The sequence below is a fragment of the Lissotriton vulgaris genome, chromosome 3_1 (genome assembly GCF_964263255.1).
Source record: "Lissotriton vulgaris chromosome 3_1, aLisVul1.2, whole genome shotgun sequence".
Classification (NCBI taxonomy): Eukaryota; Metazoa; Chordata; class Amphibia; order Caudata; family Salamandridae; genus Lissotriton; species Lissotriton vulgaris.
This window is the reverse complement of record NC_141689.1, coordinates 31,028,655-31,100,743: the sequence shown is the minus strand read 5'-3', so window position 1 is coordinate 31,100,743 and position 72,089 is coordinate 31,028,655. Positions and strand designations below refer to the sequence as shown.

The 72,089-nt window shown below is 47.6% G+C and overlaps 1 protein-coding gene across 2 annotated transcripts; it reads right to left on the bottom strand.

Moving 5' to 3' along the window:
• Window positions 1-15,234: 15,234 nt before the first annotated feature.
• On the bottom strand, window positions 15,235-57,380 carry CREB3 (cAMP responsive element binding protein 3). Of its 2 annotated transcripts, none has more exons than XM_086960010.1 (10): window positions 57,220-57,380; window positions 48,421-48,558; window positions 41,214-41,541; window positions 36,634-36,725; window positions 35,052-35,144; window positions 34,584-34,690; window positions 24,668-24,736; window positions 19,863-19,947; window positions 19,674-19,758; window positions 15,235-18,473 (listed from the first exon to the last, which is right to left on the bottom strand). In XM_086960010.1, the coding sequence occupies exons 2-10, from the start codon at window positions 48,556-48,558 to the stop codon at window positions 18,079-18,081; spliced, it is 1,392 nt and encodes a 463-aa protein (XP_086816136.1). In that variant the 5' UTR covers window positions 57,220-57,380; the 3' UTR covers window positions 15,235-18,078. The 2 variants fall into 2 exon arrangements, with proteins under 2 accessions (XP_086816136.1, XP_086816135.1); XM_086960009.1 differs by lacking the exon at window positions 57,220-57,380 and adding an exon at window positions 51,581-51,601.
• Window positions 57,381-72,089: the final 14,709 nt, after the last annotated feature.

The following is a 72,089-nucleotide window of genomic DNA, read 5'->3' as shown; positions in this document are numbered from 1 at the left end:
TGCCGTCTGACAGGATCTATGGATGATGCATCAGTACTGCCGTCTGACAGGATCCCTGTATGATGCAGCAGTACTGCCGTCTGACAGGATCCCTGGATGATGCAGCAGGACTGCCGTCTGGCAGGATCTATGGATGATGCAGCAGTACTGCCGTCTGGCAGGATCTATGGATGATGCAGCAGGACTGCCATCTGGCAGGATCTATGGATGATGCAGCAGTACTGCCCTCTGGCAGGATCCCTGGATGATGCTGCAGTACTGCCGTCTGACAGGATCCCTGTATGATGCAGCAGTACTGCCGTCTGACAGGATCCCTGTATGATGCAGCAGTACTGCCGTCTGACAGGATCCCTGTAGGATGCAGCAGTACTGCCGTCTGACAGGATTCCTGGATGATGCTGAAGTACTGCCATCTGGCAGGATCCCTGGATGATGCAGCAGTACTGCAGTCTGGCAGGATCGATGGATGATGCAGCAGTACTGCCGTCCAGCAGGATCCCTGGATGATGCTGCAGTACTGCAGTCTGGCAGGATCCCTGTATGATGCTGCAGTACTGCTACCCAGCAGGATCCCTGGATGATGAGGCAGTACTGCCGTCCAGCAGGATCCCTGGATGATGAGGCAGTACTGCCATCCGGCAGGATCCCTGGATGATGCTGCAGTACTGCCGTCTGGCAGGATCCCTGGATGATGCAGCAGTACTGCTGTCTGGTATGATCCCTGGTAGATGCAGCAGTACTGCAGTCTGGTAGGATCTATGGATGATGCTGCAGTACTGCCGTCTGGTAGAATCTATGGATGATGCTGCAGTACTGCAGTATGGTAGGATCTATGGATGATGCAGCAGTACTGCCGTCTCGCAGGATCTATGGATGATGCAGCAGTACTGCCGTCTGGCAGGATCTCTGGATGATGCGGCAGTATTGCCGACTGGTAGGATCTATGGATGATGCAGCAATACTGCCGTCTGGTAGGATCCCTGGATGATGCAGCAGTACTGCCGTCTGGCAGGATCTATGGATGATGCAGCAGTATTGCCGACTGGTAGGATCTATGGATGATGCAGCAATACTGCCGTCTGGTAGGATCCCTGGATGATGCAGCAGTACTGCTACCCGGCAGGATCCCTGGATGATGCAGCAGTACTGCCGTCTGGCAAGATCACTGGATGATGCAGCAGTACTGTCGTCTGGTAGGATCCCTGGATGATGCTGCAGTACTGCCGTCCGGCAGTATCTATGGATGATGCAGCAGTACTGCCATCTGGCAGGATCCCTGGATGATGCTGCAGTACTGCCATCTGGCAGGATCCCTGGATGATGCTGCAGTACTGCCATCTGGTAGGATCCCTGGATGATGCTGCAATACTGCCGTCTGGTAGGATCCCTGGATGATGCAGCAGTACTGCCATCTGGCAGGATCCCTGGATGATGCAGCAGGACTGCCATCCGGCAGGATCTATGGATGATGCAGCAGTACTGCCGTCTGGCAGGATCTATGGATGATGCAGCAGTACTGCCGTCTGACAGGATCCCTGTATGATGCAGCAGTACTGCCGTCTGACAGGATCCCTGTATGATGAGGCAGTACTGCCGTCTGACAGGATCTATGGATGATGCAGCAGTACTGCCGTCTGACAGGATCGATGGATGATGCAGCAGTACTGCCGTCTGGTAGGATCCCTGGATGATGCAGCAGGACTGCCATCCGGCAGGATCTATGGATGATGCAGCAGTACTGCCGTCTGACAGGATCCCTGGATGATGCAGCAGTACTGCCGTCTGACAGGATCCCTGTATGATGCAGCAGTACTGCCGTCTGACAGGATCTATGGATGATGCAGCAGTACTGCCGTCTGACAGGATCCCTGTATGATGCAGCAGTACTGCCGTCTGACAGGATCCCTGTATGATGCAGCAGTACTGCCGTCTGACAGGATCCCTGGATGATGCAGCAATACTGCCCTCTGGCAGGATCCCTGGATGATGCAGCAGGACTGCCATCTGGCAGGATCTATGGATGATGCAGCAGTACTGCCCTCTGGCAGGATCCCTGGATGATGCTGCAGTAGTGCCATCTGGCAGGATCCCTGGAGGATGCAGCAGTACTGCCGTCTGACAGGATCCCTGGAGGATGCAGCAGTACTGCCGTCTGGCAGGATCCCTGGAGGATGCAGCAGTACTGCCGTCTGACAGGATCCCTGTATGATGCAGCAGTACTGCCGTCTGACAGGATCCCTGTATGATGCAGCAGTACTGCCGTCTGACAGGATTCCTGGATGATGCTGCAGTACTGCCATCTGGCAGGATCCCTGGATGATGCAGCAGTACTGCCGTCTGACAGGATCCCTGTATGATGCAGCAGTACTGCCGTCTGACAGGATTCCTGGATGATGCTGCAGTACTGCCATCTGGCAGGATCCCTGGATGATGCTGCAGTACTGCCATCTGGCAGGATCCCTGGATGATGCAGCAGTACTGCCATCTGGCAGGATCCCTGGATGATGCAGCAGTACTGCCCTCTGGCAGGATCCCTGGATGATGCAGCAGGACTGCCATCTGGCAGGATCTATGGATGATGCAGCAGTACTGCCCTCTGGCAGGATCCCTGGATGATGCAGCAGGACTGCCATCTGGCAGGATCTATGGATGATGCAGCAGTACTGCTGTGTGGCAGGATCCCTGGATGATGCAGCAGTACTGCCCTCTGGCAGGATCCCTGGATGATGTAGCAGGACTGCCATCTGGCAGGATCTATGGATGATGCAGCAGTACTGCCCTCTGGCAGGATCCCTGGATGATGCAGCAGGACTGCCATCTGGCAGGATCTATGGATGATGCAGCAGTACTGCCCTCTGGCAGGATCCCTGGATGATGCAGCAGGACTGCCATCTGGCAGGATCTATGGATGATGCAGCAGTACTGCCATCTGGCAGGATCCCTGGATGATGCTGCAGTACTGCCGTCTGACAGGATCCCTGTATGATGCAGCAGTACTGCCGTCTGACAGGATCCCTGTATGATGCAGCAGTACTGCCGTCTGGCAGGATCCCTGGATGATGCAGCAGTACTGCCGTCTGGCAGGATCCCTGGATGATGCAGCAGTACTGCCATCTGGCAGGATCCCTGGATGATGCAGCAGTACTGCCGTCTGGCAGGATCCCTGTATGATGCTGCAGTACTGCCATCCGGCAGGATCCCTGGATGATGCTGCAGTACTGCCGTCCGGCAGGATCCCTGGATGATGAGGCAGTACTGCCATCCGGTAGGATCCCTGGATGATGCTGCAGTACTGCCGTCCAGCAGGATCCCTGGATGATGCTGCAGTACTGCCATCCGGCAGGATCCCTGGATGATGCTGCAGTACTGCCGTCTGGCAGGATCCCTGGATGATGCAGCAGTACTGCCGTCTGGCAGGATCGAAGGATGATGCAGCAGCACTGCCGTCTGGCAGGATCAATGGATGTTGCAGCAGTACTGCCGTCTGGCAGGATCCCTGGATGATGCTGCAGTACTGCCGTCTGGCAGGATCGATGGATGATTCAGCAGTACTGCCGTCTGGTAGGATCTATGGATGATGCAGCAGTACTGCCGTCTGACAGGATCCCTGTATGATGCAGCAGTACTGCCGTCTGGCAGGATCGATGGATGATTCAGCAGTACTGCCGTCTGGTAGGATCTATGGATGATGCAGCAGTACTGCCGTCTGGCAGGATCGGTGGATGATGCAGCAGTACTGCCGTCTGGCAGGATCCCTGGATGATGCAGCAGTACTGTCGTCTGGCAGGATCCCTGGATAATGCTGCAGTACTGCTGTCTGGCAGGATCCCTGGATGATGCAGCAGTACTGCCGTCCGGCAGGATCTCTGGATGATTCTGCGGCCGTACTGCTGTCTGGCAGGATCCCTGGATGATGCAGCAGTACTGCCGTCCGGCAGGATCTCTGGATGATTCTGCGGCCGTACTGCCGTCTGTCAGGATCTCTGGTCCAACCGAGTGATAATCTGGGGAGACGTCTCTGAGTGAGTGGCCACTTCATTGGTAACCGGTCTGAACCAGTATGACAGCTCACACCAACTCAGTATAAACAGGTATGACAAAAGTAAGTTAATTCAGACAACAAAGTTTACATTATACTTCTTTGTCGGACCTTGAAATATGGATAACAGGGACCTTGGCCCAGACTCGCGCTGCTTTAGATATTTGTCACAGTCGATGTCTGGATGGTTTGACACTTTCACAGGTTCTTCTAAAGATAAGGACAGATGGTATCTAGGTTGAAAGTAGGCATGCTAACTTAACTATCAGGCACAACATGGAGTCCGGCCTTTGGGTCTTTACGGCATGATAGTGTCTTAGAGTATCAGCAGACCATCATGAGAGGTGAACTCCATGAAAGACACTTGGCATCCATATATAATGGTGGTAAAATCGTATTTAATTTCATAAAAAGATGTAACACTGCCTGAATAATGACAGTATTGAGCTGTCTCAATCTTCTGTTCTGATGAAACCAGCCTTCAAGACTAAACCCGAATGTCAAAGTATGAGAAGGTGGATCTTGATATTTCACCAGGCCTGAAGCTGCATCGGGCTCCTGTGATTTCAGTGGCAATGCCAGTATTTACAAGGTCTGCCTCGTCGCCTTTGAGTTCCACATACCCTAAAGAACTGGCCGGACTCCCCAAATTAACCTCTGCTTCAAAGCCTCCTCAATGCCTCGTAGCCTTCTCAATGCCTCAAAGCCTCCTCAATGCCTCGAAGCCTCCTCAATGCCTCGAAGCCTCCTCAATGCCTCATAGCCTCCTCAATGCCTCGAAGCCTCCTCAATGCCTCAAGCCTCCTCAATGCCTCAAAGCCTCCTAATGCCTCGAAGCCTCCTCAATGCCTCGAAGCCTCCTCAATGCCTCAAAGCCTCCTCAATGCCTCGAAGCCTCCTCAATGCCTCGAAGCCTCCTCAATGCCTCAAAGCCTCCTCAATGCCTCAAGCCTCCTCAATGCCTCATAGCCTCCTCAATGCCTCGAAGCCTCCTCAATGCCTCAAAGCCTCCTCAATGCCTCGAAGCCTCCTCAATGCCTCAAGCCTCCTCAATGCCTCATAGCCTCCTCAATGCCTCGAAGCCTCCTCAATGCCTCAAGCCTCCTCAATGCCTCATAGCCTCCTCAATGCCTCGAAGCCTCCTCAATGCCTCAAAGCCTCCTCAATGCCTCAAAGCCTCCTAATTGCCTCAAAGCCTCCTCAATGCCTCAAAGCCTCCTCAATGCTTCAAAACCTCCTCAATGCTTCAAAGCCTCCTCAATGCTTCAAAGCCTCCTCACCTGACATCTTGCTGTTGGGCCCTTCTGAGCTCACCTGTCTTCCCTTGAAGTGGAGCCAATCAGATCTCTCCTTCCTCCTTCACCCCCATGACTAGTAGAGCAGTCACAGACTTATAGATCAATACACTTATCAATATACAGACTGATCAATCAATAAACTGACCACCGAAAACACTATGTTGGCTATGGGTTATGGAACAACCCCACTGTGCGTAGTTCCTGAGGCTTTGAATAGACAGACTTCGGTTCACCTGTTAATGCTCTTCTAGAAATACTAGTTGACCAGACAGCTAAAGCCAAAAACCCAGAACCTGCTTCTCATATCTGAAAGGAGGAGGTTTGGGGAAAGCTCCTGCCACACTCAAGCCTCAATCCTCTGGAGGTGCCTTACCCAGAGTTCTGAGGTCAGTCTGGAAGAAGGCCTTCACAGCTCCGGGTACAGATGGTGGAGGGACTTTGTCGAGCCGAAGGATGAAGAAGTATTTGTCCCTAACTATCAATCCTACTAAACATTATCATTGACTAAATTCAGCTCTGTCCTTTCCACTAGGCCCTTTCAACGCCGACCAAACAGAGTGAGCACTCTAAACAGAAGCCAGCCTAGAGAGAGTCCATCCTGGGATAGTAGCCAGGCCCCATAAGGTGCCCCTAATCCTTGCTAGGCTGTAAAAATATACCATTAACTGTTTGAAATTGGGTTGTTGGTTGACTGGGGGGGGGGGTGTGCCCTGGTCAAGCAGCAATCACAAGTCTGGGTAGGGTAAATGGAAACTCCAAATTAACCCGTTGTCACCCCCTGGTAGTTTGGCGAGACCAAATTAGCAATAATCGAATAAGTGTAACAAAAAATATTGAATTGAAAAGATTTTAGAGAAAATAGCGCCAAAATGTGTAAGGCTCCAACTATGGGCATCTGGTCGCACTGGACCGGGACAAAGTCACAAGGACAGGCTGACCATGATGGAGCATGAGCCGGCTACAGAGGCCCAGTTAGGCTTGCTGAACAGAGTACCTTAAATCATGGTTTTCAGAGCGTTGAGTAAATCTGCATTAAAGATGTGTTGCGCAGCCAATAAGATGAGGCGGTTCTGAGATGCGGCAAGGCAGCAGCGCGAAGTCCTGTTGCATTGGCATTAGCGATCCCATCGACAGGGCTTGTGATGCGAAGCCCCATGTCAGCAATGCAGTGCGAAGTCTTGGTGATGCATTGGTTCTAAAGATCTGTGATACTGTGATGCAGAGTCCGGCGTCGTCATCAAGGCCGCTATCAGCGAGAGATGTGAAAGCCTGCGCCAAGGATGGGCCGCACAGTGGTGGTTCCAAAGGCGGTGCTGGCTGGGTTGCACTGCGCAGCAGAGGTGGTGCATTGGTTCCTCTGGATCCACAGAGCCTGGCAAAGCACCTTGAGCCCACTTCGAAGGGTGTGGCAGCGATGCAAATCTTTGCAACAGGTCCAATCCACGCAACCCAGGAGATGTGTCAGTTCTGCTTTGGGTTGCACTGCGCAGCAGAGGTGGTGCATTGGTTCCTCTGGATCCACAGAGCCTGGCAAAGCAATAGAGCCCACTTCCAAGGGTCCAGGACTAGGGTGGTACCACTTGGCAGGAAAGACTCACATATGGCAGAGTCCAGGTGCAGATGCAATGTTGTTGGAAGCCTTTTATGTCTGTGAGGCTATAGATCAGGAGGCCAGCTGACTAGCCCTTGGAGTCACACTGGGTTCAAGAGATGCAGGTCCTGTCCTTCTCACCCAGGCAGGAGGGCACAGGCAGGAGGTCAGCACAGCAGGACATCAGTTCCTGCAGAGGAGCAGTCTATCAGAGTGACAGTCATTGTCGCTGCACAGCAGTCCTTTTTCCTGACAGAGTATCCACAGATCCAGAAGTGTGTTGTAGTGGTGGAGTCTGAGGTCCTTCTTTTATACACAGTTGCGCCTTTGAAGTGGGGTGAGGGTTACAGAGGCATGCCTTTGAAGTGCACAGATACCCTGCCTGCCCTGGCATGACTCCACACTAACTGCAGGGGGCATGCAGCACTTTGTGTGGAGACAGAAACAGCCTCTTCATGTGTATATGGTGCTGTGCCCAGTTCCTCCCTCCCATCCAGCCAGTGATGGCTCATCCAGTCATACCAATGCTCCCATTGTGTGTGTTTGTCTAGGAGGAATATACAAAGCTCAACAGCCAACTATATCCAGTCCTGTGACAAGAGATAGGCAGCAGGCACCAAATGGCTGAGGCAAGAAAAGGTCAAATTTCTAAAAGGAGAAATTTCAGAATTGAAATTTAAAATCCAACTTTGCCACAAGATATAGGATTTTAAATCATAATTCCAGAGACAGCAAAAATGACCCCTTTCCCTCATCCCAATTGGGAATTACACTTATAAATGTAATAAGGCAACCCCAATGTTATCCCATGGGAGAGATAGACATAAGAGCAGTGAAAAATGAATGTAAGAGTTGTTGACTACCAGGACATGTAAAACTTAAAAGCTATGTCCAACTTTTTAAGTAGACTGCTCCCTGCCCTCCCTTGGTGCTGTCCAGGGCATACCATAGGGGTGACATATATGCATAAAAAAGGAAGGTTTAGAACTAGCAAATGTTGATTTTGCCTGATCGAAAGGGCAATTTAAACTCAACAAACAGGCTGTGCAATGTCAGGTCTGAGATATGTTTAAAGGGCTCCAGACTTGGGTGCCATAATCAGTGCTGTCGGCCCAATAATAGTATTTCATTTACAGTCTCTGGGCACATGTAGTGCATTTTACTAGGGACTTATAAGCAAATTAATATATAAATTGGGTTTAAGACAATGTTACCATGTTGGGAGCACAGAACACAAGCACTTTAGCACTGGTTAGCAGTGATAAAGTGCGCAGAGTACTAAGGCCAGCAAAGACGAAGCCAGCAAAACAGGAGGTCTGAAGGCAAAATGTTAGGGGGAGACCACGCCAAGGATGCCAGGCCTAAGACTCGCCCAATGTGCAGGCCAAGACGACCACCCGACACTTCACTTGCCAAACAATTCATGGGAGAGAACTTGAAACCACTTCCCCGCGGGTTCATGGTAGCTCACCTAAGGTGCCCGCAGAAGCCCCATGTGCAACAGTATTTTTGGGAAGGGTTCTATAAGCATTACCATGTTTTCAGCAATCTGACTGTTTCAATGAATTTACAAATGTGACATTAACGGGAGATTTTACCCTTTACCCCTTCTTGGCCATTGCTGCTAGGTGCCCCAATGGGCCCCTGGGGCAGAGGGGGGCGGCATCTTCTGCTTGAGGACTGTGAGCAGAAAGGGGAAGCGAATGCTGCTGAGAAAGGGGGGCAAAAACGGCAAGACCCACAAGTTCCTCCTAAAAAAATTACAAATGCAGTTTCTTATTACTGCCAGCCTGGTCTTGATTCCTAGAATTGTTTTTTTACATTTCTTTATGAGGAGCGAGCCCTGTTCAGGGCACAGGTGTGAGAACACAGTTTACTCAGAGCAGAAAAGGGCAAATTATTAACAATAAAATATTTGTTGTGCGATTGTACAGAAAAAAAAACAGGGATGTGCTGATGGGTGGGAGGGATAAAAAGTACATAGCGGGAGCCAGGATTTCCAACAAACAAAAAACAAGTTTACCATCTTTCGCCATCAACGTATGGATATCAGGATGACAGGCAGCAGGCAGCAGGCAGCAGGCAGGCCTAGGAAGAGGCCCCAGAGTACCGCAGAAGCAGCGCGAGACGTGCTAATGTACGTGGGCATGCTAGGCGGTAATGTATGTGAAGGTGGGAGCGGCCAGAACAGGAGCACGCTGGGAATGAATGTATGTGAAGGAGTAAACGCCAGAACAGGAGCAGGCTGGGAATGAATGTATGTGAAGGAGTAAACGCCAGAACAGGAGCAGGCTGGGAATGAATGTATGTGAAGGAGTAAACGCCAGAACAGGAGCAGGCTGGGAATGAATGTATGTGAAGGTTTAAGCGGCCAGAACAGGAGCATGCTGGGAATTAATGTATGTGAAGGTGTAAGTGGCTAGAACAGGAGCACGCTGGGTGCTAATGTATGTGAAGGTGTAAATGCCAGCACAGGTGCATGCTGGGAATTAATGTATGTGAAGGAGTATGCGGTCGGCACAGGAGCAGGCTGGGAATGAATGTATGTGAAGGTGTAAACGCCAGCACAGGAGCACGCTGGGAGTTAATGTATGTGAAGGTGTTAGCGGCCAGCAAAGGAACGTGCTAGGGATTCATGTATGTGAAGGTGCAAGCAGACAGCACAGGAGCACGCTTGGGGTTCATGTATGTGTTGGTGTAAGCGGCCAGTACAGGTGCACGCTGGGGATGAATGTATGTGAAGGTGCAAGCAGACAGCACAGGAGCACGCTTGGGATGAATGTATGTGAAGGTGCAAGCAGACAGCAGAGGAGCACGCTGGGGGTTAATGCATATGAAGGTGCAAGCAGACAGCACAGGAGCGCGCTTGTGTGTACCCCGTTCCTTGCTGAGCACTGGGGTAGCTCCTCCTCTTTCAATCAGACTTTCTAAATGGGTCAGTTTCACCCAATTATGAATTCTTATGTGGAAACCATAGAGGCACTAATCTGCCCCCACAGGTTCAGGGCAAGCTACCCTGAAGACTGTAGAAGCCTTGCACCTGGGCAGCCGGCGTTATCCAGGCGCTATGCCAGCGCCTAGATCTGAACAGCTGCCATCATCTCATGGCGGCGAATTGAGGCGCTATGCCAGCGCCTAGATCTGAACAGATGCCATCTTCTCACGGCTGCTCAGGTGGCCTTCCCTAGAAGCTGTGCCCTTGTTTCGATATTGGCATTTACCCATTTTTAGAGGCAGTCTGAAGCTGGCAGCCACCCTGGGGCACAGAATGTCTCGGGCTTTGTGGAGAAGAAGGGAGGTGATGAAACTGTATTGTTTTCTGTCTAATCACTTCCAAAAAGCAGAAACATCACATTTCAGCACGTCCTGCAATCCGCTGCGGCCGGCCCCTCGTGCGGACTCCTGATGAAGAAATATCCTGGGTACAGGACATTTCACAGTAGAAATCACCTCACATTTCAATCTCAGCAGATGCTGTGAATACCCATAAGAATTTTACACTCACCTCCTACACACAATAGAGCTTCACTGCAAGTCGAGGTTTCGCTTCACACTGACCTACTATGCACCCTACAGCTCAGTGCACACTCGCTGCAACTAGATGTGTCAGTTCACACTGACCTACTGTGCACCCTACAGCTCTCAGTGCACACTCACTGCAACTAGATGTGTCAGTTCACACTGACCTACTATGCACCCTACAGCTCAGTGCACACTCACTGCAACTAGACCTGCCAGTTCACACTGACCTATTATGCACCCTACAGCTCTCAGTGGACACTCACTGCAACTAGATGTGTCAGTTCACACTGACCTACTGTGCACCCTACAGCTCTCAGTGCACACTCACTGCAACTAGACCTGCCAGTTCACACTGACCTACTATGCACCCTACAGCTCAGTGCACACTCACTGTAACTAGACCTGCCAGTTCACAGAGACCTGCTATGCACCCTACAGCTCTCAGTGCACACTCACTGCAACTAGACCTGCCAGTTCACACGGACCTACTGTGCACACTACAGCTCCCAGTGCACACTCACTGCAACTAGATGTGTCAGTTCACACTGACCTACTATGCACCCTACAGCTCTCAGTGCACACTCACTGTAACTAGACCTGCCAGTTCACAGAGACCTGCTATGCACCCTACAGCTCTCAGTGCACACTCACTGCAACTAGACCTGCCAGTTCACACTGACCTACTATGCACCCTACAGCTCTCAGTGCACTCACTGCAACTAGACCTGCCAGTTCACACTGACCTACTATGCACCTTACAGCTCTGTGTATGCTCACAGCTCTGTGTATGCTCACTGCAACTAGACCTGCCAGTTCACACGGACCTACTGTGCACACTACAGCTCCCAGTGCACACTCACTGCAACTAGTCCTGTCAGTTCACACTGACCTACTATGCACCCTACAGCTCCCAGTGCACACTCACTGCAACTAGATGTGTCAGTTCACACTGACCTACTATGCACCCTACAGCTCTCAGTGCATACTCACTGCAACTAGACCTGCCAGGTCACACTGACCTACTATGCACCCTACAGCTCTCAGTGCACACTCACTGTAACTAGATGTATCAGTTCACAGTGACCTACTATGCACCCTACAGTTCTCAGTGCACACTCCCTGCAACTAGATGTGCCAGTTCACAGTGACCTACTATGCACCCTACAGCTCCCAGTGCACACTCACTGCAACTAGATGTGTCAGTTCACACTGACCTACTATGCACCCTACAGCTCTCAGTGCACACTCACTGCAACTAGTCCTGTCAGTTCACACTGACCTACTATGCACCCTACAGCTCCCAGTGCACACTCACTGCAACTAGATGTGTCAGTTCACACTGACCTACTATGCACCCTACAGCTCTCAGTGCACACTCACTGTAACTAGATGTATCAGTTCACAGTGACCTACTATGCACCCTACAGTTCTCAGTGCACACTCCCTGCAACTAGATGTGCCAGTTCACAGTGACCTACTATGCACCCTACAGCTCCCAGTGCACACTCACTGCAACTAGATGTGTCAGTTCACACTGACCTACTATACACCCTACAGTTCTCAGTGCACACTCACTCCAACTAGACCTGCCAGTTCACACTGACCCACTGTGCACCCTACAGCTCTCAGTGCACACTCACTACAACTAGACCTGCCAGTTCACACTGACCTACTGTGAACCCTACAGCTCTCAGTGCACAGTCACTGCAACTAGACCTGCCAGTTCGGAGTGGTTTACTCTTTTTGAGGGTAGGGCCTGGAAGGAGTTATGGCGCATCAAGATTACACTATTATTGTTTTAGCTGACCCCGATGAATTGCACAATTTACAGTTGGCTAAAGTGCTACAAGTTTTAAAGGAAAAAGGCACAACATTAAAAATGGAGAAATACAAAACTTCTCACTGCGGAAGTGGATTATGTGGGTCACACCATTTCGGCAAAGGGTATTTCAGCCGGGTTTGGTTCATGCAATTAAGAAGTGTGTGTGCACCCACCGGCAAAGGTCAACTGAGATCCTATCTGCGTTGGGCGCGTTTTACTCCGGATTCGTGATCACATTTTGTCAACCATTGAGACACTTATTCTAGAATGAGGCACAATTCAACTAGTCTTTGGAGCATCAGGAAGGCTTTAGTCAACTCAAAAATTATATTGTCCAGGCTTTACCCGTAACCCCTTTTAAGTAGACTGCGCTGTTATATGTACGTTGATGCTAGCTCTGAAGGTTTGGGGATAGCCTTCATCTGAGATGCCAAGGATGGGAGAACACAGACCTCTTTCTTGTTCTGAAGCCGGATACTCTACCATCGAAAGGGAGGGTTGAACTTGTGTGTGGCCGATGGATCACTTCAATATGGACCTGTGGAGAAGACAATTTACCCTCAAAACAGATCACAAACTTCTTCTGGTGTTTCTAAAATAGTAGGGCCATCATGATTGGTCAGATTTTTTTCTAAATCTTATGAATATCATTTTTGAGCAGATTTCATGCAAGAGGTTCGCAATAGTGTTGAAGATTATTGATCAAGATCACCGAATGTTTCTGCAGATTTTTATTCCGAGTCCATTGACGTACGTGTGGTTGCGGTTGTGGACGATGCTTTGTCTGCATGGGGTGGCGAGTGATCTAGAAAAGTATGGATGGAGAGTTGTCGAGAAGACGAGGAGTTAAAAAACATGTGGGAATTCGCCAAAGGATTGCCTTATGAGAACATTTCAACTTCATCTATGCAGACAGCTTGGAAAGTTAGAGAATTTACCTCAGTTTCTGCGGACATGGTTTTAAAATAGGGTTATGTAATTCCTCCTAAAGATACTTGACACAATATTATTACATTGGCACAGCGCACACAATGGATATTTTCAGTAAGAAACGTGTTAGAGATGTATTTTGGTGGCCCTACATGGACTCACAAATCACAGGATTTGTACAACAATGTCTTATTTGTGTTAACTCTGACAAGCCTCTTTGTACCAACAAATCAACTCCCATTAATTCGGAATTTCCCAAGAGACCATGGGGAAAATATGCACTGAACTTTTTAGGGCCCTATGATATCCTTGCAAAATGCAACATGTATGCTTTTGTTTTCCAGGTGGGCAGATGTCCCATGGGTATCCACGCCTCCCACTGATTCACACTCATGTAAGGAAGTGTTTCCACAGGGAGGTTTTGCCATCAGTGTAGTCGCGGATGATGGAAAACAATTGACTTTTTTTAAATTTCAAAGGTTTCTTAACTATAACGGCATATACCATGTGCACACTGTAGTTCACTCACCTATTAGGAATGGCTTTGTACAAAGAGTTAATAGGGATATTGTTGACGCTGTGCTGGCAGCCCTCGTAACCGGGTTGATGTAAGGGAGTTAGTTATAGAAAAAATGTGGACATATCACTCTACCCCCAACTGAGGTACAGGATTATCCCAATGTTGTATGCCTAAGGACCACATGCCATGTACATCCCTCACGTCTTCTTGGATCAGGAAGGAATGACCCATGTTGGACATCAAAGCCATGTATGGGGAAAAGAAATGTGGAGTCTAAAAGAATAGTTAGTGCAGAGAGCAATAAAAAACCTGATGGGTCAAGTCAAGGAAAATGTAAGTTACTTGTTGGTGACGGTATTAAAATGAAACTCCCCTAAAATTTGAAAAATTGTAAATTAATTTTTTTTACATTACTAAGGTTGGGAAAACTTTTGAAAAACTCAACAACGGATCTTGATGGAGTAAAAACAAGCTAGCCAAAGTTGTTGATGCCCTTTAACCAGTGATAACGATGACTCTTAAGCATGTGAGAGTGACGTGTGCTCTTCTTCACAGTTGCTTTCTTTTTCGGATTCCAATGTCAAATTGGCCGATGAGGAAGGGGCTCCTGGCGAAGGTTCAGGTAGCTCGGCTCTTGACTCGGAGGTGGATTTTGAGTTCATCGAACCCACCTATCCAGCTAGTTTAAAGGATGATTCTGTTCAAACTAAATATATTTCTGATTCTGAAGTCGGTGAACCTACCACTTTGTCTACTTTTAACAATGTTTCTTCTTGCATTGGGAATTGGAATTTGAAGAACTGTCGTCCAAAGAGAAAGATTACGACACCAAAACATCTAAAAATCACTCAGATGTCCTTTTACATTAATATTGTTTCTTATCTTTCTTCTCCTAATCAGTATTTACAGTTGGAATGGACCATTGTTTCTTTTAGTTATGGTAAAGGGAGGAGATATGTTGTCGTAAGTTAATTCGCATTTATACAGTGAGTCACACTGTATTGTATTATTGCACTTTGTGTTTCATAATGAATCGTAGGCTTCTCTGGACACGAGCTGCACAGGGTCTCCCCTTCTTACATCATGTATGCTGGTCGTATCCTTTTAATCCAAGTTCCACAGTTGTGGAAGGTTTGGGTTGAACGTTTCTAAGCAGTTGGATTACGGTGATTACTGCGGCAGGTCGCTGATCTCTGCTGCTGGGGACAGTTGTAAGAATAAAGCACTTTTTCTTCTCCTTGGGTGTCATTCGTGAATACCACAAATGTTCTCCCAACCCCTTCCCCTCCACTGCTTCGTTCTGATGCAGTTAGCAAAATGATCCAATTTCAAGACGTTTTATGATGATTAAAAAGATGATGAAACTACAAAGGACTATCACAGTGAATGGAGCACAGCCCAGGTCCAGGACACTCCACAGGGCCCTCAAAGGAGGAAGAAGCTGTTTTTTTTAACAAGACACATACTGATTTCACAATGTAGAGGCAATGACACACAAGGATGACAAACAAAACTGGTTCCATATTTAATTATAATAAAATGACTTTTTATCCCTCCAGTAAAATCATCCGAGCCTTCCTTCAACACATGCTTAATTCAACTGAAGGAACAGCTGCATCTCCTCAGCCTCCCTCTCCACATGGAAAGGCAAAGAAGGCCTATGATTCACAGGCGGCGGCTGCATGAGCAGGGCGGTGGGAGGGCTGGCCCACTCCCTCCCATCATCATTACTGCAGCAGGAACAGAAAGCAGCTACCTGCAGGAGGACAGCGCCATAAACACAAATAAACAATAGACTTACACCAGCAGCAGTGCCTGGCAGAGGGCAGCAATCAAGCGCTAAATCAATGTGATTTCCACTCCAGCCTGCCTTCTCATAAACCTCTCTTGTAGAATAAAAATATAAAACTATTTCAAAGCGCATAAACAAGAAAAACTGCAGTGCACGGACAGGCAAAAGGATACGTTCCAGAGCTCAGCCAGACACTTCAAATATACATAGGCAAAGTCCCACTGCGGCAGAGGCAAAGAGACACAGCCAATGACGGTGGTATTTACAGATCAGACAACCCACCTCCTCAACGACACGCAGCTATGGCATTCGCTTCCGACCACAGAGGAATCGTTTGAATGCAAACTGTAATCAGTTGTTGATCACTACTCATAATCATGAGATCCCGCTACATAAACTTGTGGATGAGAATAAAATTATTCACAGTCAAGCAGCTGCCCTGCTGAAGGCCCTTCTAGGATCTTGAAACAGGAACACATCCTGAGGCTGTGTAAAACGGCAACAAAGCTGACGGATGTGCCAGGGCACCCTGGGATAGCTCCAGCTGAGATCAACTGGCTATCCGGTGCTATAAAAATATCACAGTCCCCTTCTGGGAAATACCACAAAAAAACAAAAATAAAATCACTAAACTGTGCTCCACTTTTGGGCTTGTGCTTTTAGGTTCGGCAGCTGAACGGATACGTTTTGTTTCAAAGCAAGACACAAGTGGACAATCCTAGGGTGTTGGTGTTCAGAAAGCTCTATTACCACTGTTAGTTTATCTTAAGCAACCACCGGAACTGGCTATTCCTCTGTAAGGGAAACAGACTCTGCGTAGTACTAAAGGCTCGAGGACATCAGGGTTAAAATTTGGGCGAATCACTGAATGATTCGACCAAAGAACGCCGACGATATGGGAGTCAGTAAAATGAAACAATTCCTGAAGACACGTGGGAAGGCGCTGTTGCATCTGGGACGCCTGTAACCCTCTTCGTGGAGACGGACACGGCGATGAGGCGTCCTCCACAGGCACCATGGACATCAAGTTAGTGATCTCCAGACAGGTGAGAAGGAGCCAGCGATAATACACCACCCCACTGAGGAAGAAGCAGCAGCAAAAAAGACAGCTGGGAACGAGGACTAACAGAAAGTACAAACTGCAAGAACACTGCTGCCTTTCTATGAAAAGGGTCTGTGCTTCACAGAAACAATTCAATTAGAACAGTTCTGAGAGATGGTCTTGAATATATATGTTCACAGACACACAGACACACAGACATAAAAGCTCGTTCAAAGGGTGTTCACAATGGGACCTGCGACATACATGTGATACTGTTTGAAAGGGACATACTAAAAACCCCAAAGTGATAGGTGGCATCAGTTCCCCAGGCGAGGCAGGTAAAATATCCTCTATACCTCATATACAGCAATTATGTAGTGTCCTTCAAAATCAGATGTCTCCAGGAGAAAACGTGTAGTTAAACACCAGTTCTAGACGGCCAAGCACAGGGTAACATTGCATACAGTATTCAAAGACAAAGAACCGTTTAAAAAAAGTTTAAACAACTTATTGGAGAGACAAAGACCCACTTATAACAAATGTAAACTACCCGTCAGCAGAATCATCATGCACTTCAATGATATCCAGCACCACTGAAGGTTATCCGTCTTGGCCAACAGGAAGAACATTTACACAACATTTGTGTCCATCACTGGTGCATTAAGAAGTGGCACAAGAAGAGGTGGGGTCTATAGGGTCTGGCTCATGGGGTGCACTTATGACCTACACAGAGACAAGCAAGATCTCTTTGCATGTGCACTCAAGTGCACACAGCGCGAATGTGAGGGGCGATACTGAGACGGGTACGATGCCATGAAAGACAGACAAGTATGTGGATCGACAGCCACACTGAAACACCTGAAAGCTCCCCCTGCCACCAGAGAATGCTGTTGGAGTTGGTGGCATCTGTACAGTAGACAGCGGCCACTCTATCCCACTCCCATCCTCACTTGAACCTTTCACGGGGACGGATGTAGGTCTTCCATGCAGCGTCTGCCAGCAGCAAGGCCTTTAGTGACATTCGAATCACAATAAACTATTGAAATCCATTTCTAGTGCCTGTGTTAACGGTGTTACAATCACCCAGTTTCATGGTACTCACTGTATCCACTTCAGAAAGGTGAAAGGATGGAGTCAGGTCACCCGCAACCACATTTAAGTCTATCTGCAGGTCAGACACACAGGTTAGCAGCAAGAGCTCAACTCGAAGCGAGGCTTCTTCCTTCGGATTAGGTAGACCCAGAAGCTAGGACCCTTTTTGGCAAAGAAATGTAATCAATGCTGTACTCACCGCGGGAAAAGCAGTACTAACAGACCGGCCAGGGCAGCGGAATCCACTCTGTCCCAGACAAACGAGGAAAAGGGACCCATCACTGGGCCAAAGCTGCGCTAGGTCACAGCCCTTCCTAAATAATGCCCCACTTGGGATATACAGGAAAGGGAAAACATTCACATATTTACAAACAGACCCCGATTCTGGGGTTCTTACATAGTTCCAGGACCCAGAGTCAAGTCCTGCAGGTCACATTTCATCCGAGTGTCGCGGCTGGATCACCACACGAGTCGTCACTTCCGGCCACTCTTGCTTCTTCCTGTTTACAACAGGAAGCGTGTGAGAGTCCTGCACCCCACCTCCAGCCTCCTGCCCCGGGCTGGCTGGTGCTTGGTCAGCTTTGGGGCCCGCAGAGCCGTCGGATGAGGAGTTACTGTTGACAGATGAGCCGGACTCCGCTTTCCCTACGTCCTCCATCCCTGGCGTGTCATTCACAATGCTGGATAACCCTGCGCTTGAGACTTCCACGGTGAGCTCCATTGCTTCTTTTTCGGAGTACATTTCCCCTTCACTCAGAACACTGAGCAGCGGGTCCTGTGGGCTGCTGACTTCGGACCGGAACTCACGGATTTGGCGAGAAAGAACTAAAAGGAAACAGAAACAAGGAGAAAGTCAACCTTGGTAAAGGACCACCAGACCCTGCTGCAGCTCCCACACCTGCTGCTGTGGCGATTACAAGGTCTCGTGGAAGCCTTTGGTGTGAGAGGCTCTGTCCATACAGTCCTGAGTCACCACCTCCACTGATGGGGTACCCTTAGGTCGGCTACCTTTTGTGCTCTGCAGTGATATTACCTTCCACTGCAACATTCCCACCCAAGAACCCATCTGCATCTGTTGCCCACCGCCAAGGCCGAGGGCTAGGAGGGCTTTCTGGGCCCTGAAGATGCTCCAGGATGCCCCCTCTGCTGCTACCTCAGCGCGCCTTAAGCAACGCCGCAGATTCCTTTCAGAGCTCAGCTTTGTTTCACCAAGTTACAAGCCATGAGCACTCAGAGGGCCCCTAAAAAGCAAATGCACCCCCAGTTGCGGTGCAGAGGTCACTAGTACTGTGCTAACTGAGGATTGTCCGCCAGGGCATAGACCTTTCCCTGGCTGTCTTTTCTTGGCCATTACTGTATAATGTGCTGGGACAGTCTGATCACCGCGCCAGTCACTGATGCAGCGACCACCATCATTATAATGTAACAGGAACACCGGTGCCCCTTTGATTAATTTACTGCATTGGTGCTAGACAAGGAATCTACTGAGGTAAACCACACACTGTTTCCATTAGGCATGTTTCGCTGGCTTCCACAGTCACCCGTAGCTTCTTCAGGGCTTATTTTTACACCATTAAGACATTTCTTACAACCATTAAGGATTACTTTCTGAAGACTGTTAATAAGTTTATAAGCACCTGAACTACTGCAGTGGATGTCTTTGACTCATGTGGGCCACCTGATAATTACCCTGGCCTGTCCTTCCGAGACTGTCCAAGTACTACTGATCGTGACATTGAGGACAAGCTCACTAGAAGGCGGTTTCCCAGATGACTCATGTTACCTTTTCTGACTACAAATATCTTCCCTGTCTTATCTTTCAGGGGGTACAGGACAGGTCTCTTGCTTTCTCAAGTGTCTGCTTGTGCCTTACTAAGTACCCCATACAGGTGATCAGGACAGGTAGGATTGCATATACTCAAATATTTCACTGCCTGCATCTATTTGTTCATCTGCTCCCATCTGGCAGCTCTTCTTACCTTCTCTCTGGCACATAGATGTTCTCTCAACAAGTCCACCACTTACCTCCTCTGAGCTCCTGATTGCGTCCCCTTGCACCAAAAGGGTAAAAACTTGGAAACAGTATGAGACAGAAGGAGAGCAGCAACATCTGCAGAGACAGAAACACAGGCATTAGGACAGCAACATCACCCTGTGCAACAGATGAAAGAAGGGGGCAGTGGTCTCTTTGCCAAGAGCAGGAAGAAAACTCACCATGACACAGGTGCTAGAGGTGGTGGTCTTTGTGGAAGTTTGCCTTAAAAGAGCCTGGAGATTTCGAAGCTGCTGCAGCAGAGATCTAAAGGCAAAGAAGAGACGTCAGCCATTGGTAGCACAGCCTGCTCATCACACACTACAGTAGAGAGACTGCGCATTCTAATTAAGCAGTGTGCTCCCCATGGCACTGCAATCATCAAAGTGTCAAGCCCGCCACATCGAGGGCACATCTGACAAACAATAAGTGTGTGGCAATGTGGAGCGCCAATACTATCTGGAGGGCAAAAGGTAATTTTACCCCAAAGGAACACATGGGTAAAGGCAAAGCAGCAAAAATATACACATCAATTTACAGAAACCCTACGGAAAGAAACTCTCTATTGGAATACACAGTCATCAGCCAAAGAGCCCCAAAGACTAGCAGCACTTTGGGTACAAATCCTGAAGATACACAGGAACTACCCAAAGGGAGGATATGTTCAGGGAAAACAGACATACTTTTCACAAAAATACTAAAAAGGGGTTATCCCAAAAGACTAGTAAAACAAGCCTGAAAGAGAGCTTAGTATAATCCCAGAGAAAACCATACATGAGAGGGAGATACAGACTGCTTGATCTGTGTTAACACTTTTAGCATGGCAAGCAATGAACCCAGAAAGATTATTTAGAGGCACTGGTATCTAATTAAAAGCCCTGCTGTCCAATCCAATACAGAGAGACTGCTATTTCCATTCAAAAGAGGCCCCGACATAAAGGGTTCAATAGTCAGAGCGCATTTACTGAGACTGACCCTCTCCACTTTACATTCACAGTGGGGTTTGCCGCTGGTGGTGGGGCACTGCCAATGGGGCATTTCCTAGCTTGTATCTATTGCATATAAGGTCTTTATTCATGGCAATGTTAAATTTGACCTGAAAGGATTTACACACGATAATTCTAAAGATGTTATGTTATATGCTGCCCTTACAACGAGATATATATATATATATATATATATATATATATATATATATATATATATATATATATATATATATATATATATATATATATATATATATATATATATATATATATATATATATATATATATATATATATATATATCCTACTGGTGTCGCCAGTAGGTAGTTCTAGTTAGTACCAAGTTTCCATAGGAAGAGCATTTTTTGTTATGCTTATAACTTTGGTGTCGTTTGATGAATCTTCATGACATTTTCCAAACTAATTCTTGTTCATATCAGCTCCTATGTTGAAAGTTTTGGGGTGATTTGTCAGGGGAGGCCTGAGAAAATAGGGGGCCCCAAAACGTGTTTTTTCCATGCTGATTTTCATAGAAAACTTTAGACAAGGCTACAGGTCAAAAGGGTGAACGGAATTACCCCAAATTTGGCAGGGAGAAGGGTCTCGGTCTAGAAAGCACGTTTTTGTTTATTTGGTGTAAATCCGTTCAGTAGTTTTGGACGAAATTTACACATATCGATATTTCGGAATTCTGCCATCCGATTGGCTGAGGTGTTACGAGCACAAGCTTGCTGTGTAATGGTTATGAGCGCTGCGAGTAGTTGCAACTAGGAAGTGCTGGCAGCCATTTTGTGATTCCGTTGAAGCGAGTAAGAGGAAAAAAAGGCGAAAAAAGTAGGAAAGAGGCGGGTAGGAGCACTGTAGCCTCTGGGGGGTGTTTAGGGGTGATAATATATATATATATCAAACAACTCATAAGACGGAAATCTGCATGCCCCAACACAGGAGCCGCATTAAATGTTCTGCACCTGCAGTTGAACATTCTCAACGCTTCAAACACACAGCTGAGGACATCCTTGGCAGATCACGGAACAGGTGTTCTTGCAAGGGAGGTCGTGACAAGACAACTGCGATTTCAAGAAAAGAACTGAAATAGATTGACATCCTCGATTCCATATCACATGGACTGAACAGCACAGAGGATTGACAGCAGGCCATGTTCTTTTAGGCTAACGTGCTCATTACAGGGACTCATTCCCATCTCATTTTTTAATTGCGAGTTTTCTATGACGGGTAAGCATCCTTGAAATGTATAACACATACTGACATATGTGGTGATTTGCATCAATGTTGTAGATTTATTCTTTCCATTTCTTAAAATAACGAAGCATAATGGTCCGAGTTCTGTAAAGAAATGCACAGACAAACTTAAAGTATTATCACTAGAATCTTTGTTATTATTTTCTTTTTTGTGATATCTTCAGATATGGAATATATTAATATTGGAAGAGAGTTGTACATTCATTTGAATATCTTTTCCATGTCCATTGTTTTCCTTAACAATTCAGAACTACCATTTTGTTGTGCCCGACCTTAAAATTTATCAGAAAGATTCTGCCTTTTTAGTGGTGTGCTTACCTCAATTTTTCACTTTCGTTGCAATTTTTAGATTAACACCTCTTTTCCCACCAGCTATGACAGTGTAATGCTATGCCGGCAGCACACTATTAATACATCACAAGCACCTAGGCTGTGTGCTGGCAGCCTCCAACCCTGCACTAATTATGGTAGGCGCAGTACACAGATCCACATTGGTGTCTATAGTTGTATACATAGTGGATGCATCTGTTTTACCTGCAAGGGATATATATTTGGGTCCTGACATTGGGGGGCCTGAATGAACTAGATTTTCCTGACCATATTAGTCCTGATGATGACACTTTGGAAACACCAATGGGGTTGAAACGTCCACGCATTTACCTGTAGATTGGCATTCATTGTAATACTGCAAAATTGTACTCAAAATACGAGTCTTTTGTCAATATTGTAAATACTTTCCAATCCACATAATTACATCCATCTTTTGAGTAGCACCATTGGACGTGACAGTGGATTCATATTGGTGTTCTAACATTGGAGGAACTGAGTGGAATAGTTTTTCCTGAATACTTTGTGTTTCGTGTAGTTACTATAGTTGTACTGATAATGACCATTTGGAAACACTGATAGCGGATGAAACGTCAATGCATTTACATTTAGATTGACTTTCATTATAAAATTACACTCAAAATTGGAGTCTTCTTTTCAACATTTTAGATACGTACCAATCCACAGCGTTACGTCTGTCTTTTAAATAGCACCAGAGCATTATCAGTCACTACTGTCACCGATTACCAGTCCTGCACCATTTTATTTGGAGCATTTACACCATACATGTTTATACATAAATGAAAGATGAATATGCAACGCATAAAATAGATCTGTATTTATATATAAATGTGTAGATCGTTTTATGGATCCAGGTAAGTATAGGCTTAAATATTTCTTCAAGGGAACAACAGGTGTTTCTTGATTAGAAAATATACAGGTTCCCAGGAATACATGGTTACCCATATCATTCTAACAGATGGCAGTTTTATGCCAACGTGTTGGAGACATTTTCTGGTCAAACTCCACCATGCCTTTGAGTTACAGGTATGATAAAAAGGGACAGGTAGGAAAATAAATCATGGTTTGCCCCTTTTAAGTTCAACCTTAAAAAGCGTGAGTCTTCCAATGCCATGAAGTCAGCAGATTTGCAGATGCCTTATTACCCACAAAGGGGACTCTGAGAATGGGAGCCGGGTGAGGTTTCACCCGCAGAAAATCTGCCAATATGCCACTTCAAAGTCAGTATGGGGAAACCACAAAAAGAATGGACCGGGTATCGGACACTATTTGGCAGATGCACTGATAACGCCGCCTTCTAAATACCCCTTTAAACTGAAAGAAAGCGCAGACTTGTGACAGGCGTGCTTCCCAAAGCCCCTACTGATGTAGAGGAGAATAGCTTCACTATCAAGAGTGCATTGTTCGCACTCTTCTAGTTTATGCCTAGAGTAGCGCCTCGGCCTGATAGCTAAAACTTATCTTAACCTCATGAACTACACTCAAGAAGACACAGAACGACTGCAGCGGAAGATTACTGATGGATGCACGTCTATGCCAGTGAAGACACAGTGTGACTGCAGCGGAAGGTTACTGACGGATGAACATCTATGCCAGTAAAGACACAGTGCTGCGGCAGCAGAAGGTTACTGACGGATGAACGTCTATGCCAGTAAAGACACAGTGCAGCTGCAGCGGAAGGTTACTGATGAATGCACGTCTATGCCAGTAAAGACACAGTACAACTGCAGCGGAAGGTTACTGACGGATGCACGTCTATGCCAGTAAAGACACAGTGCAGCTGCAGCGGAAGGTTACTGATGGATGCACGTCTATGCCAGTAAAGACACAGTACGACTGCAGCGGAAGGTTACTGACGGATGCACGTCTATGCCAGTAAAGACACAGTGCAGCTGCAGCGGAAGGTTACTGATGGATGCACGTCTATGCCAGTAAAGACACAGTACGACTGCAGCGGAAGGTTACTGACGGATGCACGTCTATGCCAGTAAAGACACAGTGCAGCTGCAGCGGAAGGTTACTGATGGATGCACGTCTATGCCAGTAAAGACACAGTGCGACTGCAGCGGAAGGTTACTGACGGATGCACGTCTATGCCAGTAAAGACACAGTGCGACTGCAGCCGAAGGTTACTGACGGATGCACGTCTATACCAGTAAAGACACAGTGCAACGGAAGGTTACTGTTGGATGCACATCAATATCACCAAAGAGACAGAAAGGCTGTATGGGAGCGAATGCATGACGCACACTGCTATCTGAAGATACACATACAGTAGTCATATGGTGATGAAGGTTGCAAAGATAAAGGGCGCCTCCAGTCAAAGCATGGAATGAAATCAGCAGAAGCAACACCTTACAAGACCAGGGCGAGCGAGGAGTCAGACTTACATGTTCTGCTTCTGCAGCTGCTGCACCTTCTTCTGCAGCTCCTGGTTCTGCACTGTGCAGGCCGCAACCCTACAGGCAGCAAAGAAAAAGAGGAGAGAAAAGTTATAGTTTACTTGAGTCGAGTTTGTAAATGCGACATCACAAACACAATGAAGACCCTTGATTTGGTGTTGGGTTGAGAGGCAGCCAAGAAAGGCTCAACAGAGGAAAGCAGCCATCAGACTGACATGGGTACACAATGGTAGCTCTGTAGCGGACACCTACTGGTGACGTCACAGGCTGGAAGACTTTTAAACACAAATGTCACTTAAAAACCAATGACTTATGTAAATGTGATTACAATTATTAGGGTAAACAATACAGTCTGTAGCAACGTTCTGTGTTAATGTAACTTGTTAAGCAATAACACCCTAATCCCTACCATTCAAGTGGGTTTGCAAGAGTAATGAGAAGGGAAATAAAGTAGAACAGTTTAAATAGTGGTGGGGAAAATTCTGTGTGTGCAAGTATTTCAGAGTCGCAGGATAGTTTATTTATCTCAAGCCCCTTTTACAGAGGAGGCGTCTCCCTCCTGGAAGGGGCCACAAGAGGACAGAGTGCACTGGTCACAGGAGCAAGAACACTATTTGTGAAGTGGTGGATATGTGGGTTACCTGCATTCCTCCATCCTCTAAGGCCACGAAACAGGGACACTATGGTATGGCCAAGTACACTTTGCGGGGGTCTGTGCAGACCTTCGACCGAAACAGGATTTCTCCTGGTGCAGACAATGGTGCATGCTCTCCACTTTTTGACTCAGTGCAGAGAAAAAAGCCATCAGAGACAGGGGCAGAGAAGAGCAGAAGAGGAGCAGAACAGCAGCAGTTATGTGCATTTGTGGGAAGAGGGCTCTATTGATAAAGGCAGGTGATGGTGGCAGAGCAAAAAATGCTCTTTGTCATAACGGGCGATTATTGTCATCCACTGTAAGCAACTGGGTCATTTGTTGCGAAGGATGTGTGGACATAACAAGTAATGAGTCCGCAATTATCTTTTTACTGGGAACCAAGTGCTCCTCTAAAGTACTTGATTCTCTCAGGGTAGCAAAACAGAGCTGTTGAAAGCCTACTCACGTGACCCAACTCATTGGAATGCAATAGCAACACTTAATAAATTGTCCAACCAATGCTTTTTCTTTTCAAAATGAAAATACCTTTATTACAGACACTACTGAATACTACTTATTAAATTGCAAGTATTAACAACCAGGTAAATTAAAACACCTCTGGTGACACCGTCATATCAAGTTGCACTCTTAGTGCGTCCTTAACCCTATTATTCCAACACTACCACTCCTCCTCCAACAAACATGAAACATCACAACAGAAGTGTGTGTCATTATAGAAGAGGCTGGCTTACTGGCTTTGTCAGGGGATGACCTGAGGAGTAAAAACAGCCATGTGTTATAATTCACCAACAGTCAAAATAATTGGTTGCACTCTTAAACTTTGCACGGTTATCCATTACCCTTGGGGAATAAAGTATTGCAAAACAACCTGGGGGAGGCCGCACCTCCTGTAGCCTCTATGCAGGTTTTAAGAGGCTTTGGGGGTGTCCTTCCGTGGGGCACCACAAAGAGCAGATGTTTCAGATTGAATCCCCTTGGGAAGGATTATGAGGAGCTCCATGCCAGCCCATAAATAACTCAAGAGCGGCTTTCCGCCACAGGGCAGGGAGGCACCCTATAAGTACATGGCCTTGCACCATCTTTTCATTTTTATTTCTGGGTGCCCCGGTCCCACCTGGAGCACTTCCAGCTCTGACTTCCATTATAGGCTGTAGGACCCCGGCCAGTGTGCAGCACCGGGGCGGGCTGCAGTTGCTGTGTCTTCTCTCCCACCCATGTGGAGTACAGGCGGGGTCTGCGTCCCCAGACTCAGGAAAGAAGAGGAGACGCTCCGCCATCACATCAAGGGCTCTGGCCTCCCCGGGAGCAGGACCCGTAAGAGTGACTGGGTATTCCAGGACATGCCCATCTGTCCCGGGCTTCGGGGTTCCGCCGAGACATCATTCTCAAGCCAGGCCCATTGGGATGGTATCCCAGTGCCAAGAGCAATCTTGGGGAGGGGCCCCATGCATGCCATCTCCCAGGAGACATTATTTAATTAAAGGTGTGCCACCCTCAAAGCCCGGGCCCACCAAGAGATATCTGAATATGTTACTGCAAGGCACCACGCCTCCTGGCCTATAAAAGGATGATTTGCTTGGGGTCTTGATTTTCTGGCTCCCTGCACCAGACCTGTCATCTGCCTGCACTCTTGAGGGTATGGTCTGCTTTTGTGGGGATGGAGGCCTCTATAGCTTTTCCTCCACAGCCAGTAAGCAGACCACCCTCCCCGCCACACTCCCCTGGGCCCATGGTCGCCTGGCCATCTTGTAGGGCAACTGTTTGAGCAGCAGAGTCAAAGACCAGCACACAGAAGGTCCCAGGGAACCATCCAGAGCCACCAGGAGGTCTATAACGCTCAATTGTTCCTCAGGGGGCATAATGGGGCGAACACCATTGACCCTGGAGGGACCTATCCTCGCCCTGAGGGTCAGCAGGAGCCAAAGGGCATCAGGGTGACATCACTCCACAGCATTCTGGGACAATCCAGTATAATGACTTCAAGGTTTTTGTGGAAACAACTTCTTTGAGAGCCTCATCTCCAACCCTAGCTGACACCAGTTGCCTGATGCCTTCGCACCAAAACTTCAAATGCAAGCCCCTCCCGTGTCGGCTCCAGGAGCCAGGCCATCCTCTTATTCTGTGGACCTGGCCGGTGACAATCTAATTAACAGATGCAGATTTCCTCCTCACCCTTTCCTTTCCTAGGAACTTGGTCAAGCACTTGTAATTGCTTTATTGTACGGAGAGGCCTTGGACCCTCCTGCTGGAAAGCAAAATGATTAACTTTACCCATTAAAAAGGGAGGAGGGGGGGGGGGGGGAGCGGCTTGGAATCTGGTAATGAGCAGAGCCAGGGAAGCGTGACAATTCTTAAAGTGTGATGGGGAGTGTAGATTTGTTAGGGACTATAAATCTACACTCGAGGTGAATGTTTACCCCTATATTGGTATCTCGCTGAACCTTGTACGTCTAAATTGAGCCAAACTGCACTTTAGTGGAAATTGTGCTTACAAAGTCTAACAGTGTAAACACGACCGGCCTTCAGTAAGCACCACGGACCAAAAAGGCCCACTGTGGCTATAATGCAAAAACAACAAGATGAGGGATAGAATGCTTGAATTAATTTCAGCCACTGGCAATCGTTCGGGCTGCATCTCATTGGAGCAGGGTCAAGACTGATTTGCATATGGCTAGATCCAAACTGAGGTAGCCTGGTGTGCAAAATAACAATGGATTGGGAGGCACCCAGAGAAATTACCAGTGGCTGTGATTAATTTAAGCATTACATCAATCACTTTCTGTGCACTGTAGCACTGAGGTTATAAGGCCTACTCCTGGTCAATACCAATCTTTGAAGAGTCGCTGAGGTTATAATGCCTACTCCTGGTCAATACCAATCTTTGAAGAGTCGCTGAGGTTATCATGCCTACTCCTGGTCAGTTCCAATCTTTGAAGAGTCGCTGAGGTTATAAGGTCTACTCCTGGTCAGTACCAATCTTTGAAGAGTCGCTGAGGTTATCATGCCTACTCCTGGTCAGTACCAATCTTTGAAGAGTCGCTGAGGTTATAATGCCTACTCCTGGTCAGTACCAATCTTTGAAGAGTCGCTGAGGTTATCATGCCTACTCCTGGTCAGTACCAATCTTTGAAGAGTCGCTGAGGTTATAAGGTCTACTCCTGGTCAGCACCAATCTTTGAAGAGTCGCTGAGGTTATCATGCCTACTCCTGGTCAGTACCAATCTTTGAAGAGTCGCTGAGGTTATAATGCCTACTCCTGGTCAGTACCAATCTTTGAAGAGTCGCTGAGGTTATCATGCCTACTCCTGGTCAGTACCAATCTTTGAAGAGTCGCTGAGGTTATAAGGTCTACTCCTGGTCAGTACCAATCTTTGAAGAGTCGCTGAGGTTATCATGCCTACTCCTGGTCAGTACCAATCTTTGAAGAGTCGCTGAGGTTATAAGGTCTACTCCTGGTCAGTACCAATCTTTGAAGAGTCGCTGAGGTTATCATGCCTACTCCTGGTCAGTACCAATCTTTGAAGAGTCGCTGAGGTTATAAGGTCTACTCCTGGTCAGTACCAATCTTTGAAGAGTCGCTGAGGTTATAAGGTCTACTCCTGGTCAGTACCAATCTTTGGAGAGTCGCTGAGGTTATAAGGTCTACTCCTGGTCAGTACCAATCTTTGAAGAGTCACTGAGGTTATCATGCCTACTCCTGGTCAGTACCAATCTTTGAAGAGTCGCTGAGGTTATAAGGTCTATTCCTGGTCAGTACCAATCTTTGAAGAGTCGCTGAGGTTATAAGGTCTACTCCTGGTCAGTACCAATCTTTGAAGAGTCGCTGAGGTTATCATGCCTACTCCTGGTCAGTACCAATCTTTGAAGAGTCGCTGAGGTTATAAGGTCTACTCCTGGTCAGTACCAATCTTTGAAGAGTCGCTGAGGTTATCATGCCTACTCCTGGTCAGTACCAATCTTTGAAGAGTCGCTGAGGTTATAAGGTCTACTCCTGGTCAGTACCAATCTTTGAAGAGTCGCTGAGGTTATAAGGTCTACTCCTGGTCAGTACCAATCTTTGAAGAGTCGCTGAGGTTATAATGCCTGTTCCTGGTCAGTACCAATCTTTGAAGAGTCGCTGAGGTTATAATGCCTACTCCTGGTCAGTACCAATCTTTGAAGAGTCGCTGAGGTTATAATGCCTGCTCCTGGTCAGTACAAAACTTTGAAGAGTCGCTAAGGTTATTATGCCTGCTCCAGGTCAGAACCAATTTTTGAAGAGTCGCTGAGGTTATAATGCCTACGCCTGGTCAGTACCAATCTCTGAAGAGTCGCTGAGGTTATAATGCCTGCTCCTGGTCAGTACCAATCTTTGAAGAGTCGCTGAGGTTATAATACCTGTTCCTGGTCAGTACCAATCTTTGAAGAGTCGCTGAGGTTATAATGCCTGTTCCTGGTCAGTACCAATCTTTGAAGAGTCGCTGAGGTTATAAGGTCTACTCCTGGTCAGTACCAATCTTTGAAGAGTCGCTGAGGTTATAATGCCTGTTCCTGGTCAGTACCAATCTTTGAAGAGTCGCTGAGGTTATAATGCCTGCTCCTGGTCAGTACCAATCTTTGAAGAGTCACAGAGGTTATAATGCCTACTCCTGGTCAGTACCAATCTCTGAAGAGTCGCTGAGGTTATAATGCCTGTTCCTGGTCAGTACCAATCTTTGAAGAGTCGCTGAGGTTATAATGCCTGCTCCTGGTCAGTACCAATCTTTGAAGAGTCACAGAGGTTATAATGCCTACTCCTGGTCAGTACCAATCTCTGAAGAGTCGCTGAGGTTATAATGCCTGTTCCTGGTCAGTACCAATCTTTGAAGAGTCGCTGAGGTTATAAGGTCTACTCCTGGTCAGTACCAATCTTTGAAGAGTCGCTGAGGTTATCATGCCTACTCCTGGTCAGTACCAATCTTTGAAGAGTCGCTGAGGTTATAAGGTCTACTCCTGGTCAGTACCAATCTTTGAAGAGTCGCTGAGGTTATCATGCCTACTCCTGGTCAGTACCAATCTTTGAAGAGTCGCTGAGGTTATAAGGTCTACTCCTGGTCAGTACCAATCTTTGAAGAGTCGCTGAGGTTATAAGGTCTACTCCTGGTCAGTACCAATCTTTGAAGAGTCGCTGAGGTTATAAGGTCTACTCCTGGTCAGTACCAATCTTTGAAGAGTCACTGAGGTTATCATGCCTACTCCTGGTCAGTACCAATCTTTGAAGAGTCGCTGAGGTTATAAGGTCTATTCCTGGTCAGTACCAATCTTTGAAGAGTCGCTGAGGTTATAAGGTCTACTCCTGGTCAGTACCAATCTTTGAAGAGTCGCTGAGGTTATCATGCCTACTCCTGGTCAGTACCAATCTTTGAAGAGTCGCTGAGGTTATAAGGTCTACTCCTGGTCAGTACCAATCTTTGAAGAGTCGCTGAGGTTATCATGCCTACTCCTGGTCAGTACCAATCTTTGAAGAGTCGCTGAGGTTATAAGGTCTACTCCTGGTCAGTACCAATCTTTGAAGAGTCGCTGAGGTTATAAGGTCTACTCCTGGTCAGTACCAATCTTTGAAGAGTCGCTGAGGTTATAATGCCTGTTCCTGGTCAGTACCAATCTTTGAAGAGTCGCTGAGGTTATAATGCCTACTCCTGGTCAGTACCAATCTTTGAAGAGTCGCTGAGGTTATAATGCCTGCTCCTGGTCAGTACAAAACTTTGAAGAGTCGCTAAGGTTATTATGCCTGCTCCAGGTCAGAACCAATTTTTGAAGAGTCGCTGAGGTTATAATGCCTACGCCTGGTCAGTACCAATCTCTGAAGAGTCGCTGAGGTTATAATGCCTGCTCCTGGTCAGTACCAATCTTTGAAGAGTCGCTGAGGTTATAATACCTGTTCCTGGTCAGTACCAATCTTTGAAGAGTCGCTGAGGTTATAATGCCTGTTCCTGGTCAGTACCAATCTTTGAAGAGTCGCTGAGGTTATAAGGTCTACTCCTGGTCAGTACCAATCTTTGAAGAGTCGCTGAGGTTATAATGCCTGTTCCTGGTCAGTACCAATCTTTGAAGAGTCGCTGAGGTTATAATGCCTGCTCCTGGTCAGTACCAATCTTTGAAGAGTCACAGAGGTTATAATGCCTACTCCTGGTCAGTACCAATCTCTGAAGAGTCGCTGAGGTTATAATGCCTGTTCCTGGTCAGTACCAATCTTTGAAGAGTCGCTGAGGTTATAAGGTCTACTCCTGGTCAGTACCGATCTTTGAAGAGTCGCTGAGGTTATCATGCCTACTCCTGGTCAGTACAAATCTTTGAAGAGTCACAGAGGTTATAATGCCTACTCCTGGTCAGTTCCAATCTTTGAAGAGTCGCTGAGGTTAATATGCCTGCTCCTGGTCAGTACAAATCTTTGAAGAGTCACAGAGGTTATAATGCCTACTCCTGGTCAGTACCAATCTTTGAAGAGTCACAGAGGTTATAATGCCTACTCCTGGTCAGTACCAATCTTTGAAGAGTCGCTGAGGTAATAAGGTCTACTCCTGGTCAGTACCAATCTTTGAAGAGTCGCTGAGGTTAATATGCTTGCTCCTGGTCATTACCAATCTTTGAAGAGTCGCCGAGGTTATAATGCCTGTTCCTGGTCAGTACCAATCTTTGAAGAGTCACTGAGGTTAATATGCTTGCTCCTGGTCAGTACCAATCTTTGAAGAGTCGCCGAGGTTATAATGCCTGCTCCTGGTTTGGTACCAATCTTTGAAGAGTGCCTTCTGTGCACAGGTACTAGGCCGCTTAAAACAGTAGTCTCACATGTGAAGCCCACACACGTGTTTTCTCACATGTTCACCTATAACCCGTCCAGTGCCTTGCATTTTAGCTGAGCAGAAGCAGCCTCAGTTGGACACTGGCAGTTAGTACTCTGGTTACCGTGAATTTACAGGGGGAGACTAAGGTAGTGGCACTAACTCACAGTAAAAGTCAAAAAATATAGTTGTCGATTGCAAAAATCCAGGGGAAGTAAATGGGTGGAACACATTTGCTATAAGCAACAATCCATGACTCTAGATATGATTGAAGGCAATGTGTGTTGCAAATAGGGAGGGGTAGAACAAACAAAGGAGGATCTGCAGCACAGGACAGTCTCACAATCATTGCTTGTACAACCACAGAAGAGTTGTTGCTGTGTTCTTACCTTGCACATTATTACAGAGCTTGGTGCCAGGATACAAATTGTGCAGCGCAGTCTGCTAACAGGTTGTTGTACTGCTCTAGTACAGCAGCATATACTGTTAGGCTGCATGGGGAGGGGACCAAGATGCAGGAGATAGCCTTGGCCCTGGCAGCACCTGCTTCGTCAATGTGCAGGTGCCGGCACCTCACCATGAAGGCAGAGCTACACCTGAACGACAGCAACCAATGCAATCCTTTTCCAACACACAACCACCAGTCAGTACATTACTAAAAACACAGAAAGAATGGATCAACTGCAGCAGCCATTGTTATGAGTCAAATTAGACTTGGCCCTTTCACCATCTGTAAAAGCAGACTCTGTGTAACCCTGGGGACAAATAGCCCGTGCGTCTCCATATCTGCATAACTTTGGAATATGACATACATTAGGCAGTTTGTTTACAATAAGACACTAGTAATAAAGCTTGTGTTTAAAACATTTATTTCACGAAGAGCCCAAAGATAACAGGAGAAAACAATTCTATAAAAAACCAACTGAAGAAAGGAACATTAAATAAGCCGCTACAATAAACACTATTCCCTTTAGGGCTGGATTAATCATGAACCATCAACCCCATAGTTTCCTTTGTGATATTTAGAAATATGGATGTGTGACCGGCCTTTTCACAGCCTTGTACAGAAGGATGAGCATGAAAGGATGGTGCAGGAGGTTGAAGAAAGTGCTGTTCATGTGCGTTTCATACTTAATTATGGACTGTGAAGGAGACTACTGAAATGACCAGATTGTACTTCACAAGTAAACATACGAAATGACGTGTATGGAATGTAATGGCCTGGTTTGTGTGTGTGTGTGTGTGTGGGTGGGGTGTGGGTGGGGGGGGGTAGGGGGGAAGTCATAAGAGACCAGACCCTAGGCACAGAGTAGCTGTTTCACAGCCATGAACTGAGGTAAGAGCAGGAGATGCATTTACAATACAAACAACTAGTATTCCAATGGATCTTCTAAGCACCACACATTTTCTTTTCTGAAACTGATTCAGTCCTCACATGATGACAAATCATAAAAACTAACAGCCTAAAATCCAAAGGTGACAATCAACAACTCCAGGGAGGGAGAGTAAGGTACTGATGGACATAGAGAGAAGCAGAGTGGTGGATGAACAGGGAGACATAGATATTTTAATAGGACCATTTTGCTTCCTGTTGTGTTGGATTATATATGTCAAACTTACACTATTGTGTGTAGGAACCAGTTCTCGGAGTATAAAAGTTTGCTGGCTACAATTTAAGTTTGAACAAAACACAGGGATCCACCTTGAAGGAGGTTCAAAAGAGTGCGTCACCTATCTTGGTAGGGCACCCACAGTGTTTGCTTAAGTACCCCTCACACACCAAAAGGGTCCTTGGTGTCCTGCTTCATCATAGGGATCTTATCACACATAGTACTGTAAGATCAGTGCTCCCGCGTAGTCGCAGGTTGAAGCACACCCAGTCCCGTAGCGGGGCGGAAAGACCCCTATGATGAAGCTGGACACCATGGGCCCTTTTGGTGTGCGAGGGGTATTTAGGCAAACACTGTGTTTGCCCTACTAAGATAGGTAACACACTCTTTTGAACCTCCTTCAAGGTGGATCCCTGTGTTTTGTTCAAATTTCTAGAGGAGGAATTATCCACCTCCAGTGTCCACGCTGGACACTACCTCTTCACTCCCCAATCTTGTTTTTTGTTCATTTAAAGTTTGGCAGACGGGTTACTCTATAAAAAGGTGTCAGCTATCTAGTTCGTCGTATAATATTACATTTACTATAAGCTATAACGCACTTGTAATTCAGAGGACGAGACGTGAGCCAGGTTTGTGAAGGAAAATATCGTCCACCAAACTCTAAATACGGCCCTAAGTTGTTATAAGTGCATTTTACAACGCATTAGTGTGAAATTATGTCTTGCCCAAAACAGAACATTCATTGCTATCCTAGTCAACTTGGAGTCTGCAAACCTAATTACACAGAAAATTGAGGGTAAGGTTAAAAAAGATGTACAAACATATCTCACACCCAGTACCTGTTCTCCAGTCCACCCACATAGTCTTTCTTCTTGCGCCGACTCTCTTGGGCTGACTGCTTGTTCCGGATTTTCCTTCTGACTCTCTTTAGGACGCGTTCTTCGGACTGAAAGTAAACACCCGTGTGTTACAAAGTACAAGAGAGAGTCAAATGGAGAGGTTTTCGAGGCATTTGATATGGCAACGTCCCACTGACGTTTATCAACATCTCCAAACTGCAGCCATTCAACAATTTGTCAGTCACAAGGTGAATACAGACATGGTGGAGTCAACTAGTTTGATGTATAAAAGTGAATTTATACACAATCCATTTAAAATGGAACCAATTCTAATTATTAACCCTGGGCTCAATTTCGACCATTCACTTTCAATGGTGTAAAAAGCAAACCTTTTATGACAACAGACAATTATAAAAAAGAAGAAACAAGCGCCACCCAGACCACTGACTCTTTATCTGCCATTCTCACCTTTGTCAGGGGGAGGTGTGTGGGTAAAGTGACTCCCTCCTTCCCCAAAAGCCGTTTCTCCTCTTCTGTAAGGATCAGCTCAGGGAACTCGGCCTATGAAAGAGAATCAATGACAGCCTACATGAGTACTTTCAAAGACGCTGCTTGGCCGAGCAAATGGGGGACTGGTGTGGATGTGTTCTGGGGTTTGTCGGGCAGACATTGTTTTCATGGCACCGTCCTTTGTAGGTAAGGTCATTTACCACCAGTCTCTTGGGCCCAACACATTAAAGCACTGCAACTAGATGGCCTTGTTCCTCCCTCCAAGCATGTGATTCACAAAAGGTAGTAGAGTTTAGAATGCAAAGAGGTGTTAAGAGTAGGACACTGAAATACACAACAAGCAAATAACAGTCAGCTCAATGTTAACATTACATTTCAAAAAGTATCCAGTCTCTGCAAGTTGTTTAAAATATTTTGTTTCTCACAACCATGCACGCAATTTTAAAATGATCTTTCACATTTCAAAATGATGTTTTAGGTTTGAAATGTTCAGAGAAAAATAGGAGGTCTAACATTTTACTGTAGCTCCTGGAATATATGTACCGCAAGGTTAATATCTTTTGTACTAGTTTCCGTCAATAGGCCTGAAAGGGTGGCCAAGAACATTTGTGTGTGAAGTTTGAATTTTAAGATACTTCAATTATCAAAAATTCTATGCTACTATTTAATAAGATGATAAATAATCGCAGCAGCTCATTTTCTAAGAATGGGTTTTCGTGTTTCCAGGCACTGGGCTGCCGTCCAGGTTCATAGCTTGAATTCCCCAAAATCCAAAACAAACAATCAGGACATGAGAATAGCAGACCGTATTCTTTCTGGCGTCTTTGAGAAGGTGGGAGTTTCTAAATCTAGGTGGCACGCTTCATCACTGGGTTGTCTGCAACTGTATCACAGTTTTAGGGGCGCAGATGGACTCCCAGATGAGTAGGATCTCTTGAGTGGAGAAGTGATTGCCTTCTTGCGGTAGTGTTGAGATCCAACCACAGCGTTAAATGTTCCTCTGAAGATTGAGGCTTTGCCTAGACATACTCGCACCTTCTCAGAGGGACTCCCAGAAGCTGTATAGGATGCAATATGATATTCTCATATTGATTGCTCTTTTTGATTTTGTAGTTATATCTGCATCAGGGGATACACTCCTTAGACAGCCCGCTCCTCGCGTTCCACACGTTGATTGGAATATGAATCACATACATGCATGGTGTGGACAAAGTTTGAGAAAAGTAATCCGTTCCACATGTCCTGTCTTAGCCCATGTGAAAAGAGGTAAAGGTGAAAACCACCCGAGCTCATGTTTGCAAAAGATGAGCTGGAGGCAATTGTCCAGGAAATATGAATTATATAGTATCAGAGAAGAGTGACAGGAAAGAGATAAAAGGCAAATGGGGAGCATGGAAAGCGAAAAAACTCACACTTGAAGTCCATTTCAGGTCACCTGGTTTAGAAGCAGTTTTTTTCAGAAGCTTCAGTTGAGGAAGCAGATTGTGAACATGTCGGACTAAGCTGTCCATTTAGTGACATTTCAAGCAGGTGTGCATACCTGATTGGGATACTGGGAAGTGTAGTCATCTGAGCAAACTGTAATGGGAGAACTGGAGTCCATCTCTTCTGACATGTCAGGTACCCAGGGTTCTGGGAAAGGAAACAAGACAGAAAATATGAGTGACTCCTACATACGTACAATTCTACATCATGCACATACTTAACAACAGTGGAAGAACTGAACTAAAAGATCCAATGAACAGAAATCTCCCACCAGCTCTTACTGTCACATCCGACTACCAATCATAATATAAAATCAAACCTAGTGCAAATACCAAACTATAGCATCACTGCACAAGCAACCTAAAACCGAACGACTAAATGGCATAATATCCCTGCCAGCTGGTTCCACTATCCAAGCATAGCACAGCTATCCACTCAAGCCACTGAAAGCATCACATCACTAACTCTCTCCATGATACACTTTTATTTAATCAAAATATAGCATTCCGCTCAACATCACCAACATTATTTGTCCCTGTACAAGCTTGTACTACTATATTCCTTCACTGGCGTATCCTTCCCTACGTACAGTCTTATTCAATAACAGTACAGAAGTCCATTCACGGACTCCCAGGCACACTCTACCAGCCCGCCCAATGCCCTCTTACTCGCCTACGATACTCCCATTCACAGACTCCCAGGCACACTCTACCAGCCCGCCCAATGCCCTGTTACTCGCCTACGATACTCCCATTCCGGACTCCCAGGCACACTCTACCAGCCCGCCCAATGCCCTCTTACTCGCCTACGATACTCCCATTCACGGACTCCCAGGCACACTCTACCAGCCCGCCCAATGCCCTCTTACTCGCCTACGATACTCCCATTCACGGACTCCCAGGCACACTCTACCAGCCCGCCCAATGCCCTCTTACTCGCCTACGATACTCCCATTCACGGACTCCCAGGCACACTCTACCAGCCCGCCCAATGCCCTGTTACTCGCCTACGATACTCCCATTCACGGACTCCCAGGCACACTCTACCAGCCCGCCCAATGCCCTCTTACTCGCCTACGAGACTCCCATTCACGGACTACAAGCCACACTCTACCAGCCCGCCCAATGCCCTCTTACTCGCCTACGATACTCCCATTCACAGACTCCCAGGCACACTCTACCAGCCCGCCGAATGCCCTCTTACTCGCCTACGATACTCCCATTCACGGACTCCCAGGCACACTCTACCAGCCCGCCCAATGCCCTCTTACTCGCCTACGAGACTCCCATTCACGGACTACAAGCCACACTCTACCAGCCCGCCCAATGCCCTCTTACTCGCCTACGATACTCCCATTCACGGACTCCCAGGCACACTCTACCAGCCCGCCGAATGCCCTCTTACTCGCCTACGAGACTCCCATTCACGGACTCCCAGCCACACTCTACCAGCCCGCCCAATGCCCTGTTACTCGCCTACGATACTCCCATTCACGGACTCCCAGGCACACTCTACCAGCCAACCCAATGCCCTCTTACTCGCCTACGATACTCCCATTCACGGACTCCCAGGCACACTCTACCAGCCCGCCGAATGCCCTCTAACTCGCCTACGATACTCCCATTCACGGACTCCCAGGCATACTCTACCAGCCCGCCCAATGCCCTCTTACTCGCCTACGATACTCCCATTCACGTACTCCCAGGCACACTCTACCAGCCCGCCCAATGCCCTCTTACTCGCCTACGAGACTCCCATTCACGGACTCCCAGGCACACTCTACCAGCCCGCCCAATGCCCTCTTACTCGCCTACGATACTCCCATTCACGGACTCCCAGGCACACTCTACCAGCCCGCCCAATGCCCTGTTACTCGCCTACGATACTCCCATTCACGGACTCCCAGGCACACTCTACCAGCCCGCTCAATGCCCTCTTACTCGCCTACGATAGTCCCATTCACGGACTCCCAGGCACACTCTACCAGCCCGCCCAATGCCCTCTTACTCGCCTACGAGTCTCCCATTCACGGAATACAAGCCACACTCTACCAGCCCGCCCAATGCCCTCTTACTCGCCTACGATACTCCCATTCACGGACTCCCAGGCACACTCTACCAGCCCGCTCAATGCCCTCTTACTCGCCTACGATAGTCCCATTCACGGACTCCCAGGCACACTATACCAGCCCGCCCAATGCCCTCTTACTCGCCTACGATACTCCCATTCACGGACTCCCAGGCACACTCTACCAGCCCGCCGAATGCCCTCTTACTCGCCTACGATACTCCCATTCCGGACTCCCAGGCACACTCTACCAGCCCGCCCAATGCCCTCTTACTCGCCTACGATACTCCCATTCACGGACTCCCAGGCACACTCTACCAGCCCGCCCAATGCCCTCTTACTCGCCTACGATACTCCCATTCACGGACTCCCAGGCACACTCTACCAGCCCGCCCAATGCCCTCTTACTCGCCTACGATACTCCCATTCACGGACTCCCAGGCACACTCTACCAGCCCGCCCAATGCCCTGTTACTCGCCTACGATACTCCCATTCATGGACTCCCAGGCACACTCTACCAGCCCGCCGAATGCCCTCTTACTCGCCTACGATACTCCCATTCATGGACTCCCAGGCACACTCTACCAGCCCGCCCAATGCCCTCTTACTCGCCTACGAGACTCCCATTCACGGACTACAAGCCACACTCTACCAGCCCGCCCAATGCCCTCTTACTCGCCTACGATACTCCCATTCACAGACTCCCAGGCACACTCTACCAGCCCGCCGAATGCCCTCTTACTCGCCTACGATACTCCCATTCACGGACTCCCAGGCACACTCTACCAGCCCGCCCAATGCCCTCTTACTCGCCTACGAGACTCCCATTCACGGACTACAAGCCACACTCTACCAGCCCGCCCAATGCCCTCTTACTCGCCTACGATACTCCCATTCACGGACTCCCAGGCACACTCTACCAGCCCGCCGAATGCCCTCTTACTCGCCTACGAGACTCCCATTCACGGACTCCCAGCCACACTCTACCAGCCCGCCCAATGCCCTGTTACTCGCCTACGATACTCCCATTCACGGACTCCCAGGCACACTCTACCAGCCCGCCCAATGCCCTCTTACTCGCCTACGAGACTCCCATTCACGGACTACAAGCCACACTCTACCAGCCCGCCCAATGCCCTCTTACTCGCCTACGATAGTCCCATTCACGGACTCCCAGGCACACTCTACCAGCCCGCCCAATGCCCTCTTACTCGCCTACGAGTCTCCCATTCACGGACTACAAGCCACACTCTACCAGCCCGCCCAATGCCCTCTTACTCGCCTACGATACTCCCATTCACGGACTCCCAGGCACACTCTACCAGCCCGCTCAATGCCCTCTTACTCGCCTACGATAGTCCCATTCACGGACTCCCAGGCACACTCTACCAGCCCGCCCAATGCCCTCTTACTCGCCTACGATACTCCCATTCACGGACTACAAGCCACACTCTACCAGCCCGCCGAATGCCCTCTTACTCGCCTACGATACTCCCATTCATGGACTCCCAGGCACACTCTACCAGCCCGCCCAATGCCCTCTTACTCGCCTACGATACTCCCATTCACGGACTCCCAGGCACACTCTACCAGCCCGCCCAATGCCCTCTTACTCGCCTACGAGACTCTCATTCACGGACTACAAGCCACACTCTACCAGCCCGCCCAATGCCCTCTTACTCGCCTATGATACTCCCATTCATGGACTCCCAGGCACACTACCAGCCCGCCCAATGCCCTCTTACTCGCCTACGATGCTCCCATTCACGGACTCCCAGGCACACTCTACCAGCCCGCCCAATGCCCTGTTACTCGCCTACGATACTCCCATTCAGGGACTCCCAGGCACACTCTACCAGCCCGCCCAATGCCCTCTTACTCGCCTACGAGACTCCCATTCATGGACTCCCAGGCACACTCTACCAGCCCGCCCAATGCCCTCTTACTCGCCTACGATACTCCCATTCACGGACTCCCAGGCACACTCTACCAGCCCGCCCAATGCCCTCTTACTCGCCTACGATACTCCCATTCATGGACTCCTAGGCACACTCTACCAGCCCGCCCAATGCCCTCTTACTCGCCTACGAGACTCCCATTCATGGACTCCCAGGCACACTCTACCAGCCCGCCCAATGCCCTCTTACTCGCCTACGAGACTCCCATTCACTCCTATGATTACACTCCGATTCCCATCGGAGAAAGACCTCCCAAGGAATCACAAAGATTCTCTCACCCATCCTTTCTCATCATAATTAAATCAAAATAATGCCAACATTCTCATACTGAAAATGTTGCCCCAATCACACACAACAAACAGATGCATATTCAAATATGATCAGTACCAACATACTCACCAAAAACCTTCCTTCCAGCGCAATTAAAACCAATCATGTAAAACCCATTTTAACACAGTTCCCTCCCAACAACTAAGGTCTAAAATCATATAAGACTTTTAACCAGGAAACATTTAATATTTTATAGCAACTAAAGGGACACTGAAGGCCTTGCCTTTACTCAGTCGATCATACCACAGTTAAGGTATGAACTCAGGATTCCAGCCTTACCTAGATCAATGAATACATCGCCTTCGGATGTCTCAGATCTGACACTCTCAAGGACCGATTCCTCCACCTCCTGCAAGTCCTGGTGAAGCGAGTATGTATGATCAAACTGCACAATGTCAGAATTTCTAGGGCTGTCTAAGACACTGCAGATATTGGGACTAGACGAGGGAGAAGTTTCCCATGTGTTTGGACTGCGAAAAGGAAGATTGTCCTCCGATATGCCACTGTCACTTCCTGGAGGAGAGTGCTGTTGTGCGACGCCCAAGTCATCCTCAAAGGGCCCTAGTATAGAGCTGAGAAAATCTTCCATGTCATTCTTAGTCAACATCTGCAAAAAACAAAAAGAAATAATGCTTTTGGTGTGCATCTGATAACCCTCAGCTCTTCACCGAAGCCAAACAGCAGGCCTGCCAAGTACCAAGCACGTATTTTAATGTGATGATCCGCATCACTGAATTGAAATGCATTAATCACGTGTTTTGACCACCTGCGCACTGAGGGTGACGTGGGTAAGTGGTAGCGACCATCGCAGCTGCATGTACACCAGCCCAGTGTTCCTGTGGTCAACGAGGGATGGGGCAGCCCTGACGGGGCTTCACAGTCGGCTCCTGTGAGAGGGCTGCTCTAGGGTGACTGAAGCAGAGCCCTGGAGTCGCCCCGGAGCTGCGGCATGCCACCGCCGCCGCCTCTCTCATCACAGTCTCTCTGTAGCCTGGCACTTCAATGGACAGTCGCCCCATCACAGCCACCACCAGCGGCCAACGGAGAGTCGCTGTGGTTGGTTGATTACTAGGATTATGTAAGTGTGCAGAAGTGAGAGTGACGTGTAGGGTGGACTAGATGTGATTCAACACAAGGAAGCTTCCAGTGCCTCAAAGGACGCAGTCCGGGGTGAGTTCAGGGGTGCCCTGTGGGCGGGGACTTCTCCTCTGCTCCCTGCGAGTAAGGGGGATACTTAAAGCATTTCACAGCACTGGTTACACAGGACCCCAGGGCTGCTAAGGCGACACCTCTCTTACATCATGCATACATCCATTAAAGTCCAGTGGCTATCCCCCGCTCGTCCATGTTCAGCCCCCCGGGCTTTTATGTGCCATCTCTAGGGTTTCAGAAAAGGACAACAATGCAATTTATTACAGAAGAACACAAACAACCCACAGCCAAGGCCTCTGCAGTGGGGTCAGATGTGAAAGACATGTCCAAAATGGAATTTGGAACATGTTCATATGGTACAACACGACTCCAAAGCCTTATGTGTTAAACAATTACAGGGAGATACCGGTGTTCTACCAGTCACCTTCTGACCTCGACACTTCTGTGTCATGGAGGCATCCCCGAGTTGTTTTGTCCGGTCATGGCATGAGTGAGTGCAGGTTCTGAGTTTCTTTAAATGGCTTTTGTACAGACTCAAAAGGGCATTTCAACCCTGGAACTATTGCTTACCGCTACCCCGAGCCCCAGTACGCAGATCTATGGAAAGGTGGCAAGATAAGGGAATTGTTGTATACAGACCTTACTATAGTATAAGCCCTAACATAATCCAATAGGCTTTATAAGAGAGTTCTCATATAATGATATTGCTGATAATTTGTCGCCGCACTATAGAACACCGAAGGGACGAGTGGATTTTGTTAAAGGACAAGCAGATTTATGAAGCACCCTACCCTACGGACAAGTAAAGATTTTATTGAATTCCCCACCTCTGAAATGTATCATTGCCCCATTGATGGATCTGCACGTGAATCAAAATACCACAAGCATGCCAAAAAAGATAAGTGTCGGCCACATATTGTTCACATTGATGAAATACCACTAAAATGATTAGCAAATCAAATATTTGCCCCCTCTCCCTTTCTTCCATCTCCATGAAACCGGAGATACCTGCGCTGGGTTTAATGTGCTTTTTGCATTTCGAATGTGATGCAGCTCCATTATACAGCAATAAAAGGTTATTAGCAGATGGACCTGTTTCTGCTCTCATTGCACCTTTGCCACCCCTTGCTGAAACTACTGAACTGATTTACACCAACGCTAGCAAGGCCTCTTATGCATAAAGGTCTAGTTTGACGTCAAGTTTAGTGTAGTTCTGTTCGGTCTTTAGAGCAGGATTCCTAATGGAGCTAAAATGCTTTTTTGCTTTTTTTTAATACTTCTCTTTGTTCTCTCTTCCCTGGTTTTGTCTGCACAAAATGTGATATGTTGAACATAAACCGATTGAATTTTTGAAACGTTTTGCAAAGAATAACACCAACGTTATATGCAAAGGCAAAACGCTGTTTCAATGGAAACTGCAACTTGACCTTAAACACAGAGTCCCCATCGCTGATGTCTATGAATATGCAGACTGCAATGGGTTATTTATTCCTACTGCCAGGTAAGGAGATTGGTCAGGACTCCCAAAAGGCGCAGCCTAGCATGGTTCATGATCCACCTCCCCTCCACGCGTATGGTTTATACTATCCTGTTTCATGATTATTAGTTATTGACAAAGCTATTTAAGCAAGTCCAAGTATAACATAATTGTATTGACCTATAATGTGAAGCATTTAAGTTACAGAAGATGACTATGGCCCATGGATCCTGGAGATGCAGCTGTACTGAGGCAAAATCATGGGATGAACTGTTAAAGAGTAGTAACAAATGCAAGGGGGAGGGAGCACACTGCATCTCATCCCAGCAAAGTTCACACCATTGCATTCTGGTAAATGCAGTATGCTTACTTCAAAGTTGCTGTAGTTTTTCACCAAACTTGGTGCAGGTAGTGCTGTTATCTCTAGAAAGGCGTTTCGGGGGGTGTATTAACAAGGAACTGAATGTGTATTTGTTAGTACACTTGTTCCAAATAACTTGTTTAATTTAGCCAAATTTATTTTCACTAGCTTGGAATGAAGAGAGAGGTTTCCATGGCACAGAAAAAAAATCATAATTAAAATTAAGACATATTTGCCAAGGAGCGACCCAGAAAACGTATCAACCACGGTGTCAGGGAACAGAAGCTGACAGGAGCTAAAAAATGCTCCATCAAACAGCAGAAAATTGAAGCCACCAGGAACTTAAAGTCAAATTAAAATATTGCATCATAGCAGCAGTAAAGAAAAGTTGTGTCTTTGATTGGGCACTAGTGCTTCAGGCGCTTTAGTCGCCAGTATTTAAACAGCCTAGGAGAGCATATGAGTGATTGCTGCTCGTTTATCTCCTGAGGCGGAAAGCCGGGAGGCATTGTCTGACAGCGTTTTTAATCCTTATTTTTACTCGGTCATTGATTTTATTGTATCATTGCTCTTTGCCCCTTGTGTCCGCTCCCTCCCACTTCTCAGCGTCCACGGAGTTTATTGTGGCGCTTCCCATATTTTAACACTTACTCTTGCTCTGTGAGGGACTTTGCATAATTTGCACTCTGCTTGGGCTGAGGCTCCCGGGCGCCGCAATTCGGCAGCAGCCATCTTTGATTGGGCACTCGTGCTTCAGGCGATCAGCGGCCGCGCCGCATTCGGGCCGGAGTCCAGCCAGAGTCCAGCCAGAGTCCAGCCAGAGTCCAGCCCGTCAGCGACAAGGAAGCACCAGAGGCCAGCCATGCTGTCTCAGGTGATCCCTTATATTTGTCATCTGTCCTGCGAGCTTTAAAACCCTCTAGGCTGCCCTGTCATCACTCCCTTACTCCTGAATTTACTTACAAAAGTCTTGGCATGTGGCTGTAACAACAAAACCATTATGCTTACATCTCCGGATAAGGCTATCTGTTACCCTCCCTCCACGAGGCTTCCCCCTTCTCCCACTGTCTACACGGGTCTCCTTCTGAATTCCCGCTCATTGGTCAAAAATAATATCTCCTTCAGAGATCTTATTTCACAGGAAAAGCCCACCTGGGCCTTCAATACAGAAACTTGGCCCACAGACTCTTCTTAGCCGGACCTGATGAATGCTATTCCTGAAGGGTACTCGCTGGCCAGGATGGACAGAGTGGGTCGTGTGGGAGGAGGCCTGGGGATACTTTATCTCAGCTCCATAAAATGCCGGACTGTCCATCTGTCCTCCCCATCCGAGCACCTTCAGGCAATGCATTTTACCCTCATTCCCTCCCCCACTATCTCCTTTACCGGGATACTGGTCTACAGACCCCCTGGTCCTAGGTCGGCGTTCTGCTTTGAACTCCTTAAGATCCTAGAGCCCTATATCGATGGGCCCAGTTTAACCATTTTAGGAGATTTTAATTTCCATTTGGAAAAGTATACTTCCCCTGACACCTCCCATCTGCTGGTCGCCCTTTCCTCCTACGGCCTGCCGCTGTTAGGGACTGGGCCTACCCATTCAGCTGGCCACACTCTGGATGGAATTTTCAGTAACGATTCTCGCCTTTCTATTGGTATCCCTTTCCCTCTGTCGTGGTCAGACCATTTTGTTTTTCCACATTAGTTTATCCCCTTCTTCTCCCAGTGGCCCTCAGCCCTATCACGCCAAGTGGGTCTTGAGAAGGAATTTCGGGGAGATCACAAAATGACTCCCTCACTCCCTATCTGGTCACATTCAAGCCCTCATCTACTGGTGATGTTCACACGGCGGCTCTTGACCTCTCCAATTCCTTGACGGAGGCTGTCAACTCACTCGCCCCTGCCAGGCCCCACTATTCTGCTAGGAAACGGCCCTCAGCCCCCTGGTATTCCGAATCTCTTAGACAAGGATGCAGAAGGCAGGAAAGGCTTTGGAGGACACATCTTGATCCTATAGAGAGGGATAAGCATAGAACCCTTCTCAAAGACTATAAAGCGGCCATACTTAGAGACAAACAGGCTCACTATTCCAAACTCACGTCCTCTCTTAAATCATCTAGTGATCTATTTAAGATAGTGGATAACCTGTCCCTTATTCAGATGCCTGACCCCATAACAGCTTCACAGGTTCTGTGTGACCAGATCTCCACTTTCTTCCATGAGAAGATCTTGGATATCTACACAGACCTGGAAACCCTCAACTCCAGCTCCCTTTCTGCCTCCTCTCCGACCTTTTCGGATGCCCCAGCCCCTACCCCTTCCCATTCCCTTTCTCAGTTCCCTGCCATCACCTCTACTCATCTGAATTCTCTGCTGGACAAGCTTAAGTCCAGGTCACCTTTGGACCCAGGTCCCTTAAAGGTCCTCAAAGACTGTAGACAGACTATCCTGCCCCCTTTGATAGAGGTTATGAACCTGGCCATTTCAGAGGGGATCTATCCCCTCTCTTGGAAATTGGCCACTGTCAAGCCTCTATTGAAAAAACCTACCCTGGACCCTGAGATATTAAAGAACTTTCGTCCCATTTCCCTTCTCCCTGCCCCTGCTAAACTTCTGGAGACTCATCTTAATCTCCACTTGAGTGCTTTCCTCGACAGTACCAACTCTATTGACCCCTCACAGCACGGTTTCCGGAGGACCCACAGCACTGAGTCGGCACTTACAGTGGTGGTCGATGGCATCCGTTCTAAGGTCGACACCGGACAGACTACCTTACTGGTGTTACTTGACCTTACGGTGGCTTTCGGCACCCTGTCCCCTACTATTCTTGTCAGCAGACTCAGTGAGCTGGGAGTCAAGGGCTCTGCACTCAATCTCCTTGCTTCCTTTCTTGACCAACGGAAGCAAAGGGTTAAGCTAGGCGAGTACATGTCACCCATTAAGGCCGTGAAGTGTGGGGTCCCACAGGGCACCGCACTGAGCCCGATGCTTTTTAACGTCTACGTCGCCCCTCTCGCCAGGCTTAAGATCCTTTGGGCTGGAAGATCTCTCCTACGCCGATGACACGCAGATTATGGCTTCCATCTCTCAATCTGCGAGCATAACTGCGCATAATTTTAAAAACTGTATGGAGGCAGTCGCCGGATGGATGGTCAAGAACTTCCTTAAGTTGAATGGGGAGAAAACGGAGGTCCTCATTTTTGGGGGCAAAAGTTAGACCTGGTCCATGGACTGGCGGCAGTCCGTCCTTGGGGCCTGTCCTCTGCCCGCAACCTTGGGGTCATATTGGACACCTCCCTCTACCTAGACAAACAGGTCAGTAGGACTGTGTCCACCTGTTGCAATGCCCTGAGGATTTTAAGAAAAATCACTCACTATCTCTCCCCTGAGGCACGCAAATAGGTAGCAATAGCGGTCATTACCTCCAGACTGGACTATTGCAATGCCCTATACCTTGGCATTAGCAGTGGTCTGATCCAGCGCCACCAGACCGTGCAGAATGCGGCTGCCCGGTTTGTTGTCAGCGCCCCTAAACGTTCCTCGGGCACCACCATCAGAAAAGACCTGCACTGGCTTCCCATGCAGGCAAGGATTAATTTCAAGGCGTTATGCCTTACTCACCGTGCCCTCAATGAATCTGGACCGGAGGCTATTCGTGCCCTGGTGGCCCATTACATCCCTGGTAGAACACTCCGCTCTTCCAGTAAAAACTTGCTTGCTGTCCCCCGTATAGCCAAGGCCAGGTAGGGCGGAAGGTTTTTTCGCTTCCTTGCACCCAGACTTTGGAATACGCTCCCTAATGATCTCAAAGTGATTTCCTCTCACACTCTGTTCCGTAAGGCACTCAAGACCTGGGTATTCCAAGAAGCCTATCTCTAATTCCCCCGCTGGTGATATTTGAGCTCTCTGGTTACCATCCTCAGCGCCTTGATGCCTACGGGTTTAGTTGCGCTCTTTGTATACAAATTTCCATTAATAATAATAATTGTGTCTCACGAGACCCTGGACTGGCCATCTTGGGGTAAGGCTGCACTTATATGCATAGAATGAAAAATCATTAGCAAGCCATGTTAAGGTCACTTCTGGGCCTGTAAAAGACATTAAAAAGAGACTTTGTTGTGATGCAATGAAAATAATTGCTTATGTTTCAAATTCACGTCTGGCATCAAGAAATGCATGTGACAATCAGTGTGAGGATGTATTTTAGATCTGAAAACAGTCCACCTCTGCACTGAAATGTAAGCACCCTAGTGTCAGAATGAACAAAACATCACAGCCGATAGCATGAGGAGAGAGGTAGGTACGCCACTAAAGCCCATGCATATGTATTAGTGAAAAAGCTCTATCCGCCTCCTGGCGCTGTCACGCCGAACCTAAAAATAAAGTATGCCTGCACAAATATCAACATTATATCTAGCTAGGTTTCCTGTTGGGTCCCCTCAGGAGGGTCAGAGACCTCCACTACTGGCTCAACAAATGTCATTTTCAACGGTTCTTACATCAGGCTCGGGTAAGTCCCAGGCTTCGGTCGCTTTTCCGTCATCATCCAGGAACTCAGGGGACGAGAGCCGGTCCTGCAGAAGGAAATCCAGCAGCTCTTGATCGCCAAATTCAGCCATGTCTTCTGAACAGAGCATCTGGAGTAAAAGAAAGGAAACTAAATATGAAACATAAACCTAGAAATCACACATGTAGGAATCGTACTGCATGCAGTGGTGTGGTTAGTGTCAGGTCCTCAAGGTGTAAGTCTGTTAAACTTAAACAATGAGCAGACCTGGGAAGGAAATCATTTATCACATGCTCCAGCCTGTTTAGTGGTCGGGATTGCTGGATCTCTCATCGCGACATCCAAGCTGTCCACAACTAACCCATATTGAAAACGACACTGCTAGCAGGTTCTTGGAGGTTCTGCATCTAAGAAGCTGTAGCACGCAAATCAGAGGCGTAGAATCTTAAGACTTTGCCAGACAAGTTTAAATGGCATGGTTTACCCAGGTACGCTACTCACCAACCCAAACTACCATCATTTATGAGCCACTTATTTACAGGACTGAGCCGCAATGCATTACCAATTTATGAGACGTTGAATGAGCGGAGGGGTCACTGACAGAGGGGTACTGGCAGTAAAGCGTCCATAATCGCCTGAGCAACGGGATGGGAGTGTAGGAAAGGGCCCCTTTTTAGGACGAGCCTAGGCAGCGCATGTGCTGTCTGCAAGACCTGTAGTATACACTATCTGGAGGGTAATCCCACCTGCCATTGGTTCACTCTAGCGTTGCTCTGCTTAGCTGGCTCACTAATGGCTGGCGATCCGATATGTCACTTCCGTTTTGTGGGAAGCAGCATCGACCAACTACAGTTTAGTCAGGCTGTTGGTTGGCATCTCTTTCATTTAGGAAATACTTAATTTATTTAAAATCGCCATGGCGATTTAATTCGTTGTAATGTGGTACCTAATGCTCAGGGTGCAGCGGCTGCTTCTTTTTTGCGCACCTTTCCAAACCACTTTGAACCGAGAGTGTATGCCTGACCGAGCAGAAAACAAAACAAGCATTGGCAAAGCCAATAGGTTTCGCCGATGGGATATTATAAGTGTTTAGCCATGCACTCTACCTCCTCTCCCCTCTCCCTCTCCGTCTCCTTCTCACTCCTCTTCCTCTTCCTCCTCTCCCTCGTCTCCTCCCTCTCCCTCTTCCTCTCCCTCCTCTCCCTCCGTCTCCTCTCCCTCTCTCTCCCTTCTCTCCCTCCTCTTCCTCTCCCTCTCTCCTCTCCGTCTCACCCCTCTTCCTCTCCCTCTTCTCCCTCCCTCTTCTCCCTCTCACTCACTCCTCTTCCTCTCCCTCCTCTCCCTCTGTCTCCTCTCTCTCTCCCTTCTCTCCCTTTCCCTCTCTCCCTCCTCTTCCTCTCCCTTTCTCTCTCTCCTCTCCGTCTCACTTCTCTCCCTCCTCCTCTCCCTCCCTCCGTCTTACTCCTCTCCCTCTTCCTCCTCTCTCCTCTCCATCTCCCTCTCACTCCTCTCCGTCTCCCTCTCACTTCTCTCCCTCTCCCCTCCTCTCCCTCTCTCTCTACTCTCCATCTCCCTCTCACTCCCACTCCTCTCCCTTTCCCTCCTCTCCCTCTCCCTGCAGTCTCTCTCTCTCTCCCCCTCTCTTTCTCTCTCTCTCTCTCTCTCTCTCTCTGGCTCTCTCCCTCAGTATCTCTCTCACTCTCTCTCTCCATCCTTCAGTCTATCTCCCCCTCTCTATCCCCCCTCTCTATCCCTCCTCTCTCTTCATCTCTCTTTATCTCTCTCTCTTCATCCTTCAGTCTCTCTCCCTCTCTCTGTGTTTCTCTCCATCTGTATGTCTCTCGCCCCCTCTCTGCATCCTTCAGTATCTCTCTCTCTCTCTCTGTCTCTCCCTGCTCTCTCGCTCTCTCCCTCTCTATCACTCCCTCTATCTCTGCCCCCCTCCCATATCTCTGGCACCCTTTCGCCATTCCCCTTCTCTCAGGAACTTCTCGCGTGAGCCGCCCCTGGAAAAGCATTGCCTCTGCTGTTTGTGCATTACAGGGAGCCGTTGGTTGTGATATTATTATTATTAAAAGCAACTACTGAGAAATAAATTCTGCAAAATAGACAAATACAATGACGTAATGATTATAAATAAATGCGGAGGTCATAAGATAAAAAGCCCATGGACCTGAGGCTGGACAGAGTCCCCACCTGTCTTCTAACGCGTGAGTTGTCTAATTAATAAGAAGCAGCGCCTTGAACCAGTGCTCCAAGCAGAGACTCCTTTCGAAACTGCTAGGAAGCTGCCACGGCCAGGTGTCCGACAAGGTCAAGGAGCAAGAATCATGTTCGCAGCAGCTGGTGCCCCTGGCTAAGACTGGTGCCTGCTGGGCCCAGGGTGGAGGGAGGCGCTACAGAGCATATTGACAGCAGCAGACACCCCCCAGGCGCAGAGGCGCTACTAGAGCCACATTCCGGGGGGGGGGGGGGGGGGGGGGGGCTGCTGAAACATTTATCAGTAGCTAGGGTTGCGCTGCAGGGGCTCTTAGGAGGGGTTAAACATCAACAAAGCCTCTTTAACAAGCACACAAACGGTCTTTTAATGACCTGTGAAGTGCTCGGATGCGGCTGCGTGTGTGCCCGGGAGCTGTCTGAGCCCGGGCTGCCACACACGAGGGGGGGGTCATTGTCACGCGACACACCCACAGAGTGGAGGCGACACAGTACGGTGTCGCGGCACACACTTTGGAAAGCTCTGGTCTAGACAGTCATAGTGTGTAAAACAAAATTTAAAGGCACATAACCAATGGTGAACAGGAAAAGCGGACTGGGTCGGAGTGTTGATATAAAAAAATATTAACGATTGTGTGTGCTTTAGACAGACAATGCCACAGAGAGCAAAAAAGAGACAGGGGGAGAGGATACAGAGATGGAGAGAGAGAGAGAGAAAGTGCGGAGAGAGAGAGAGAGAGAGAGAGAGAGAGAGAGAGAGAGAGAGAGAGAAAGTGCGGAGAGAGAGAGAGAGAGAGAGAGAGAGAGAGAGAGAAAGTGCGGCGAGAGAGAGAGAGAAAGTGCGGAGAGAGAGAGAGAGAGAGAGAGAGAGAGAGAGAGAAAGAAATCCTAGGGTGTTGAAGAAAGTTAAACTTCCGGAGTTTACAATTCCTCACCACACAGAGTAGATATACACCTCCTTGTTGCACTGCTTCAAGTCCGCGATTGTACCCTGGGGACACTAACCTCGCAGGCAGCAGTCGGCTTGGTAGATCTGGAATCCAGGTACGACGTGCCTCCTTAAGATAAACAGGGAATTCGCTTACTTATAAGCAGTTTATTAGGAAGTATACCGTTCCCGTGTCAAGGATGTAAGGAAAAGAATATGAGGGGAGGGTGGTTTTCAAGTTCATAGTGCGCTGAAAGTTAAAATGACCGCGAGCAGGCAAATGCAAACAGCTCTTTTCAAGCATTCGTGCTTGTGTGTGGCATCCACCCTGCGGGAGCGAGCAGCGGCACGCGGGCCATCTGTTTTCAATTATCGCGCGCGCCGCTGCTCGCTCCCGCAAGGTGGATGCAAGCACAAGCATGAGTGCTTGAAAAGAGCTGACGAATTTCTAAAGGTCATCTCCTAGAGCAGCGCTGGCGCGTTGCCTAGGCAAGACCTAAAACGGTGTGTGTTTCTGCCTACATGTGTAACTGCATGTGGTTGCATTGTGTGCATAATTGCACGTGTATTGGTGGATGTGTTTGTGTGCGTTTTAGCATGGTTGCTTGTATACTGGTGTGCACCTTTTGCATTTGAGCGTGTGTTTTGTGTATGTTTGGTAGTGTGTGCATGTGTGAATTTTGGAATGCACGGTTTTGTGATCGTGGTTGTCAGTGGATGTTTTTGTGCCTGTTTCTGTATGTGAGCTTGTGTACAGGTGTGCACCTGCTGCGTCTGTTTGAACATACGTGTTTGTGATATTTACTAGTGGGTACGAACGCCCAATATAAAGGACGTGAGGGCGGAAAGCATCAGAAGGCAAGAATGTTCAGCAATTTCTCAAAATAAAATAACACATTAGGTTTATCAGCCTGTTTTCACAACTAGGCAGTGTGCATAGTGCTTGCACATCACGCAGAAAAGAACCTGTGCAAAATATGGCACAAGTGCTTGTCTTGTGCAGCTAAAGGGCTCTTGGAGCTGTCCCTGCTACATTGACACACACTGGAAACCGAACGTCCTTGCCGCAGTGACCGCACCCTCAGTGCTCTCCCTGCTGCTGAGACAGCACACTGGAAGCAGTAATTAATAGTTAGATCAGATTTGCATCGGGTCACACATCTGATATTACATTGGAAGCTTGTCTCATGTTGGTGCCACTAGGCATCTCTCTCTCTGGGCATTTGATCGATCCCCTTGCGCACCCCCAGTGTATATCTGAGGGTCCATCAGATCGCAACCTCTGTTCATCTGCACATCTCAGCCGGATGCCATGTATTTCGAGATTTCATACCCTGCAGATCTCCTGCCTGTTGGTGTGTTTTTTCCCAAGCAGTGATGCATGCACAGGGATGCTATGTGCAGGGACACAGAGGTGACCGTTGAGTGGGCTTAGTGCGGCAATTGTTTTATTATTATTATTATTATTATTAGGGATACACATGCCAGAAAATGCTTGTTATTCCATCCATCGACAAAGGAGTACAGCGCAGATTCGGTTCTCAGTTCACGTAACGATGGAGTACAGCACGAGTGAGACCTCAGTCCATGCAACGACAAAGAGCTATTGCACGGGAATGACCAAGCACTGACGAAATATGGCACAGGTTTGATCCTCAGTGCTTCCAATGAGGAAGGAGTGTATAGTTCAGTGTGATCTTAGTCCATGCAGTGACAAATGAGTGTAGCATGGGTAAACTGTTCGGTCCTTGCAGTAACCCAGTGAGTGAGCTCGGATGCCAGTGCCTGGTGATGGTCAGGGGTGTGCTTTATTTCACGCAGTGGCACCAGAGCAGTTCAGTTCTCAGATGAGGAATGTGACAATGGAGACTCCAAATTCCAGACGCCAATGAGAACATGTAGGACTGAGTGCTTTACAAATGTACCCAGGCAGGGCAGTACACTCGCTTTTAGCAGCACCACCCAAGCTTTAGGAGATGCAGGGCCCCTCCTCTCTGCTGCTGGACTACAAAGAACCTAGTACTGAGAATGCCATTGCCACTCCACCAAGAAGCCAGACTCAATTGATGTTTGTACAAGGGTTGATATATTCTGGTTCTTGATCTTTAAGATTCGCTGGTCACTGAGCTAATGTTGTGAATGGGTGGTTTAGACATGGTGGGTGCTAGCTTCAACAAGTGGCAGAACTGCTTTAAAAAATGTATACCGACCAGGTGTTTTTCCCCGTTTTGCGTGGGCAGATGGTATTTGCTGAGGTCTGAAGCAAATTATATTACATCCGTTCAGGAGAGCAAGTTTTATTGCCAATAGGTTGTTGGGTCTGCATAATTGGGGGAACAGCACGGGGTACACCTTTTGTGACTGTTGCAGACAGGTGGCATTGCTGTGGTAGGGTAGTCATGTGATGTTAGGTGGAGGGCCAGTAGATGATATCACCGAATAGGAGGGGATTGAATGACATTTGCTAAGACTTTGGGGTAAGGACTTTGCTAGATTGCTGGGGGTGGTTGATATTGCTGACATGGTTGCAGTTCAGGATCCTTTTAATGAAAGGGGAGTGTGGTGGCATTGCTATGATTAGAGCTATTAAGTGGGATTGCCGAGATTGGGGTAGCATATGGTATTTTTTTGGTTGGGCAGCATTGTCATGAATAAGTGATTTTACCTAGGAAGCTGTCAGCGTATCAATATGTAGTTTGGCTCCCAGCTTCTGCAGGGAACTCTCAAATATCCGGGGAGATATTGTAAATGCTTGCACTGGTATGGCATTTTGTTGGACTTCTCATCAACCTTGTACATTATCGGTCAAGATTAACCAATAGTGTGCTTAACTAGCTTAACTAGGTTGGCGACAATCAGAGGGACATCTCTTATGTGGCTTGCTTTGTTTCTTGCAAAACCGGTTTGGGTGGAGTTGGATCCCTTCTGTCCAAAAACTAAATTACCTGTGGAGTTTTTCAAGTGTCGCCCATCTGACCCACCCTACTCACCAATGACACGAACACAATGGCTCAGTCTTTCAGACTTCTAACATAGTGTTTATAGTCATGCAGATGCCACACAGCTCCATCTGAACCAAAAATAGGTACCTTGGAGACTGGCACCGGGTGGCAGTTTGCCTGTTACCAGTTCTCCACTGAAAGTCTCACAATTGGCCCTATTCCAAGCGACACAAGGGATGTTCCACTCCTGCGAAGAACCCGGATAATTGTGTTGATCTTCACAGTGAGGATGCCATACCTGGGCTAGTTTCACATCATATGTATTGGATGCCCCCACTCCTGAGCATCCTCTTTGACCGTGCCAGTATGATAACCACACTGAAAACCACACACAGTCAACACAAGCATTTGCAATGCAATAGGTCTCGCATTTAGGCAAGTTTGAGCTATTGGCATTGTAAATGGCTATGCCTTTTATTTGTGTTTGGTTTTTAAAACAAAAATAAAAGACATTGTCATTTACAATACTAATAGCTTAAACTCTCATACAAGCAAGATGTGGTACCCAATGCAATTTGACAGACGCGCACTGGCTATCCAGGTCCCCAGTGCCAGAGTTCTTTACCAAAACAGTACACTGGGTTCCCCAATTGGCACCCCCTGAAAGTCCCTAGTAAATGGTACCCCTGGTGCCTAGGGCAAGGAGGCTAAATAGGGTCTCAAAGGGCTGTAGAACGAATTGTGCCACCATAAGGGACCACTCACCAAACACATACGTTGCCTCTGGCACTACGCAGCACCTCTAATCTGTTGAATTTTAGGAAGGGCCTTAAAAATTGGCTTTTTGCCCAGTAATTATTTTCGCTCTGATTTTTGCTGTTCCTTTTTGCTTGTTCTGTGTTCTGTTACTCTACGACTGGTTTTAATAAAAGCGCCGGGACACTCTCTGGAGTAGCCGTGCGCTATAAAAGACAAAACTAACATAACATAACATAACATAACATACAGACTGCCACTGCGGGCTTTTTGTTTCAGTGCAGACAAAAGTGAAAACACAACATGGCACACATCCCTGTGTGCCATGACAGCAGACACTGTATGCAGTATAGTTAAGTCACCCCTGTATCAGGCCTTACAGCCCTAAGGCAGAGTGTACTATACCACATGTGTGGGCATAACTGTATGAGCAGATATGCTCCTGTGCTGCGCAGTCCAATTACTGCCAGTACATGTGGCCAGGAAAGCCATTTTAAAGCACATACTGGACACTGGTGAAACGAGTTTGCTAGCTACATGATGGTTTCACTGCAATAGGGATGTTTGGTATCAAACATCTCGTATTAATAAATCCACACTGATGTCCGTGTCAGATTTAATAATACATGCACACAGAAAGCACCTTAGAGGGGCCCTCTGAAAACCAACAAACTACTGATGTGATAACTGGTCCCAGCCTGCAACCACAGATGAGTTTCTGACCTCAAAGGTATAGAACTTCAAAGCGCACACCCTTCCCTCACAGAGAGGATGCCAACCTCCCCTTGACCAGGGCCCATATGGCATCTGGACGAGGCAGGAAATTTAGTAGTCAGAGAGACGTGTTTACCTTCAGGCTAGTTCCCCCCTTAAGGTGGGCTACCTGAAGTGAATGCAACATGTTAGAGTCTGCCATCTTTGTGATGGCAAACATAGGAACTCTGGGACAGAGTTATGCCCACTTCCTAAAGGAAGTGATCATAGAAGGAGCGTAGTGACTCCAGAGATAGGAAGCCCATTGGCTACTACCCAGCACTCCTCCATCGCCCCTAAATCTAGTATTGTAGAGACACCCTTCAGTTCTCAGGGGGTGTGGCCCCTCCCTGTAGTTCCCAGGGGTGTGGCTCTCTGTGATGTCCCTCTGGTCCCAGTCCCTCCCTGTAGTTCTCAGGGAGGGTTTTCCATGGTGTCCCTCTGGTCCCAGCCCCTCCCTCTGGTTCCCTGCAGTTCTCAGGGGTGTGGATCTCCCCTCCCTTTAGTTCTCAGGGGGGGGGCTCTCTATGGTGTGCCTCTGGTCCCAACCCCTCCTTCTAGTTCCCTGTAGTTCTCAGGGGTGTGGCTCTCTGTGATGTCCCTCTGGTCCCAGTCCCTCCCTGTAGTTCTCAGGGGTGTGGCTCTCTGTGATGTCCCTCTCGTCCCAGTCCCTCCCTGTAGTTCTCAGGAAGGGTTCTCCATGGTGTCCCTCTGGTCCCCCTCCCTCCCTGTAGTTCTCAGGGAGGGTTTTCCATGGTGTCCCTCTGGTCCCAGCCCCTCCCTCTAGTTCCCTGCAGTTCTCAGGGGTGTGGATCTCCCCTCCCTGTAGTTCTCAGGGGTGTGGCTTCTCCCTGTAGTTCTGGGGGGGGGGGGGGAGGGGCTCTCTGTGGATCCCTCTGATCCCTGCCCCTCTCTGTAGTTCTCAGGGGTGTGGCCCCTCCCTGTAGTTCTCAGAGATGTGGCCCCTCCCTGTAGTTCTGGGGGGGGGAGGGGCTCTGTGTGGATCCCTCTGATCCCAGCCCCTCCCTGTAGTTCTCAGGGGTGTGGCTCCCCCATCCCTGTCTTTCTGGGGGGGGGGGGGGCTCTGTGGTGTTCCTCTGATCCCTCCCCTCCCTGCAGTCCTGCCCTCTCTCTGCAGCTCTGTCCCTCGGGTTGGTTTCCTCTCCTCGGGTCTCCCCTAGACTCTGGCTCTCACCTCGGTGCCGCTGTCTCCGCTCCGGTGCCGGGGCCCCCCTGTACCCCGCTGTGCTCGCAGCTCTCCTGCCCCCCGATCCCCGGCTCCGGCTCCTGTAGTGGACTCTCAGCAACTTCCAACACCACAGAAATGACGTCAGCCGCGCGGGGCATGCCGGTCTCGGTGGTTCGCTCTTACACCATCACTATGGATACCGGGCGGCGAACACAGGAAACCGGAAGCACAAGAAACCACAAGTCCCAGCGTGCAACGCGCTCCGCTGCTCTGACAGCTCTCTCGAGTATCGCAAGCCTGGAAAACACCGAGGCGTGGACATAAAAAAGAGACAAGACGCCCTGGACCTGACGTGCCCGGACGTGGAGAGTAGACACAAAAGAAGGACTAGGAGCAACCCATCATATTGAGTACAGGCGCCGCGGGTCTCACTCCTTGCGCGTGACACTCACGCATGTGCGGGGAGGTGGAGCCAGGGCTTTAAATGGGCCAGGTCATAAAAGCAGGTGCCGAGACTGGTCAAGACGCCCTGGACCTGACGTGCCCGGACGTGGAGAGTAGACACAAAAGAAGGACTGGGAGCAAACCATCAAATTGAGTACAGGCGCCGCGGGTCTCACTCCTTGCGCGTGACACTCACGCATGTGCGGGGAGGTGGAGCCAGGGCTTTAAATGGGCCAGGTCATAAAAGCAGGTGCCGAGACTGGTCAAGACGCCCTGGACCTGACGTGCCCGGACGTGGAGAGCAGAAACAAAAGAAGGACTGGGAGCAAACCATCATATTGAGCACAGGCGCCGCGGTCTCACTCCTTGCGCGTGACACTCACGCATGTGCGGGGAGGTGGAGCCAGGGCTTTAAATGGGCCAGGTCATAAAAGCAGGTACCGAGACTGGTCCCTGTCGTGCTCTCCATTTTTACCATCACCCTCAGGGGTGGAAAAGAAAATCTTAACTCGTTAGCACTACCACTTTTTTAAGCATTTGGTGTAAGTTCAAAGAGACTCCTTTTACTTTTTCCACAGCCTCATCTTTTACGAAGTGGAGCATTTTGCATAGATAGAACAAAGCCATAGTTGTTGCTTATTTCAACTATTGGCAAAGCCAATAGTCCTGGCTTGTTCTAGGTATAATGTTACGTGTTGTTTCATATATCTGAACACAATGCCCGAAACAGTAAAATATCAGTCAGGCGGCACACAGCCCTGCCAAGTATAATGCATCAGGTGTGAGACTAACACATTTCAGTGTGGTGGTCCGCATCACCGCACTGAAATGCCAAGTCACGCATAATAAGCTTAGCGCCTCCTGGGCTGTGAAGTCCTAGCGCTACTAATCATGCGCCATTAATGCTGAATAAAGCTAAAGCTGAAGTCGGCAGCGCTCAGGGCCCGCAGACTTCGGGACGACTGGCTGAGAACTGCTACAATCGTAGCAATGGGATTCACGCAGCATTCCTGATTGATTACATCATGAAAGTGTACGGCTGCCCAAGCGAGTAGTTGTAGTTTATGAAGTTAGGTTGTGGGAGGCTGCAGCCAGTGACAATGCCAGCGCAGCTTGCACACAGTAAATTTTGTTTAAAACCATGGGAACGATCTCTGCGACCCGATGGAACCAAACCTCAACCACATGGACCGCTTCACTGTGCAGCTGCTGCTGTTGAGCCTGAGAGTCATGGCATGAAGAAACAGGCGAGGCTTTGTAGGTGCTCTTGGACACCTCCTTTTCTCGTGTTTGCCGCTATCACTTACTGGTCTTTGCAGCTCCTGGGGGATGCTTTGGCCCAGCTCCGCTCTGCCGGCGGAGCTGGATCTCTGTTCACAGTGAGTGCGCACCCACCTGTCCCCCACGCTTCCATTATTCTGCGCTGTTTCTCTGGTACATGGTCAGGCTGCCTTTCTATTTACTTACAGCCCTTTCTGATGTGCCTCCCTGGTGCACGGATCGGCCCGATGTTGAGGCTTGATGGCAGCCTGCTATCCCACTGGCATTCCGGTCGGCCTGACTCCTGTTCTCACTATGCTCCGAGGCCCCTGCTATTACTGTCCAAACCTATTCCACATCTCATGGGCGCCTGAGACTCGGCCTTCCTCTTTATGATACCTCCTGCCAGCTCCCCCCCTGTGAGAGGGGTGATGTCTTGCTGGCAGTGGCCCAACAGGAGCAACTATAGAAGACTGGCCCTAGGGGTGGCCGTAGAGAGATTTGGGTTTCCTGGCTGGCTGTAACCTTTGGGGATCAGCTGGGGAGTTCTCAGAAGTGATGGTTTTCTTTTATGTTCATTTATTCGAGAACTGCATGAAACATGCTACAGTGGTGAAAGGTGTGACACAAAAATGAAGACAGTTAAATTATGTTTAGTAGTCACGACTGATCTCGCTTTGCAGTGGTAAAGTACCCACCTGCTTTTGCACATTTACTGGTCTTGGCAAGGTACACTAACCTCATGTCAGCCACTATCACACGCCAGCCGATGTATCCGGCACGCACATTCCAGTGGCCCCAGTTATAGACTGCAACAGGGCTAACAGACACGTGCTCTCAAAGTGCCCACGTGGTATTAGTCTGGATCTTCTCAGATCCTCTTTGGGCCTTTGTGATTCTAGTTTGATCCGTTGGAGCTCACAGGCCTATTTGAATCCTGCTAGAGCACGGGAGGGCGTAAGCAGCAGTGCAGCACTATTTAGAGCTCCGAGGCCTGGAACTGCCAGGCTTTCATTAGAATAAAACACTAACCCATGTCTCTATAGGCGGATGGCACCTAGTTGAGTTCATTATAAATCCAGTCTTCCTTTCTCAGGGGTTTTGTAGCTATTTCAAGTACTTTTCAGAGATTCTTATTGCTCAAATGGGTGTCATTTCTGATATATTTCTCTTACGGTGCATTTAATTGCTTGGTTTTACTTGTGAAAAAATGTCACTCATAGTCGTTGAAATATCACTCATAATTACACTGGAATTATGAAAATGTCACACATCACAATCTGAAACCTTGGCAGCTATGGGCACACTATGCTAAGAACAGATTTTTAGCTTACATGTTTTAAGCCATGCCCATAATTACATCGGCCACGACTCTTTGAGAGACCCCCCTGTTTTTTATCCCACTTAAAGCCCTGAGGTTAGTTTAGAGGTTGACAAACAAGCCACACAACTCTCTTGTGCCTTTTTTTTCCACATCTTCTGCCTTTTTTTCCACATCAGGATTAGGGATTAGACTAATACATGTATGCCAACTCTCCTGATTCAGGCGGAAAACTACCAATTTCAGGGCAGGTCTCCCTCCTCCCGATTATGCATGCAGAAACCCCATTCTATTACAGGATTGGAGCCTTCAGATTATGCTTTCTCTTGCTTTACTGAGTTTTAACAGCAGCCAATGATTTTTTTTTCAAGTACACTAAACTACATTTCCCACATTGCTTAGTGGAACCACCAATGACCATAGGGACTGTACCAGTATAAGACACTCTTGAACACGAGCACTTTCTCTTTCTTTACCGCTCGTATCCGAGATAAGTGCTCCTTCTATGTTTTCCTAATGTATTGCTTATTGGCGCGATTTGCATTGTTTGTAGCATTGTCGCATTACTAAAAAATAATAAAACAATTTATAAAGCGCATGGTTGCGCCATCTCGGCGTGTCCCCGCGCTGCGTGAGAGGGAGGTGACAGTTTACCGCAACTGAGGGTCACTTCGTGCTAACCGGAGAACAGATATGTTTTAAGCGTCCTTCTAAATTTAGCTTCAGAGCTTTACATTCTGAGTTTTATAGGGAGCTTGTTCCAGTTTTGAGCTGCCCGGAACCTGAAGGATCGGGCCCCCATTTTGGCCTTCTTTACCTTCGGGATTTCCAGCAGCCCGGTCCCACAGGATCTAAGAGACCTCCCTGGCACATACCTGGTGACCAGGTCACTCAGATATGAAGGGCCAAGATTCTGGGAAATATGTCTAAAACATAACTCTTTCCTTAACTGGGAGCCAGTGCAGTGAGTCAAGGTCTTTTTTTGAAGCCGCCCTCCTAGGCAGCATGAGTACCAGTCGTGTGGCAGCATTCTGCAAGACCTGTAATCTCCCTAGACCCTTCGCCGTGACCCCGAGATAGAGTATGTTGCCATAGTCAAGGCGAGATGTGATAAGAGCATGCCCCATCGTCTTCCTATCCCCTATCGGGAGGAGATCCAGCATTTTAAGTAGATTTTTTAGGACTCCAAAACATTTTCTGACTACCCGTCTAATATGTCCATTGTAGGAGAAAGTGGAGTCCACCCAGATCCCCAGATTTTTCGCCTCGGTGCAAGGTATGGGGGTAGGGCCCAAACTCAGAGGCCACCATTCCGACGTCCAGCTCGATGTATCACCTCCCACCACAAGCACCTCTGTCTTGCTGCCGTTCAATTTCAGGCAGTTCTTATCCATCCAGGAGGCAAGCTCCTGCATGCAAGCCCTGAAATTAGAGGCCGCTACCTCCGGTGCCTGGGATATGGAGATCAACAGCTGGGTGTCGTCAGCATAAGACACAACCCTAACTCCATAACCCTGTACTATCTTCCCCAAAGGAGACATGTATACTTTAAACAGGGTAGAACTTAGGGCAGAACCCTGAGGCACTCCCTGCTCCAATTTAATGTCTTTGGAGTAGTGTACACCCTGTCTGACCTGAAAACTGCGATCTACTAGGAAGGATTTCAGCCACTTCAGGGCCGGGCCCGAGACACCTCCCTTATTCAGACACTGCAGCAAGGTGTAGTGTGCTACAGTGTTCCTTTCTCACTGCTCCATCAGGATTCAAGCAAGCCGGGCCGAAGAGGCTGAAATGCCAGAAACCGGTCCCCGGTAGCTTGTCTCCTTTCTGGTAAAGAATTGGCTTGGTAGTTTAGTCTGCCCTGTTCCCATGATGCACTGGGCCAGGGACAGACTGATTTGCATATAGCCAGGTTCTGAGCTGGGATGGGGCAGTGAGATAAATAACGGTGATGGATCAAGCCCTGATCTTTGGACTGGGTAAGAGTGGTCTGCTCAATTCAGACACTCTGTTCATCACCACCCCCTTTTGTAAATCGATTTTGGCCACTATAGGTGTGGCAGGGTATACTCAGACATGAGTCCCTTTCTCACTGCTCCATCAGGATTCAAGCAAGCCGGGCCGAAGAGGCTGAAATGCCAGAAACCGGTCCCCGGTAGCTTGTCTCCTTTCTGGTAAAGAATTGGCTTGGTAGTTTAGTCTGCCCTGTTCCCATGATGCACTGGGCCAGGGACAGACTGATTTGCATATAGCCAGGTTCTGAGCTGGGATGGGGCAGTGAGATAAATAACGGTGATGGATCAAGCCCTGATCTTTGGACTGGGTAAGAGTGGTCTGCTCAATTCAGACACTCTGTTCATCACCACCCCCTTTTGTAAATCGATTTTGGCCACTATAGGTGTGGCAGGGTATACTCAGACATGAGTCCCTTTCTCACTGCTCCATCAGGATTCAAGCAAGCCGGGCCGAAGAGGCTGAAATGCCAGAAACCGGTCCCCGGTAGCTTGTCTCCTTTCTGGTAAAGAATTGGCTTGGTAGTTTAGTCTGCCCTGTTCCCATGATGCACTGGGCCAGGGACAGACTGATTTGCATATAGCCAGGTTCTGAGCTGGGATGGGGCAGTGAGATAAATAACGGTGATGGATCAAGCCCTGATCTTTGGACTGGGTAAGAGTGGTCTGCTCAATTCAGACACTCTGTTCATCACCACCCCCTTTTGTAAATCGATTTTGGCCACTATAGGTGTGGCAGGGTATACTCAGACATGAGTCCCTTTCTCACTGCTCCATCAGGATTCAAGCAAGCCGGGCCGAAGAGGCTGAAATGCCAGAAACCGGTCCCCGGTAGCTTGTCTCCTTTCTGGTAAAGAATTGGCTTGGTAGTTTAGTCTGCCCTGTTCCCATGATGCACTGGGCCAGGGACAGACTGATTTGCATATAGCCAGGTTCTGAGCTGGGATGGGGCAGTGAGATAAATAACGGTGATGGATCAAGCCCTGATCTTTGGACTGGGTAAGAGTGGTCTGCTCAATTCAGACACTCTGTTCATCACCACCCCCTTTTGTAAATCGATTTTGGCCACTATAGGTGTGGCAGGGTATACTCAGACATGAGTCCCTTTCTCACTGCTCCATCAGGATTCAAGCAAGCCGGGCCGAAGAGGCTGAAATGCCAGAAACCGGTCCCCGGTAGCTTGTCTCCTTTCTGGTAAAGAATTGGCTTGGTAGTTTAGTCTGCCCTGTTCCCATGATGCACTGGGCCAGGGACAGACTGATTTGCATATAGCCAGGTTCTGAGCTGGGATGGGGCAGTGAGATAAATAACGGTGATGGATCAAGCCCTGATCTTTGGACTGGGTAAGAGTGGTCTGCTCAATTCAGACACTCTGTTCATCACCACCCCCTTTTGTAAATCGATTTTGGCCACTATAGGTGTGGCAGGGTATACTCAGACATGAGTCCCTTTCTCACTGCTCCATCAGGATTCAAGCAAGCCGGGCCGAAGAGGCTGAAATGCCAGAAACCGGTCCCCGGTAGCTTGTCTCCTTTCTGGTAAAGAATTGGCTTGGTAGTTTAGTCTGCCCTGTTCCCATGATGCACTGGGCCAGGGACAGACTGATTTGCATATAGCCAGGTTCTGAGCTGGGATGGGGCAGTGAGATAAATAACGGTGATGGATCAAGCCCTGATCTTTGGACTGGGTAAGAGTGGTCTGCTCAATTCAGACACTCTGTTCATCACCACCCCCTTTTGTAAATCGATTTTGGCCACTATAGGTGTGGCAGGGTATACTCAGACATGAGTCCCTTTCTCACTGCTCCATCAGGATTCAAGCAAGCCGGGCCGAAGAGGCTGAAATGCCAGAAACCGGTCCCCGGTAGCTTGTCTCCTTTCTGGTAAAGAATTGGCTTGGTAGTTTAGTCTGCCCTGTTCCCATGATGCACTGGGCCAGGGACAGACTGATTTGCATATAGCCAGGTTCTGAGCTGGGATGGGGCAGTGAGATAAATAACGGTGATGGATCAAGCCCTGATCTTTGGACTGGGTAAGAGTGGTCTGCTCAATTCAGACACTCTGTTCATCACCACCCCCTTTTGTAAATCGATTTTGGCCACTATAGGTGTGGCAGGGTATACTCAGACATGAGTCCCTTTCTCACTGCTCCATCAGGATTCAAGCAAGCCGGGCCGAAGAGGCTGAAATGCCAGAAACCGGTCCCCGGTAGCTTGTCTCCTTTCTGGTAAAGAATTGGCTTGGTAGTTTAGTCTGCCCTGTTCCCATGATGCACTGGGCCAGGGACAGACTGATTTGCATATAGCCAGGTTCTGAGCTGGGATGGGGCAGTGAGATAAATAACGGTGATGGATCAAGCCCTGATCTTTGGACTGGGTAAGAGTGGTCTGCTCAATTCAGACACTCTGTTCATCACCACCCCCTTTTGTAAATCGATTTTGGCCACTATAGGTGTGGCAGGGTATACTCAGACATGAGTCCCTTTCTCACTGCTCCATCAGGATTCAAGCAAGCCGGGCCGAAGAGGCTGAAATGCCAGAAACCGGTCCCCGGTAGCTTGTCTCCTTTCTGGTAAAGAATTGGCTTGGTAGTTTAGTCTGCCCTGTTCCCATGATGCACTGGGCCAGGGACAGACTGATTTGCATATAGCCAGGTTCTGAGCTGGGATGGGGCAGTGAGATAAATAACGGTGATGGATCAAGCCCTGATCTTTGGACTGGGTAAGAGTGGTCTGCTCAATTCAGACACTCTGTTCATCACCACCCCCTTTTGTAAATCGATTTTGGCCACTATAGGTGTGGCAGGGTATACTCAGACATGAGTCCCTTTCTCACTGCTCCATCAGGATTCAAGCAAGCCGGGCCGAAGAGGCTGAAATGCCAGAAACCGGTCCCCGGTAGCTTGTCTCCTTTCTGGTAAAGAATTGGCTTGGTAGTTTAGTCTGCCCTGTTCCCATGATGCACTGGGCCAGGGACAGACTGATTTGCATATAGCCAGGTTCTGAGCTGGGATGGGGCAGTGAGATAAATAACGGTGATGGATCAAGCCCTGATCTTTGGACTGGGTAAGAGTGGTCTGCTCAATTCAGACACTCTGTTCATCACCACCCCCTTTTGTAAATCGACAGTGTTGAAGGCGGCACTGAGTTCTAACATGATCAGGGCCATGGTGTGCCCAGAATCAGCCACTGTCTAATGGTTTCCGTGGCACGTAGTAGAGCAGTTTCCGTAGAATACCCTGCCCGAAATCCCGATTGCGACGGATGTAGGAGACTCGCGTCTTCCAAATGTGTCATGAGTTGACGATTAGCCACCTTCTCTACAACCTTTGCCAGGCATGGCAGAAGCGAGATGGGTCGCAAATTTTCTAGTTTGTCTTGATTGACGTTCGGCTTCTTCTAGACTGGGAGAACAATGGCTCGTTTCCAGTTCCCTGGCAGCGTGTGTAGCCTGAACGAGACGTCTAACACATGCCTAATGAACGGCTCAACAGTGTCCAAACTCTCGCCCATCACTTTAGGTGGGGCAGAATCTCTGGGAGAGCCAGATTTAACACTGAGGCAGATACTCCTGAGAATCTCAGGAGAGGGAACAGTGAAGTTGTTCAGTCTCAGCTCTGTCTTAGTTCCTCCCATCTGTTCTTCAAATTCAGCGCCTCTCAATACAGTCCCTGAGAAGGATGAGTAAATTTCCTTCACCTTCTCCGAGAAGTAATTTGCAACCCGATTGCAGTCCTCCTCAGCAGCGCCCCTGCTTGGCACAGCCGTAGCAGCCAGGGAGGAGATTTCCTTATATATTTTACAGAGTTATTTAGTAGAATTCTCCGCTGTTCCGATTCTGGTCTTGTAATGGGTGGCGCCAGGACGCTCCTTAGCTGGAGCATCTGTGCGCAAAATAAATGATGATAACATAACATAACTTTAGCCCATCCTAACGGACCTTGGTATTTCCTCTGTTCCTCCCTGTATATCAATCTATCCTGGTTCCGAAATCCCTTTCTTCACTGCCTCTCCAGACGTTTACCTTCCACTTTTACAAGATGTAGAGCTGGGATAAACCAGGATGCAGATTTATGCACCCTGCCCCTAGCTTTGTTCAAGAGCAGCGGGCCACCTTATTGAGAGCGTCGATTATGCGCCTCTCCAGATTCATACAGGCGGTTTCACTGTCTAAACCACCCGGGGGTCCGCCCACTGTCAGCTCTCTATTAAAATCGTCCTGTACAAAGTTTTTCCACTTCCTATACGGGTGGTTGCTCATTACTACCTCCTGGCTTTCGATCTCTGGCACCCTTATCACAAAAGGCACCAAAAAGTGGTCCGACCAGGGAACAGGGAGGGGGTAGACACTTCTACATTCTCCCAGCTGGCGAACACCGGATCAAGTAGGTGTCCGTGCTGATTAGTAGGAGAGCATGATTTCAAGCCTAGGTGAAGTGGCTGAAGATCCTGGCATAGATCGAATGCCTCCTTATTCAGTGGGTCCTCCAAATGGAGATTCAGAGCACCCAAAACTAAGATCTTAACATGTCTTAAGCTAAATTAGCAATGCCCTCCAGCAGACTAGGCAGAAAGCGTGTAGGAGAACCCGGGGGTCTGTAGACCCAAAGCCCTTTCATCGTAAGGTTAGGGCTGATATTCAATGTAAATGAGCCGGCCTCACTATCACATAGCAGATTGGTTCAAAGAAGCATTCAAGGGAAGATCAAAAAATTACAGCTATCCCCCCCTCCTCTGCCTACCGCTCTATCAATTCTGGTTATAGTATAACCTCTATAATATCTGGCTTGGAATTGGCGTCCAACCAGGTCTCAGTAAGAAACAGGAGATCAAGCTTAGTGTCCGAGAGCAAGTCCTAGATTTCGATTTGGTGTTTACTGAGAGATCTGCAATTCAGTAGCCCACAATAGAGAACCCCTCTTCCTACCTGCCTTATGTGGTTCAAGCTCCAGCTAAATGAACAGTGATTACATGCGCTAACTTGAGTTGCCGACTGTAGGAACTGGGTTCACCAGGTCCCCTGGGGGTAGCTTGGCCCGAGCAGGAAGGCACCCAAAGCTTAGGTGTTAAGTGACTACACAGCACACACATCTGCTGAGACAATAAATGCACGCAAAGACTGAAACCGCACCAATATGCTTGATTCAAATAAATAAGTTTTATCTATGATCAAGATCAGGGCAATCAAAAATCACAGTAGTAATAACTCATTACCTTTCATTAAAAGCGCATGTTTTTCATTACTTGGCCATAAATACATAAATATATAAATATTAAATAGTAAATAACTGTAGGCCCTTCAGATAATACTGCATTAGACAGGATCAAAACATTTCATTAGGTAATAGCATTTCATTGCTCAGCAATACACATTTCCTTGTGTCAGAAATCCGCAGGTTATTAAACAAGAACTTAACCTTTCAACTGATATCATAGCAGTTCTCCACAGTCATTGCTATAAATATACCTAGGGTAGAATTTTGAATAAGCCCTGATGGTAAAAAAGGACTTTTCTTGCTGGGGTCGTAAATTGTTAATTTTTAATTTTTATTCATTTTGTACCTTACAGCGTTACTTACAATCGTTGTTTCAGGTCTCATGATACAATATGTCTCTGTCATAGCAGCGAGGTTGGCGGTTTAGTCTTCCTGGAATGATGACCGGAAGTGTACACATACCGCTAATGGTTTCACTTTGCAATCGTTTTTTCGATGAGCGAAAGCTTTAAGAAATGTTTTTTGCACAGATCCGACCATCTGTCGGTATGGAGTTAATAAATAAAAAGAGAATGTAAAATCTGTAATTCCGCTGCTTAGGGAGCAATCCCGATCACGTGACTCGTGACGTGGACACGCACTAACAACGCAGTTTGGAAAACGGGAGCGGCGTTAGTACAAGTAAGATCCGGACGTCAATGGAACTGAGATCTAGGTTCCGGGCGGCGAGTCGTCATGTATCAAGTAAGCAAATGTTTTATTATCGCGTGCAGGGGTTATGGCTGTGAAAATGTCTATCAGCGTTATTGGGCTGATCTGTGGCAACTTGTTCCATTTGGTTTGTTTTCCAGTTAGAACATGACGTGAAGATTTTGCCACACTGAAAGTCCATGTGGCACGCTTATTTTTAGATCGGAGTAAGTGTATTTTGACTGACTTCAAACTCTTTTATGAATTATCTGGTCTTTCGATTTTGTAATCCTTAAAGATGGGGTTATTCTGTTTGGAATTTTATGGGTTTGGCATCCGGTGTTTTTAAACTTGAGAATTGACTCCATTGGAAAATTCATGCCTCTAAAAATAGATTGGCTAATAGAGAGCTAATTTGTAGCTCATGTACTATTCGATTAAGAGACCTGGTAAGAGTCCAGCAAACCCTAGATTTATGAAGGTGTTTAATTGGCAGGTCATTTTGATACTGGTGAAGATATACGCAATATTCATGTGTCTCTTTCAATTTGTTCCACAGATTGGCTAATTGCAGGAGTACTGGCTGCGGGTAAAACCGTGAGTTAACCATGGAGAGAATGATATCCTGGTCTTTTTATATCTGTCCTAACAGAGTGGGCACGCCTTAGCGAGCGTGGAACCCCGGAGGACTGTCTTTTGATTGTTATTTTGCTCCTGAAGAAAGCTGAGCAAAACAGGCAGTAAACGGCAGAAACATGTTAACCACACACACCGGGTCACTGGGGTTCTAATACAAACCACCAAGTGGCCTCACTGTTTTTAATGTGAGCAACTGGTCCTTTAATAAAGTTGTTTGGGTCCAGCTGTGATCTTTTAACAAGCACTTTTCACCACTGATCACTTATTTCTCTTCACACCTTTGAAATACCTGCTCCGCTGCAGTCGCAGGCGTTGAAGCACACAGGGGGGATACTCGGTCCCTCCTGTGGGAACCCCATGATGAAGCATGTCACCACTAGGGTGAGTGAGATGTCTTTTAGAAAATAGATTTTCCTTTTCCTTCTTCAAGTTCATTGACCGCGCGTGGTAATTTAGTCTTTTTACACTGTGTTTTTCTTTAAATAGGGACAAAGTCACTTGTGAATTCACAGCATTAGGCACTCTTTTGTTGTTGTAAATTGTTATTTAAGGGTTGAAGAGTAGCCTGATACACCCTTCCTCTCTGGTTGTTTATACATGGTCAGTGACATCACTCATGACATCACTGATAACATCTCAAATGACATCACTGATGATATCATCCAGTGAATGTGTGTCTTTCTGAAAAATAAATATTTTTTATATCTGTATATCTAAAGGTCGATGGAAGAATAAAAGGGTGAATAAGTGTTGTAAAATTGATTGGTTAACTGACTTATTAAGTGTATCTTAGTGAATACATATATTAGTGAGTAATGTTTAAATATTTAAATATATTTATCAGTGTCTCACTTTGTGTATAAGTGGCTGCATGGGTTGGTGAGTAGCTACATGAGTGTGTATATGGGTTATTAGTTGTTTTTTTGAGAATCAGTATGAGTGTCTTTATGGTTTGGTTGGGGGTATTACTTAGCGCATAGATGCATGTATGACTGACTCACTGTTTGTATGCGATTTGAAGACAGCATGTGTGCAGGACTGTATGGGTGGATGAGTGTGTGTATAGGTGTGTTACTGATTGAATGACTGTCTCAATAGTATCTTTATGAGTAACTACAAATGTTTTAATCTAGTATATGTGAGTATTGATGTATATAAGTGAGTATATGGAAGAGTGAGAGATTGGAAGAGTTCCTGTTTAAATAAGTATGTGTTTCTATAAGTGATTGTTTAAGCGAGTAAGTACGTGTAGTTTCCGTAGAAGTAAGTGTGGTAGTGTGTGTATAGCTGTATATGCAAATAAATGGATGTTTGATGGTTTATTTGCATGTGTGAATATGTGTGTGAGTAACTCTATGGATGACTGTCAGTGTGTAACAGGATGTATAGGTGTATCAGTACATATGATGAGTGAGTATATATATGAGTGACTATATAGTATTGTTAGTGAATGAGTGGATGTGTATATAGATGGTGGAATTACTGAATAGGTTGTTGTAACTGGTATTGGTATCTCTATTTTTTGGAAAATTATAGTTTCTATTTTTGAATGTGTGTTTCAAAGGTTATATTACACTGAGAGGAGGTCTGCCACTCTTTCACAAGGATGATGTCATCAGTGATGTCATTTGAGATATCATCAGTGATGTCATGAGTGATGTCACTGACCGTTTCATAAATTATGGAATATGTGACGTCATCAGCAGTGCATTGCGGGCGCACGAGTTATAGTTAGCTGAACTAACTATAACGTGGGAATTTCAAAGGTTTTGTATGAGTGAAATGTCCAGCTAACTATAACATGTGTGAAACCTATGGTTTTTTCAGTGAATTTCTAAGGTTTTTTCAATGCTAATTCCTAACTATAACATGTGTGAAACCTATGGTTTTTTCAGTGAATTTGCAAGGTTTTTTAAATGCTAATTCCTAACTATGATGTGTGTAAAACCTATGGTTTTGTCTGTGAATTTATACGTTTTTTTCAATGCTAATTCCTAACTATAACGTGTGTGAAACCTATGGTTTTTTCAGTGAATTTCTAAGGTTTTTTTAATGCTAATTCCTAACTATAACATGTGTGAAACCTATGGTTTTTTAAGTGAATTTCATAGATTTTTAAAATGCTAATTCCTGATTAGATTTTTATATTTATTATATATTTATTTTACCTCAAACTGCCTTTGTATATTGTAATACGTTGAGTGTATCCTGTAATATGCAACGGCACAACTAGTTTTTATGATTTGGATAAAGTTGAACAGTATAGTCTACATCTTCAATCAACATATAAACACTCAAACTTGTTATTTAACTTTTTTTTTTGGGGAGGGTTTCCGACGTGCTCGCAACGTGCACGCACGTCGTGATTTAAAAAAAATTATAATAATTTTTGCCCTTCGGGGGTCCTTCAGGGACCGCCTGAGAAGGCATAGGGGGTCAGGGAGTCTCTACCCTGCCCACTTTTCACGTTCTTCACTTTTGTTTTTGACTCACTTCTGCCTCGAGGGTGCGTGCAACGTGCGCTCAAATCGCGATATATTTTTTTAAATGATTTTTTTTGCCCTTTGGGGTCCTTCAGGGACCCCCTGAGAAGGCCTAGGGGGTCAGGGAGGCTCTACCCTGCCCCCATTTCACATTCTCAACTTTTGCTTTGGGCTCCCTTCTACCTCAGAGATACAAAATGGCGGAGAACACTTCCTGGTTTAGACCGATTGGAATGTTGACAGACATCTAACAGCAAATCAGAATTCCGCTCGCGCACACCCGATTCGCGCATGGTGCGCGCTTATTGATATATATATTTTTTTCTTTTGATTTTCTCAAGAACAACTGGATGGATTTACACCATTTCAGCAAAAGCGTGATCTGCAAATCAGACTCTACCATTTTGCCAAATTTCTTGTAATTCCGTTCAGCCTTTCGGGCGGTAGCCGTGTCTAATCGTCCTATGGAAAATAACATGGGGAAAACATGCTTTGGGACCCCCTTTTTTCTCAGCCCCCTCTTGACAAATCCCCCCAAAACTTTCAGGGAAGGAGCGGAGCGGGCCATGTACTTTGAGAAATTCGCGAAGATTAATCAACCGGCGCCAACGTTATTCCCAATAGAATGTTGCGGATTTCCTATGGAAACTAGATCCTAACTATAACTACCTACTTGCGACCACCAGTAGGTTATATATATCAATCAACGAATCCCTCCCTGCCTGAACAGAAACTTCGGACACGGACCTCCAGATAAGTGCAGTTTATTTAAATTCTTGCTGAAATTGCTTCATAACGTTTCGGCTCCTTGGAG

What these genes read in the sequence shown, in the direction of transcription:
- CREB3 (XM_086960010.1), bottom strand. Translation starts at nt 48,558, where the DNA reads ATGCTCTGTTCAGAAGACATGGCTGAATTTGGCGATCAAGAGCTGCTG. An exon ending in GGGACTTACCCGAGCCTGAT is followed by an intron (nt 41,542 to 48,420) that starts GTAAGAACCGTT and finishes TGTTTTTTGCAG; the next exon opens with ATGTTGACTAAGAATGACAT. An exon ending in CCTCTAGCACCTGTGTCATG is followed by an intron (nt 19,759 to 19,862) that starts GTGAGTTTTCTT and finishes CTGTCTCTGCAG; the next exon opens with ATGTTGCTGCTCTCCTTCTG.